Source organism: Mytilus californianus, unplaced genomic scaffold (assembly GCF_021869535.1).
Source record: "Mytilus californianus isolate M0D057914Y unplaced genomic scaffold, xbMytCali1.0.p SCAF_1, whole genome shotgun sequence".
Classification (NCBI taxonomy): Eukaryota; Metazoa; Mollusca; class Bivalvia; order Mytilida; family Mytilidae; genus Mytilus; species Mytilus californianus.
The window spans coordinates 86,555,053-86,627,141 of record NW_026262581.1 but is presented as its reverse complement, the minus strand read 5'-3'; the positions used below and the strand labels follow the sequence as shown (position 1 = coordinate 86,627,141).

General features: G+C 32.8%; 1 protein-coding gene and 1 pseudogene across 1 annotated transcript; one reads left to right on the top strand and one right to left on the bottom strand.

The window, feature by feature from the left end:
- Positions 1-34,856: 34,856 nt before the first annotated feature.
- LOC127738265 (kynurenine/alpha-aminoadipate aminotransferase, mitochondrial-like) lies at positions 34,857-62,029 on the bottom strand. Its single transcript, XM_052249454.1, has 9 exons — positions 62,025-62,029; positions 61,535-61,667; positions 60,715-60,789; positions 59,935-60,207; positions 59,000-59,082; positions 57,835-57,931; positions 43,471-43,597; positions 40,685-40,887; positions 34,857-37,158 (listed from the first exon to the last, which is right to left on the bottom strand). Exons 1-9 carry the CDS (start codon positions 62,027-62,029, stop codon positions 37,105-37,107), a joined length of 1,050 nt encoding a protein of 349 aa, XP_052105414.1. The 3' UTR covers positions 34,857-37,104.
- A 502-nt stretch (positions 62,030-62,531) lies between these two features.
- On the top strand, positions 62,532-63,216 carry LOC127738259 (putative nuclease HARBI1; annotated as a pseudogene).
- The last annotated feature ends 8,873 nt before the right edge of the window (positions 63,217-72,089 follow it).

Below are 72,089 nucleotides of genomic sequence, written 5' to 3'. Positions count from 1 at the left end.
TAACGAAAATCTCTGTGTAATGAAGTCTGTGGATTTTCTGTAAAAATCTTGGTTTGATTTGGCACAAAATCTCCTTTTCAATTAAAAGAAACGAAACAATAAATTGTATTGCCATGAACGACGGTTACCGTTGGTATATCTACAAAATGGCACGTCTCTTTTATTCAGTATCTTTGCTGCTTCAATATTATTGCACTTTAACAGTTTGTAATACACAGGTCTACATAAGGGATCATTTTAATAGGTTTGAAATGTTGCTATTGGAATAACTCCTGGCGTACCTAAAAAAAAATGAAAACAACACGTTATAAATTTCATGCGTCTGAAGCGCTTTTCTCAATTTATCTCTGGCTGTATACGCCACTGAAACATTTAAACTCTCAGTATATATATAAGCAACTGATCCAGTAAAATTCAGACAAAAGTACCAAAAGAATCTTGATATCCAGAAAAGATACGACCTTACTCCGATATAAACATTTAATGCGAATACATCGAGAAAACCGCAAATGTGTGTACAAAAATTGAAACTTAATTACAGCACAATGACTTGAGTGCGTAGATAAAGATAAAATCTTTGGTAAGCTTACTTGCTAGCTGAACCATGAAATCATTATTAGTTAAGGTACCACCTTCCTTTTGGTGGAGTCAGTTATTATAGTAAAGTAGACTGAACCAATCAAAAGTAAGGACAGTGCATAAATATTGTGAAACCAGTTTAGTAGTGTAAATTATAAGCTTATTCACAAGGATGTTGTAGGTGTGTTTGGTTTGTCAATTTCATTTTAATTCAATTCTTTTAATACTTTAAGCAAATAATGCTCATCAGCACAATAACATGTAATAAATATATGCAAATACAATAACTGATATATAAATACATGATGCATACATAACTGATAAACGAATACATCAGAGAACAATAATGACCTATAGTAAGTATTGGATACTAAGAAGTCTGTTCTACGTTTAGATGCATGGAAATAGAAATTTACAAAGGTTACATATGTCTTTTACGTTTTTTGAGCTCAACAACTGTACAAGCTTAAATGACGATGGACGCCTACAATAATATGGCTTAATGTACTGTCTCCTTATTGCATTATAACAATCACCCTGTAAAATGAAATGAAATTCGTTTTCTATTGTATTTAAAGTACAGATAGTGCGTTTTCTTGCTAATCTATAAACACTGTGGTATCGGCCTGTTTCAACAAAAAAATTATGTGAAGACAATCCTATCCTCATTAGATAGACTCTAAAATGCACATGTTAAGTAAGGTAAAATGGTAAAAAACATTATTCACACAGTATTTATACAAAAAACACTTTGGCGAGCTGTCCAATAATTGATTCAAGTATTGTTTAGTTTGATCAAATATTCCAGTTTTGGTAAAATACACAAGAGTGTTATTTACAACTAAATTATCAAAACAATACAATACCATTTTTACAAAAGCATGGTGAGAGGGACATCTTAAGATGACCCGACTAAATTTATTTTACACCTTCTATAGCACCCCCACCCAAAATAAAATGCACATCATAATCACAGATAATTATATCCTTACATATATAATAAAGATATGATTTAATCGATTAAATCAGATTGGTATATATAATTACACATGTAAACAATCAAGTTATCAATGAACATAGGTTATTGATTGAAATGAAATTGACAAATCAAACACACCTACAACCGAAAAACATATTTTTGAACTTACTCGAAAAACTGGTTTCACAATATTTATATATTGTTCCTACTTTTGATTGGTTCCCTGCTTAACTATTGACTCCATCCAAAAGAAGGTAGTACCTTAGCTAATAATGATTTCATGGTTCAGCTAGCAAGCAAGCTAACCAAAGATACTACATTTACCCACACTCAAATCGATGTGCTGTAATTATTCTTTAACGTATACAACTTTTTAAAAAAAAGGTTGAATAATCTTTTAAGTGATTATATTTCGCGTAAAATATTTTTTTTATATTATTACCTGAACACAAATAACTTTTATATTGTAACGTTCACACAAACACAATATTTCGTGCTCGTGTGTGGAAAAAAGGTAGATTGCGTGAAATTGTACAATGCTAGGGACTTTTTGAAACACTCTGAAAATTAGTGTAAAGAAAGAATTTTAGCATTTATATAACCATTCTGATGAAAATGCAGATCTATCACAACTCGTGTGCTCGTATATATAAGAATTACGAAATCAGAGATCTATATTTTAATTAGATTGTTGTATAACATGATTTTTTTTTTAATTTTAATTTTATTTTTATGAATAAGCAGTAAGGATTAACTTTTTTTAAGTATCAGTATAACAAGCTTCTGATGCAATTATCTTAATAGATAATGAAAACATAACAACGTCTATTTCAAATAACATAGTTTAACAGATAATATTTAAAACTGTCGATTGTGGTTTCGAAATAACTTTAAATAAATTGAGGTTACCGACGTAAACAAACTATTGATTCTTAATTACCCTCATCATAAGCCACTTTTCTCTTGTTCTCGCTTCATCAGTTCAAATGGGCTGTTGAATGTCTCTCGTCTAACCATTGCACATCATCAAAATCATGAAATACCGGTACGTGTAAATCTAACTCTAAAACTTTCCCGAAATACAAATTTGAAATTAAAAACACGATCATTGCTTGATTAATTGTAGCTCGCTTAACGTCCAGTGTGGTTTTCAGGACAAAATAAAGACAAGACTGTTATCAGTTGAAACAACATAGACACTGAAAATGAATAAGAACAGAATACAACAATCTAAACATAAGTGAAAAAACACATACACGTTTGAAACAATACAAGTGGTGAACGCAAGCGTAAGGATAAGTATTCCTGCATATTTCTCATAATTGTACGCTAAATCTTATTTTTAAAATTCTCACTTTATTTAATTTGAATACCTTCTCCCACTGGACCAGCAGAGACGCCACTTAATTTAACAACTGGCATTTCCTGATAAGCGGTTTACTCTTACGGAAAATCCCTTGAAAAACTCTTGGTATTTTTTAAAAGATACAAGAAACATTCATAATTGTTTCGACTTACAAGAGAGTTAGCATACAACATATATCATATAATATGTAGATCCTATTATACACGGATACTTACTGACCAGCTAATTTTTCACTTCATAAAATGTTGATTAACTATTAAAGGATGGAGAACTTTTTTTTTGCTCACTTGGACCGAAAGGCGAACATAAAGTTTGTTATCACTTGGCGTCCGTCATCTGTCGTCCCTTACTATAATCCATTGTCCGTCGTCCATTAACTTTTACAAAAATTCTTTTGAAACAACTTTGCAAATTGAAACCAAAACGTTGCCACACTCATCCTCGGGGTATTTTGTTTTAAAACTGTGTCCAATGATTCCTTGAATATGTTGAAAACAGTGGTAGATAATTTAAATTTTGCAGGGTTAAATTGTTCAGAATGTCAAGATCAACATGATTGTGTATTGACCAATATTGTCAGATAACTCCTTACGTGATAATTTGTTACGAATTTTGTTTTTGGCTGTTACATTTTTGTAGTTTGAAAACTATAATAGATTGGGAGAAAATGTAAACAAGAAAAAATATCAGCATGGCAAGATCTACCAATAAATGAAACGTGGCCAAAGTCTTCATTCGACTCCCTAAAGGAGTAATTTGCTATAAACTTGAAAACTATAATGAATAGAGAGAATTTTCAAACAGCGAAAATGATCATCAATATCAGATATAAAAATAAGTTAAATGACTAAAATTGTCGGTCAAATATTTCAGGGAGTTAATTCCCTATATTGACGAATTTTATCATTTTGGTGTTTTGGCGAAAACTACAATAGATAGGGAGAAATTGTAAGCAGCTAAAGTGATCAGCAATATAAGATCTGAAAAAATTGAATAACCTTTGAATAACCGAAATCATCAGTCGACTAATAAGAATTATTGCGCTTAAATGACGGTTTGATCTCACTTTTGTGTGTTTGGCTATAATCGCGAATATCATAATATATAGATAGAAACTTTACAAGATATAAATAATCTTCAAAAATATTTACAAAATAAAATAATATTCTCATTAAGAAAAATAACAAAAATACCGAACTCCAAGGAAAATTCGAATCGGAAAGTCCCTTATTAAATGGCAAAATCAAAAGCTCAAACACATCAAACGAATGGAAAACAAATGTCATATTCCTGACTTGGTACAGACATTTCCTTATGTAGAAAATGGTGGATTTATAGCTAGCTAACCCTCTCACTTGTATGACAGTTGCATAAAATTCCATTATATTGACAACAATGTGTGAACAAAACAAACAGACATAATGGATAAAAATGTCAAAAATAGGGGTACAGCAGTCAACATTGTGTTATAATCTTAATCACTAAAAAAACAAACAAATATGTCAACAACAAAAAAAAAAAACCAAAATGCCATATAGGCATAGCACATAAGCAAAAATGAAAGACAAGAATACAAAAACTGACCATAGCACAACAACACATTGGCAGGATGCATAAGTATCGAGGCACACCAAAAGGGTATTACCAGAAATGGACTAAACAGTAAAGATAAATAATTTACAAAGACAAATAAAAGAACACTTTAACACGTAATTAAGATGATAAACAACGTCAGTACCTAGAATCTATACTTCAAGACCATCATGTGTTATTTGTGAAGTTGATACGGAATATTTATCAACAAGGTTTTGGTATCTTCCGATGAACTTTTTTAGAAAAAGGACGAGACGTTCTTTGACATAACCCTGGTTCATTAACTTTCTGCTCAGACACTGGCAACCGTCCGACTTGGAACATTAAGTTGTTGTGTAGGACGTTCAACAGCCCTTAAACTGGCCAAATTATAAGCCATACAAGATCTACCAATAAATGAACCTTTCTGTGTGTCCTTTTTGGCGATTTTCACCCATTTTTTGTGTTCGATGAAAACGATAATAGGTACAGATAAATTTTCATCCAAAATTATCAGTAAGACAAAATCTACAAATAAGTTAAATGAACGGAACCTTATTCTGACTATCTATATAAGAAATTAACATAAAATGATGATTCTGGACTAAATGTTATGTTTTACCTAATATTGAAAACTATCAAAAAGAGATTGAATCTTTGAACAGCAAAAATAATCAGCAAGCCAACAGTTTCCATTCAACTTAAAAATTCTTATTGAATTTAATCAATTGTATGCAAAAATGCCAGTCTTTGGAGTCTCTAGGTTCTTCTAAATTAAGTCCTTTTTTACTATGGAAAAGGCCTCAGAAATAAAGCATTTGTATTAGTGTTTTATTGTTATAATAGTATTTTACCTGAATACATGGCAATCACGTGTTTCTTCATTCTACTTTTTGTCATTCCGTCATACTATCTTTCAAAGTGATAATTTTTACAAATTACGAAACGAATTATTCCGCTTTGTAAATGAAATAAAACAAGACCAAGTCTGTAATGCATTTGTTTTTCTTTTTTTTAGGAGGGACAATTATAACTTATGTTTAAAAATTCTATAATAAACTTTATTGTATTCAAGCAAATTGCTATTGTTAACTGTTGTATTCTGTAATTAGACTGATAATTTTTTTTAATATAGAAATGCTTCTTTTCATGATAAAATTTAACATAGTTTGATGCTTTCCATATTTAATTTGCCTTATATACTTGATTTGCACAACTTAATTTGTATCTTAATGCTATAAGGTTTGGTTTACAACTCTTGTCAGGAAAAAATACAGAAATAAGTAGAAGTAGAAATATGTGTTTTAATGTAGAATTTAACGGTGCTTTATGCTTTCAACACAAACAAATTTGAAACAATACAAGTGGTCAACGCAAGCGTAAGGATAAGTATTCCTGCATATTTCTCATAATTGTATGCTAAATCTTATTTTTAAAATATGCACTTTATTTAATTTGAATACCTCCCATTGGACCAACAATGACGCCACTCAATTTCACAACTGCCATTTACTGATAAATTCTTAAGTCTTAGTCCCAAGAATTTTTTTTTAAAAGATACAAGGAACATTCATAATTGTTTGGCCTTACAGCAGAATTAGCATGCATCATATATCATATGATATGTAGATCCTATTATACACGGATACTTACTGACCAGCTAATTTTTCACCTCTTGAAATTTTGATTTACTATTCAAGGATGGAGAACTGTTTTTTGCTCACTTTGACCAAAAGGCGAGCATACATTTTGTTATCACTTGTCGTCCGTCATCTGTTCTGTCGTCCCTTATCATCGTCAATTGTCCGTCGTCGATAAGCTTTTACAAACAATCATCTGAAACTAATGGGCAAATTGAAACCAAAACGTTGCCACACTCATCCTCGGGGTATTTTGAACTGTGTCCGATAATTCCTTGAATAACTTGAAAACAGTGATAGATAATGACAATCTTGCAAGGTTAAAAAATTAAAACAACACGTTATAAATTTCATGTGTCCGAATCGCTTCTCTGAATTTCCCTTCATCAGGAACGATCAAAGCCGATTATTTGAAAGCCAAGGGTGTATTAGAACCGAAACAGTAACTGTTCAGAATGTCAAGATCTACATGATTGTGCATTGACCGCTATTGTTAGATGACTCCTTATATGAAAATGTTTACCATTTTTTGTTTTTGGCTATTCTTTGAAAACTATAATAGATTGAGTGAAAATGTAAACAGGAAAAAATATCAGCATGACAAGATCTACCAATAAGTGAAACATGAACAAATTCTTTATTCGACTTCTTAAAGGGATATTGGCTATAATCTTGTAACCATTAATATATTGAGAGAAATTTCAAACAGCAAAAAATATCAACAATATCAGATCTAAAAATAAGTTGAATGACTAAAATCGTCAGTCGAATATTTAAAGGAGTTAATGCTCCATAATGACGAATTTTTATCATTTTTGGCGTAAACTACAGTAGATAGGGAAAAATTGTAAGCAGCAAAAATTATCAGCAATATAAGATATTAAAAAAAATTGAATAACCGAAATTCTCTGTCATCTAATAGGGATTATTGCCCTTCTATAACGATTTGATCTCATTTTTGTGTGTTTTGCTATAATCGTGAATATTATAATATATAGATAGAAAAAAAAAGATATTTACAAAATAAAATAATTTTTCATCAAGTCCCTCGCAACCGTCTGACTTGGAACATTACGTTCTTGTAAAGGACGTTCAACAGCCCTTAAAATAGCAAAATTATAAGATATACTAGATCTACCAATAAGTCAACCTTTTTTGTGTGTCCTTTTTGGCGAATTTTACCCATTTTTAGTATGTTTGATTAAAACGGTAGTAGGTACAGATAAACTTTCATCAACAAGAAATTATCAGCAAAACAAAATCTAAAAATAAGTTAAATAAACGAAACCTTATTCTGACTATTTATATGAGTAATTAACATAAAATGATGATTTCGGACTAAATGTTTTGTTTTACCTAATATTGAAAAGAGATTGAATCTTTGAACAGCAAAAAAAGAATCAGCAAGCCAACACAGTTTCCATTCAACTAAAAAATTCTTATTACATTTTATCAATTGTATGCAAACATGTCATTCTTTAGAGTTTCTAGGTTCTTTTAAATTAAGTCCTTTTTTACTATGGAAAAGGCCTCAGAAATAAAGCATTTTTATTGGTGTTTAGTATTATAATAGCATTTTACCTGAATACATGGCAATCACGTGTTTCTTCATTCTGCTTTTGTCATTCCGTCATACTGACTTTTAAATTTATAATTTTTACAAATAAAGCAACAAATTATTCCGCTTTGTATATGGAATAAAACAAGACCAAGTCTGTAATGCATTTGTTTTTCTTATTTTTAGGAGGGACAATTATAACTTATGTTTAAAAATTCTATAATAAACTTGACTGTGTTCAAGAAAATTGCTATTGTTAACTGTTGTATTTTGTAAATAGACTGATAACTTTTTTTTAATATAGAAATGCTTCTTTTAATGATAAGATTTAACATGGTTTGATGCTTTCCATATTTAATTTGCCTTACGCACTTGATTTGCACAAACTAATTTGTATCTTAATGCTATAAGAAGTTTTGGTTAAAAACTCTTGTCAGGACAAAATGCAGAAGTAAGTAGAAGTAGAAATGTGTGTTTTAATGTAGAATTTAACAGTACTTTATGCTTTCAATATATAATTTGATTTACATACTTGATATCATATAAACAGAACCATTTATTTCCATAACAATACATATAACTCCTATCTAAATGACTTAAAGCCCTCGCCCGAGAGATACCAATATTTACATAAATAAATATGAATATACATATATCATAATTATTTTTAGAATAACTATTCGGACTTGTATTTGAATTCGTTGAAGGATATATCAACAGTTCGTGTTAAAAAAATAAATAACATGCCTTTTCTGTAAATATAAATCAAGGACAACGGGACTTTTAATATACGTACCGAAGGTCATGTTAAAATCCCGTTTGTACTGTTCAAGGAAGTTTCATGGACTATCAAATAATTAACTTTTATCTAACAAATGAAAAATTTTTGAAAGTGGTCCTGCTAGAAAATGTCAAAATAATTTATTACAGTTTTATACTGTTGAAAAGTAGTAAATCCGGATTTTTCTGGATTTCGCCTAAACTGAGACGCAATTAGCTGTGAAACACTGATAAAATAACACCGACTGACATTTCATGACAGGTTTATTAATATTGCGGATATAAACATGGCGAAAAAAACTTTTTATAAATATATATAAGAGCCGATACGATCAAGAAACTTGAAAAAATGTGTGGCCTTACAGCACAAAATTCTGATACAAGGATAATTATAACTCAAAAACCAACTTTTCAGTTAAGATTGATTTCAGGTATGGAGAAGTGTTTTTTTCTTTTAACTTTATTACTCTTTCTCATGATTGAGTCTTCAGAAATGAAATGTAATGAACCTACAAGTTCTGATATTCTAGGGCCATTCTATTATCCTGATCCGCCCCACCAGAGACTATTTTGTCGATACAAAAAAGAAAATGCACCTCTATATGTGTTTGGAGTCGTATTTGCGCAGGACTGCAAAACTCCTTTACGGAGCGTGAAAGTCGAAATGTGGCAAGCCAACCATGAAGGGGACTATAAAAATGAAACAAAATGTAGAGGATATGTAATAACAAACAAATATGGGATCTATAAACTTAAAACAATTTATCCTGGAAAATATACGACAGGTGAAACTGAAAAGGATTTTAGACCCGCTCATCTTCATTTTAAAATAAATGGTAAGGAAGGACATAAAAGTCTCGTAACTCAGATGTATTTTGCAGGCGATAAGCATCTTGGACAGAATGATGCATGTGATGGTTGTTCTTCAGATAGAAAAGAATTGATTGTAAAACCAAAGCGTGTGTGTATTCGTAAAAACAAATGTGTTGACGTAGCAGAATTTAATATCACTTTATCAAAAGGAACAGGTTTGCATGTTTCAGAGGCAATAACTGGAAAGGATAATGTAGTATGTTAAATGAAATATGAAATATCTAACTAGGTCATTTGTCATGTCTAACTATTACAAACTTGCAACCGACAGATAAAATAAAAACATCGGCTATTTCTTTAGTGCTTTAACAGCAATACAAGCGCTGTTCCTTTTGTTTGTGTGGTTTTGCTGTGCATTCATGGATGGGTACCCCATATCTTTTCTTTTTTATTTTACGCTCTCAGACGTTTTATATTTTTGACTTTCCAAACATTTCAGTCATACGAATTCTTCGTGAGTTGTTAAAGAAATATGTGTGGTGAGGAAGGAATCATATCATTTGTCCTATATGACTACCAAAATGTAAAATGCAATAACCGTCTTGTTGGTCTCGTGAAAGCATACAAGACTCAACTCGTGGGTTAAATCCCCGACTGTATTGAACAATAGACTTTATATTGGTACCTAAACTTAAGCTTAACATAACCATTTCTTTATATTATAATCATCTTAATTTTATGCTATTGCTACATGCATTGTAATCATGGTATTTTCAATTTCAATCTCTGTCTGTCTGGCATTATGGACACTCAACAGATTTGTATGGTGATACTATTGTTTGTCAACAATTACTAGACTAGCACACACATCTGCGGGAATTTAATTTAAAGTGGTATGTCACATCTATCTTTTTACCGTTATGTCATTTTTAAAGATAACACTTGTAGAAATTGTCCTTTTGTCTTTCTTTTGTGTATTAGATGTAAGCTTCTCATATCTGTGGGAGTCAGCCTCGAAGATGTGAGACGATTGAAACTGATTTACATAGAAGTAATAAATAAATATTTTATCTTTTCTCTTGTTTTAAAAAGAGCAATTAGTTTTGACAAAACAGGAAAACTGTCTTTATCTCAAATTTTCCAGATGCAAATAACACCTTTAGAAGATGTTTTGTAGTTATGGATTTGGAATGAAATTTTAATTGCGTCTATGTTTCTGTGATCAAATTCATACCTTATCACTGCTTATGTATGGCAATATGAAGCGGTGTGCATAAATACCGAGTCAGCACCTAGAATCTGTAACTCAAGACCACCTTGTATTATTTGTGAAGTAGCCACTGAATATTTTTCTATTAGGTCTTGGTACTTCCCAATGAACTTTTTGAGAAAAAGGACGAGACGTTCTTTGGCAAAACCCTGGCTCATTAATTTTTTGCTCAGAGACCGGTGACGTTTTACAAAGTATGAGTAGCAACTGTAAGTAGCTCTCAAACACATACACACATAAACAGCTATACTGCTTACATTTTATGTAAAAACAAGGAGCAATTTATGACATTTCATACAGTTGCCCAAAATATCCCCATCTGCGAAGAAAGGATATTTTTTTTCTTTCCTGTGGTAAAATGCATGCATTTGTATGTATTTACTATCCAATACGAAAAATTTTCATCTTTAAGTGTCAAAAGCTTAAAAGAGACTAGAGACTAAACTATAGGAGATTTATGCTTTAGGTTATAGATTAAGGATGTTTTTACATTTTATTTTTCTACATTTTTTCATGTTACATTGAAAATGAAAAGATAAACGGTTATTATAATTTTAAACGTCATTTTATTCTTGTAATTTCCTTCATGGAAACCTGTCCTCGTTAGCTACACGGATCACTGCAGCAATCAGAAGAAATGTCCCTTAAAATGTTCAGGATTGTATGGGAATTGATTTACAAGATACCTTGAAATGTAATGTATTCATTTCCCTTTATAGTAATCAATGTCTCGCTCACAGACAGGTATTATTAATGTAAATAGTAATTAAAGCATCAGCTAAATTGTACACTTAATAATGTTTCTAGTTATTATAGATTACTAGATTGACTACCTTTTGCATTACTCCTGGTCCTTGAAAAACAAATAAACAAATGATACATTTAAAAATATGAAGACAATGAATGTTTTCATATATTTTAGATAGAATCGAAATAAAGCTCGATTTACACTTTTGATTTCCTTTTCTTTCATACACATTTCTTTCATACATACGTATTGATAAGAACTTATTTTACAACTTTTAATCTTCATCTTTTCACTTCTTTGCAGTAGTATAAACAAATTTTAGGAGATGATTTTTTTTTAAAAGAGGTGGAAGATACCAAGGGGAAATTCTGAACTCATAAGTCGAAGAGAAACTGAAAACGTCATTGCTAGAAACAGAAATACGAAAAAGAGACAAACATGGGCACAAAACACTACAAATATATCTTAAGACTGAGAACACGAACCCTACAAAAAACCAGGTGCTGATGACGATCTCATGTACTCCGGAAGGGCTAGCAGATCCTGTTTCCACATGTGACACCCGTCTTATAAAAAGTGTTGATAACTTATATCACTTCTTTTAACTCTCTCTCTTTCTCTTTCACACACACACACACAGAACTGTCTTCGAGCACTAAAGTTATTGTTAGCTATATCCATCCTGATGAAACATTGGTGCTTTTCGTTCATTTTCATTTGCATATAACATATTTCAAAATGGATCACAGGCCATGAAAACACTCTGAACTTATATAAACATCTACCAAGAATCGTAGGGAGAGATTCACTGGCAGATATAGATGGATAGAATGATCAAGTGGAAAAGACTTAGAGAAACCCATGACGATTTCTACACATCTTCCAACTATATGACAGGAACATAATTTTCTTTCAGGCAGTAGCTTAATCTAAATATAATTATGTGCAGTCGATAGTCAATGTAGATCTTATGCGGGTTAAGTGTACATAAAACTAGATATTCGGAAAGTGAAATTTGTACTGAATGTCTATTGAAAATGATTATAGTAACATTATGAATTTACATAAGTTATATGCCGATTTATTTGTCAAAGTCATAATATCTGCTCTGTTATTTAGAAAAAAATAATGTTTAAATAGCTTTACTTACCACAATTAAGACTCACTAATATTATTCACTTAAAATTGACTTCCCGTATTGAGTGGACGCTCCCGAAACTTATTGAATTAATAAACGAATGACAATTAGACCATGTGTAGGAATTATTTTAAAGTATGTGCAGGAAAAGCAAATATGGATATCTCTGATAGTTTCAATTAGTCTTTGGCCAAAGACATACATTAAAACACATTTGATGAGAAAACAGTATTCATTGCATGAAACAAATTATAAATCATACACTTGTTCAATCCGCACGTGTATGTAGCAACGTATTTGAATTTAATAAAAGAAACCTCTGTATTACTGAAAAATTATCCAACCAGGGTTTTCGATGTCACAAACTTGTCAATAGTTTTACAAAATTTTATCATCAGTAAAAGGACATCATTCGTAAATGTGAATCAACGTGCAGTCATCTTATACGTTCAGGTATTTCACATCCTATCCTGTATGGTAATTAATATTCTATGCAAAGCCCATTAACGTCGTCATTCACCTCAAAAGCTAACAAAACTTTTAAACAGACTTATTCACAAGGGATGTATTTACTATACTGTTGTCAAGTCATTAAAGTTAGTATTACTCATGTTGCTTTGTGTCATAAGGCTTTGCTCTTTCTGAGAGATTTATTTAGATTTAATATAACAAAAGAAAGCTGCATGAGATACTCGCATTTTGAACACATATGAAGATAACGACAAGCTGAACAGTCACATCTTCCTTTATTGTTGTACAATAAACATTTACCTTCATACATTTGAGATACACAGAAGCCATAATTCCATGTCTACACTAATACAATTTAATGATGGGTTTCTGGTTCGTTTTAGTCTAAATTTTATCCAACCCATATCAGCACATATACTTGCCCCCAACTTAACATTATAAATATACTTAAGTAAACCCTGGGTACTACTAGGATGTGCTGCTACGTAAATGCTGGTATGAATTAAGATAGCGTCAAACCGTGCGCTACACAGAGAGTCATATAGTAAACAATCATATCATAACCACATCACAGCTTAAGGTCTCTTCTGAACATTTGAAGGTCTCTACTATTTATTGGTTACCTAAACTACAAAAAAAAAACCCAGTAAAATATCGTTTCATTTCGGCCTCTAGTAAGTGTTCTACAACTAATTTTTCAATGCTTTTAACTAGTTCCTTAACTACTAACAAAGAACTTATCAACCATTGTGATAAAACATATGAAAATAGTGGAATAAACTATTTTTGAAGTGTAAAATATTCTTTGGATGTTTCAGATAAATTACGTGCTTTTGGTGGTCCTTTTGATTCTATTGACAGTTTTGACTTTTCAAATCTTTACACTACACTTCCACACAATCTGATCAAACAAAAGTTTTCCTATTTAATTAAATAGTCGTTTGCTTAATCTGAATGCAAATATATTTGCTGCAACTCATTTGAAGCCTTCTTCTCTAATGAGAAAGGTAAATATGCTAAAAAGATATACTTACTGGAAGTGTGATGAGATGATTGAAGCTGTTAATTTTCTCCTTGATAATAATTATGTAGGTTTCGGCAATAAAGTTGATCGACAGGTTGTAGGTATTCCTATGGGCACCAATTGTGCCCTTTTAATAGTAGAGTTGTTATTGTACTTTTATGATCACAGTTTATGACCAAACTCAGTAAAGACCCGTCTAAATTGCATTTGATTGATAAATTCAACACCACTTACCGTTGTCATAAATTTCGCGAAAACATAACCCAAATTTACAAGAATCATCCCTGCAGGAAAAATATAAATCATCAAAAGAAAATTTTAGTATGGATGGCATGGATAGAAAAAAAAGCGATTGTATCATAGTTGATGAAATTACTCAAAACAAGGTAAGACAAACATAATAGTGTTTAGTACAGAAAATATTGAACATGCAGTGCAACAATGAAAAACAAAATACCGAATCCTGTCGCCTGTGTATTAAATAGTAAGAAAAAAATTAATGAAAACAAAATTACCATATAATGTTATTGTTTCCGTTTAACTGTAGCACATGATGAAAACAGCTGTCTATTGTAAATTTTGTGTTAAGGATATGTACCCTTTTGTTGTTTAGATGCTAAACATATGGGATTTTTAGGAAAAGCCATAGCCTATACCCTTGTACTCACATATTTGGCAATTCGGTACTGAATCGATAGAGGATAACTGCATGAAGTGCTACCAATGATTCCACTACAACAAGTTTAAAAGTATCGATATTTGTTAAAATCAAGTAGAAATATGAACCTATTCAAGTCTCTCTTCTAAGGTGCAACTTTAATGACTCAGCACGAGGTTATTTGGATTGTAAAGATTGCTTAGGACTTTTATAAACAATAAACGGTAACATCACATAAGCATGAACAAAAAAGTTAGTAGTCTCTGTTTAAAACGTTATAACAAAAATCTCTGTAAAGAAGTCTGTTGATTTTCTGTAAAAATCTTGTTTTGATTTGCCACAAAATCTCCTTTTCAATTAAATGCAACGAAACAATAAATTGTATTGCCATAAACTACGGTTCTTATTGGTATATGTACAACATGGCACGTCTCTTTTATTCAGTATCTTTGCTGCTTCGATATTATTGCACTTTAACATTTTGTAATACACAGGCCTACATAAGGGATCACTTTAATGGGTTTGAAATGTTGCTATTGGAATAACTCCTGACATACATAAAAAAAAAAGAAAACAACACGTTATAAATTTCATGCGTCCGAAGCGCTTTTCTCAATTTATTTCTGGCTGTATACGCCACTGAAACGTTTAAATTCTCAGTATATATATAAGCAACTGATCCAGTAAAATTCAGACAACAATATCAACAAAATCTTGATATCCAGAAAAGATTAACATTTGCTAGGCAAATTCGAACGGACCTTACTCCGATATAAACATTTCATGCAAATACATCGAGCAGACCACAAAAATTGAAACTTAATTACAACACAATGACTTGAGGGTGTAGGTAAAGATAAAATCTTTGGTAAGTTTGCTTGCTAGCTGAACCGTGAAATCATTATTAGTTTAGGTACCACCTTCCTTTGGGCGGAGTCAGTTTTTATAGTTAATTAGACTGAACCAATCAAAAGTAAGGACAGTGCATAAACCTTGTGAAACCAGTTTAGTAGTGTCAATTATAAGCTAATTCCCAAGCATGTTGAAGGTGTGTTTTATTTGTCAATTTCATTTTAATTCAATTCTTTTAATACTTAAGGCAAATAATGCTTATCAGATCAGCACAAAAACATGTAATAAATATATGCAAATACAATAACTGATATATAAATACATGATGCATACATAACGGATAAACGAATACATCCGAGAAGAATATTGACCTATAGTAAGTATTGGATACTAACAATAGATATAAGAAGATGTGGTATGAGTGCCAATGAGACAACTCTCCATCCAAGTCACAATTTATAAAAGTAAAAACCATTATAGGTCAAAGCACGGTCTTCAACACGGAGCCTTGACTCACACCGCAGCACAAGCTATAAAGTGCCCCAAAAATTACAAGTGTAAAACCATTTAAACGGGAAAACCTACGGTCTAATCTATATAAAAAAGAGAAACGAGAAACACTTATGAACCACATCAACAAACCACAACTACTAAACATCAGATTCCTGACTTAGGACAGGTGCAAACAATTGCAGCGGGTTTAAACGTTTTAATGGTACCAAACCTTTACCCTTATCTGAAACAATAGTGTAACATCACAACATTGAAAGACACACTATAAAATATCAATTGAAATGGCCTAACTCAATCAAAAGACATATTAACACAAGTGAACAAACATTGAACGAACAAGTCTGTTCTACGTTTAGATGCATGGAAAAAGAAATTTATAAAGGTTACAATTGTCTTTTAAATTTTCTGAGCTCAACAACTGTACAAGCTTAAATGACGATGGACGCCTACAATAATATGGCTTAATGTACTGTCTCCTTATAGCATTATAACAATCACCCTGTAAAATGAAATGAAATTCGTCTTCTTTTGAATATAAAGTACAGAGAATGCGTTTTCTGAGCTCAACAACTGTACAAGCTTAAATGACGATGGACGCCTACAATAATATGGCTTAATGTACTGTCTCCTTATTGCATTATAACTATCACCCTGTACAATGAAATGAAATTCGTCTTCTATTGAATATAAAGTACAGAGAATGCGTTTTCTTGCTTATCTATTAACACCGTGTTATCGGCCAGTTTCAACAAATAAATTATGTGGAGACAATCTTATTCTCGTTAGATACACTCTAAAATGCACATGATTAGTAAGGTAAAATTGCAAAAAAACATTTTTTACACAGTATTTATACAAAAACACTTTGGCGAGCTGTCCAATAATTGATTCAAGTATTGTTTAGCTTGATTAAATATTCCAGTTTTGGTAAAATAAACAAGAGTGTTATTTACAACTAAATTATCAAAACAATACAATACCATTTTTACAAAAGCAAGGTGAGAAGAACATCTCAAAGATGACCCGACTAAGTTTATTTTACACCTTCTATAGTACCCCCACCCCAAAAAAAAATGCATATCATAATCACAGATACTGATATCCTTACATATATAAAAAAGATATGAAAGTTTTTTTTTTAATCGATTAAATCAGATTGGTAAATATAATTACACATGTAAACAATCAAGTTATCAATGAATAGACGTTATTGATTGAAATGAAATTGACAAATCAAACACACCTACAACATAAAAACATATTTTTGAACTAACTCGAAAAACTGGTTTCACAATATATATGTATTGGTCTCCTTTTGATTGGTTCCCTGCTTAACTATTGACTCCATCCAAAAGAAGGTAGTACCTTAGCTTATAATGATTTCATGGTTCAACTAGCAAGCAAGCTAACCAACGATACTACATTTAACTACACACTCAAATCGATGTGCTGTAATTATTCCTCAAAAACAAAAACAAAAGTTGAATAATCTTTTAGGTGATTATATTTCGTGTAAATTTTTTTTTATATATTATTAACTGAACTCATATAACTTTTATATTGTAACGTTCACACAAACACAATATTTCGTGCTCGTGTGTGAAAAAAAGGTAGATTGCGTGAAATTGTACCATGCTAGGGACTTTTTGAAACACTCTGAAAAGTAGTGTAAAGAAAGAATTTTAGCTTTTATATAACCATTCTGATAAAAATTCAGATCTATCACAACTCGTGTGCTCGTATATATAAGGATTACGAAATTAGAGATCGATATTTTAATTAGATTGTTGTATAACATGATTTTTTTTTAATTTTAATTTTATTTTTATGAATAAGCAGTAAGGATTAACTTTTAAGTATCAGTATAACAATCTTCTGATGCAATTATCTCAATAGATAATGAAAACATAAAAACTTCTATTTCAAATAACATAGTTTAACAGATTATATTTAAAAATGACGATTGTGGTTTCAAAATAACTTTTGATAAATTGAGATTACCGACGTAAACAAGCTATTGATTCTTAGTTACCCTCATCATAAACCACTTTTCTCTTGTTCTCGTTTCATCAGTTCAAATGGATTGTTGAATGTCTCTCGTCTAACCATTACAAATCATCAAAATCATGAAATACCGGTACGTGTAAATCTTACTTTAAAACGCCCGAAATACAAATTTGAAATTAAAAACACGATCATTGATTTATTGATTGTTGCTTGCTTAACGTCCAGTGTGATTTTCAGGACAAAATAAAGACAAGACTGTTATCAGTAGAAACAACAAAGACACTGAAAATGAATAAGAACAGATTACAACAATCTAAACTATAGCCAAAAAACACATACACGTTTGAAACAATACTAGTGGTGAACGCAAGCGTAATGATAAGTATTCCTGCATATTTCTCATAATTGTATGCTAAATCTTATTTTTAAAATATGCACTTTATTTGATTTGAATACCTCCCATTGGACCAGCAGAGACGCCACTTTATTTAACAACTGGCATTTCCTGATAAACGGTTTACTCTTACGGAAAATCCCTTGAAAAACTCTTGGTATTTTTTAAAAGATACAAGAAACATTCATAATTGTTTCGACTTACAAGAGAGTTAGCATACAACATATATCATATAATATGTAGATCCTATTATACACGGATAATTTTTCACTTCATAAAATGTTGATTAACTATTCAAGGATGGAGAACTTTTTTTTTTGCTCACTTGGACCGAAAGGCGAACATAAAGATTGTTATCACTTGGCGTCCGTCATCTGTCGTCCCTTACTATCATCCATTGTCCGTCGTCCATTATCTTTTACAAAAAATCTTTTGAAACTACTATTGGGACCAAGACGTTGCCACACTCATCCTCGGGGTATTTTGTTTTAAAACTGTGTCCGATGATTCCTTGAATATATTGAAAACAGTTGTAAATAAATTAAATTTTGCAGGGTTAAATTGTTCAGAATGTCAAGATCTACAGGGTTGTGAATTGACCAATAATGTCAGATTACTCCTTACGTGATAATTTGTAACGAATTTTGTTTTTGGCTGTTACATGTTTGTAGTTTGAAAACTATAATAGATTGAGAGAATGTAAACAAGAAAAATTATCAGCATTGCAAGATCTACCAATAAATGAAACGTTGCTAAAGTCTTCATTCGACTCCTTGAAGGAGTAATTTGCTATAAACTTGAAAACTATAATAAATTGAGAGAATTTTCAAACAGCAAAAATAATCAACAATATCAGATCTAAAAATAAGTTAAATGACTAAAATTTTCAGTCAAATATTTCAGGGAGTTAATTCCCTATAATGACGAATTTTATCATTTTGGCGTTTTGGCGTAAACTACAATAGATAGGGAGAAATTGTAAGCAGCTAAAATGATCAGCAATTTAAGATGTAAAAAAAATTGATGAACCTTTGAATAACCGAAATCCTTAGTCGACTAATAGGAATTATTGATCTCACTTTTGTTTTGCTATAATCGTGAATATCATAATATATAGATAGAAACTTTACAAAATTTAAATAATCTTCAAAAATATTTACAAAATAAAATAAATATTCTCATTAAGTCCCTCGCAAAAAGTATAATAACAAAAATACCGAACTCCAACGAAAATTCAAATCGGAAAGTCCCTTATAAAATGGCAAAATCAAAACCTCAAACACATCAAACGAATGGAAAACAACTGTCATATTCCTGACCTGGTATAGGCATTTCCTTATGTAGAAAATGGTGGATTTATAGCTAGCTAACCCTCTCACTTGTATGACAGTCGCATAAAATTCCATTATATTGACAACAATGTGTGAACAAAACAAACAGACATAATAGATAAAAATGTCAAAAATAGGGTACAGCAGTCAACATTGTGTTATAATCTTAATCACTATAAAAACAAACAACTTTTCTACTCTTTACACTACACTTCCACACAATCTTATCAAACAAAAATTTGACTATTTAATTAAATGGTCGTTTGGTAAATCTGAATGCAAATGTATTTGCTGCAACTCATTTAAAGCCTTCTTCTCTAATGAGAAAGGTAAATATGCTAGATATACTTACTGGAGGTGTGATGAGATGATTGAAGCTGTTAATTTTCTCCTTGATAATATTTATGTACGTTTCGGCAGCAAAGTTTATCGACAGGTTGTAGGTATTCCTATGGGCACTAATTGCGCCCCTTTAATAGCAGACTTGTTTTTGTATTGTTATGAATCACAGTTTATGACCAAACTCAGTAAAGACCCGTCTAAATTGCATTTAATTGATAAATTCAACAACACTTACCGTTATCTTGATATTTTTTCGTTAAATAATCAAGAATTTTCTCAATATACTGCCGAAATTTACCCAAAAGAATCTTACTTTAAATAAATCAAATTTAAACGGTAACAACTGTCCTTTTCTAGATTTAGATATTTCGGTTTTACACGGTAACTCGACAGTAAAATTTAAGACAAAAGGGACGATTTTTCGTGCCCTATTGTTAATTTTCCCATTTTAGATGGTGATGTTCCTTTGACTACATCTTACGGTGTTTATATTTCACAACTCGTTCGCTATGCCCGTGTCTGTTGTGAAGTTTTTGATTTTAACGAACGTAATCTATGTATTACTGGTAAATTATTAAGCCAGGGATTTCGTTAACGCAAATTACTTAAAATCTTTACTAAATTCTTCTACAGATATAAAGATTTGGTTTTGAAGTTTGGTTGTACCTGTAGAAAACTTATTTCAAACGGGATTGCACATCCTCATTTTTACGGCAATATTGTTTACCGTGCCCGGAAATTTAGAACCGATCCTGGTAAACTTATCGATCCTTTAAATAAACTTATTCTAAAAGGTTACCAATTCAACACTGTAATTAGATCATTAAATATTGTTTTTATTGGTACTATTATTGATTTTGTTATCAGTAAATTAAAAGGTAACTAAATACTATTGTTATATACATATATACATTTATGGATCTACAATCTGTCGATACCTGTGTCTTGGCATTGCACAAGGTCATGTTTTTCTCTGGATGTTGGATGTGTACGGATTGATAATTTTGTCTTAGATGCATGATTTTTTTTATTAGTTGTTAGTGACTTAGAACTAGCTGTCAGTAACTGCGAGTACTCTCAGATCTGTACTTAGTGTCTTTTTGTTGTTTGGATGAACAAGTACCCGGCCACGTCCACTTGTTGTATTTGTATTTTTATCCACCTGATGAGTTAAGCCTTTCAACTGATTTTTATAGTTCGTTCTTATGTTGTACTGTTACACCAATGTCCCAGGTTAGAGGAGGGTTGGGATCCCGCTAACATGTTTAACCCCGCCACATTGTGTATGTATATGCCTGTCCCAAGTCAGGAGCCTGTAATTCAGTGGTTGTCGTTTGTTTATGTGTTACATATTTGTTATTCGTTCATTTTTTGTACATAAATTAGTCCGTTAGTTTTCTCGTTTGAATTGTTTTACATTGTCATTTCGGGGCCTTTTATAGCTGACTGTGCGGTATGGACTTTGCTCATTGTTGAAGGCCGTACGGTGACCTATAGTTGTTAATTTCTGTGTCATTTGGTCTCTTGTGGAGAGTTGTCTCATTGGCTATCATACCACATCTTCTTTTTTATAAATATGTCAACAAAAAAAACCAAATGGCATATAGACATAGCACATAAGCAAAAATGAAAGACAAGAATACAAAAAATGACCACAACACAACAACACATTGGCAGGATGCATAAGTACCGAGCCACGCCAAAAGAATATTACCAAAAATGGACTAAACAGTAAGGGAAAATAATTTACAAAGACAAATAAAAGAACACTTTAACATTAATTGAGATGATAAACAACGTCAGTACCTAGATTCTATACTTTAAGACCATCATGTATTATTTGTGAAGTTGATACGGAATATTTATCAACAACGTCTTGGTATCTTCCGATGAACTTTTTTTTAGAAAAAGGACGAGACGTTCTTTGACATAACCCTGGTTCATTAACTTTCTGCTCAGACACTGGCAACCGTCCGACTTGGAACATTAAGTTGATGTGTAGGCCGTTCAACAGCCCTTATACTGGCCAAAATTATAAGCTATACAAGATCTACCAATAAATTAATCTTTTTTGTGTGTCCTTTTTATCGATGTTTACCCATTTTTTGCGTGTTCGATGAAAACGATAATAGGTACAGATAAATTTTCATCAAGAAAAAATTATCAGCAAGACAAAATCTACAAATAAGTTAAATGAACGAAACCTTATTCCGACTATCTATATAAGAAATTAACATAAAATGATTATTTTGGACTAAATGTTATGTTTTACCTAATATTGAAAACTATCAAAAAGAGATTGAATCTTTGAACAGCAAAAATAATCAGCAAGACAAAATCTACAAATAAGTTTAATGAACGAAACCTTATTCCGACTATCTATATAAGAAATTAACATAAAATGATGATTTTGGACTAAATGTTATGTTTTACCTAATATTGAAAACTATCAAAAAGAGATTGAATCTTTGAACAGCAAAAATAATCAGCAAGCCAACAGTTTCCATTCAACTTAAAAGTTCTTATTGCATTTAACCAATTGTATGCAAAAATGCCAGTCTTTGGAGTCTCTTGGTTCTTCTAAATTAAGTCCTTTTTTACTATGGAAGGGCCTCAGAAATGAAGCATTTTATTGGTGTTTTATTGTTAAAATAGTATTTTACCTGAATACATGGCAATCACGTGTTTCTTCATTCTGCTTTTGTCATTCCGTCATACTATCTTTTAAATCGATAATTTAAAAAAATTACGAAACAAATTATTCCGCTTTGTAAATGAAATAAAACAAGACCTAGTCAGCGATGCATTTGTTTTCTTATTTTTTGGAGGGACAATTATAACTTGTGTTAAAAAATTTTATAATAAACTTTACTGTATTCAAGGAAATAGCTAGTGTTAACTGTTGTATTCTGTAATTAGACTGATAACTTTTTTTTTAATATAGAAATGCTTCTTTTAATGATAAGATTTAACATGGTTTGATGCTTTCCATATATATTTGCCTTATATACTTGATTTGCAGAACTTAATTTGTATCTTAATGCTATAAGAAGTTTTGGTTCACAACTCTTGTCAGGAAAAAATACAGAAATAAGTAGAAGTAGAAATGTGTGTTTTAATGTAGAATTTAACAGTGCTTTATGCTTTCAACACAAACAAATTTGAAACAATACAAGTGGTGAACGCAAGCGTAAGGGTAAGTATTCCTGTATTTTTTCCCATAATTATATGCTTAATCTTATTTTTAAAATATGCACATACTGAACAGCTAATTGTTCACTTCATAAAATGTTGACTTACTATTCAAGGATGGAGAACTGTTGTTGCTCACTTTGACCAAAAGGCGAGTATACATTTTGTTATCACTTGTTGTCCGTCAACTGTCGTCGCTTACCATCGTCAATTGTCAGTCGTCCATAAGCTTTTACAAAAAATCATCTGAAACTTATGGGCAAATTGAAACCAACACGTTGCCACACACATCCTCGGAGTATTTTGAACTGTGTCCGATGATTCCTTGAATAACATGAAAACAGTGATAGATAATGAAAATCTTGCAGGGTTAAAAAAAAAATCAAAACAACACGTTATAAATGTCATGTGTCCGAATTGCTTTTCTGGATTTCCCTTCATCAGGAACGTTCAAAGCCGAATATTTGAAAGCCAAGGATGTAAAAGAACCGAAACAGTAACTGTTCAGAATGTCAAGATCTACATGATTGTGCATTGACCGCTATTGTCAGATGACTCCTTATATGATAATTTTTACCATTTTTGTTTTTGACAATTATTTTGAAAACTATAATAGATTGGGTGAAAACGTAAACAGGAAAAATTATCAGCATGACAAGATCTACCAATAAGTGAAACATGACGAAAGTCTTCATTCGACTCCTTAAAGGGATATTGGCTATAATCTTGAAAACTATAATAAATTGAGAGAAATTTCAAACAGCAAAAATGATCAACAATATCAGATCTAAAAATAAGATAATGACTAAAATCGTCAGTCGAATATTTAAAGGAGTTAATGCTCTATAATGACAATTTTATCATTTTTGGTGTAAACTATAGTAGAAAGTAAGCAGCAAAAATTATCAGCAATATAAGATATTAAAAAAAAAATTGAATAACCGAAATTCTCTGTCATCTATTAGGGATAATTGCCCTTCAAAAACGATTTGATCTCATTTTTGTGTGTTTTGCTATAATCGTGAATAATATAATATATAGATAGGAAAAATAAAAAAAAACAAAATGAAATAATGTTCTCATTAAGTCCCTCGCAACCGTCCGACTTGGAACATTACATTGTTGTGAAGGACGTTCAACAGCCCTTAAAATATCAAAATTATAAGCTATAACAAGATCTACCAATAAGTCAACCTTTTTCGTGTGTCCTTTTTGGCGATTTTTACCCATTTTTTGTGTGTTTGATGAAAACGGTAGTAGGTACAGATAAACTTTCATCAACAAGGAATTATCAGCAAAACAAAATCTACAAATAAGTTAAATGAACGAAACCTTATTTCGACTATTTACATGAGTAATTAACATAAAATGATGATTTCGAACCAAGTGTTATGTTTTACCTAATATGGAAAAGAGATTGAATCTTTGAACAGCAAAAATAATCAGCAAGCCAACACAGTTTCCATTCAACTAAAAAATTCTTATTACATTTTATCATGTCATGCTTTGGAGTCTCTAGGTTCGTCTAACTTAAGTCCTTTTTTTACTATGGAAAGGGCCTCAGAAATAAAGCATTTTTATTGGTGTTTTATTATTATAATAGCATTTTACCTGAATGCATGGCAATCACGTGCTTTTTCTTTCTACTTTGTTATTCCTTCATACTGACTTTTAAATTGCTAATTTTTACAAATTACGAAACAAATTATTCCGCTTTGTATATGAAATAAAACAAGACCTAGTCAGCGATGCATTTGTTTTCTTATTTTTAGGAGGTACAATTATAACTTGTGTTATAAAATTTCTTTTATAAACTTTACTGTGTTCAAGAAAATTGCTATTGTTAACTGTTGTATTTTGTAAATAGACTGATAATTTTTTTTTAATATAGAAATGCTTCTTTTAATGATAAGATTTAACATGGTTTGATGCTTTCCATATTTAATTTGCCTTACATACTTGATTTGCACAACTTAATTTGTATCTTAATGCTATAAGAAATTTTGGTTTAGAACACTTGTCAGGACAAAATGCAGAAATAAGTAGAAGTAGAAATGTGTGTTTTAATGTAGAATTAAACATTACTTTATGCTTTCAATATATAATTTGATGTACATACTTGATGTCATATAAACAGAATCATTTATTTGCATATCAATACATATTAATCTTATCTAAATGACAGATACCAATATTTACATAAACAAATATTCATATACATATATCATAATTATTTTTAGAATAACTATTCGGACTTGTAATTGAATTAGTTGAAGGATATATCAACAGTTCGTGTTAAAATAATAAAATAACATGCATTTTCCGTAAATATAAAGCAAGGACAACGGGACTTTTAATATACGTATCGAAGGTCATGTTAAAATCCAGTTTGTACTTTTCAAGGAAGTTTCATGTACAATCAAATAATTACCTTTTATCTAAGAAATGAAAAATTTTGAAAGTGATCCAGCTAGAAATGTCAAAATAATTTATTACAGTTTTATACTGTTGAAAAGTAGTAAATCTGGATTTTTCTGGATTTCGCCTAAACTGAGACGCAATTAAATGTGAAACATTGATAAAATAACACCGACTGACATTTTATGACAGATGTTTGATGTTGCGGATATAAACATGGTGATAAATATATATAAGAGCCGATACGATCAAGTAACTTGTATAAATGTGTGGCACAAAATTCTGATACAAGGATAATTATAACTGAACAACCAACTTTTCAGTTAAGATAGATTTCAGGTATGGAGAAGTAATTTTTTTTCTTTTAACCTTATTACTCTTTCTCATGATTGAGTCTTCAGAAATGAAATGTAATGAACCTACAAGTTCTGATATTCTAGGGCCATTCTATTATCCTGATCCGCCCCACCAGAGACTATTTTGTCGATACAAAAAAGAAAATGCACCTCTATATGTGTTTGGAGTAGTATTTGAGCAGGACTGCAAAACTCCTTTATGGAGCGTGAAAGTCGAAATGTGGCAAGCTAACCATGAAGGGGACTTTAAAAATAAAACAAAATGTAGAGGCTATGTAATATGGAATCTATAAACTTAAAACAATTTATCCTGGAAAATATACGACAGGTGAAACGATACGAAAGGATTTTAGACCCGCTCATCTTCACTTCAAAATAAATGGTAAGGAAGGACATAAAAGTCTCGTAACTCAGATGTATTTTCCAGGCGATAAGCATCTGGGACAGAATGATGCATGTAATGGTTGTTCTTCAGATAAAAATGATTTGATTGTAAAACCAAAGCGTGTGTGTGTTCGTAAAAAAAGTGTGTGGACGTAGCAGAATTTAATATCACTTTATCAAAGGGAACAGGTTTACATGTTTCAGAGGCAATATCTTAAAAGGATAATGTAGTATGTTAAATGAAATATGAAATATCTAACTATGTCATTTGTCATGTCTAAATACTGCAAACTTGCAACCGACAGATAAAATAAAAAAAACACTTCTTTGCAGTAGTATAAACAAATTTTAGGAGATGATTTTTTTATAAAGAGGTGGAAGATACCAAGGGGAAATTCTAAACTCATAAGTTGAAGAGAAACTGAAAACGCCATTGCAAGAAACAGAAATACGAAAAATATATTTACAGGGGCACAAAACACTACAAATATAACTTAAGACTGAGAACACAAACCCTACCAATACGATCTGATGTACTCCGGAATGGCTAGCAGATCCTTTTTCCACATGTGACACCCGTTTTATAAGATATGTTGATAAGTTGTATCATTTCTTTTAACTTTTTTTCTCTCTCTCACACACACTACACACACACACACACACACACACACACACACACACTAACAGACAGAGAACTGTCTTCGAGCACTTAAGTTATTGTTAGCTATATCATTCCTGATGGAAAATTGGTGCTTTTCGTTCATGTTCGTTTGCATATAACATATTTCAAAATTGACCACAGGCCAGTAAAACACTCTGAACTAATATAAATATCTACCAAGAAACGTAGGGAGAGATTCACTGGCAGATATAGATGGATAGAATGGTCAAGTGGAAAAAGACTTAGAGAAACCCATGACGATTTCTACATATCTTCAAACTATATGACACGATCATGATTTGCTTTCAGGCAGTAGCTGAATCTAAATATTATTATGTGCATTCGATAGTCAATGTAGATCTTATGCAGGTTAAGTGTACATAAAACTAGATATTCAGAAAGTGAATTTTGTACTGAATGTCTATTGAAAATGATTATAGTAACATTATGAATTAACATAAGTTATATGCCGATTTATTTGTCAAAGTCATAATATCTGCTCTGTTATTTAGAAAAAAAATAACGATTAAATAGATTTAAAAACCACAATTAAGACTCTAAGAACATCATTAATATTATTCACTTAAAATTGACTTCCCGTATTGAGTTGACGCATACGAAATTTATGGAAATAATAAACAAATGAGTATTAGACCATGTGCAGAAATTGTTTTATAGTATGTGCAGGAAAAGCAAATATGGATATCTCTGATAGTTTCGATTAGTCTTTGGCCGTAGACATACAGTAGAACAAATTTGATGAAAAAACAGTATGCATTGCATGAATCAAATTATAAATTATACACTTGTTCTATCCGCTCGTGTATGTAACAACGTATTTGTTTTTAATAAAAGAAACCTATGTATTACTGAAAAAATATTCAACCAGGGTTTTTGATGTCACAAATTTTTAGTAAATGTTATCATCGGTAAAAGGACATCATTCGTAAATATAAATCAACGTGCAGTCATCTTATACGTTCAGGTATTTCACATCCTATCCTTTATGGTAAGTAATATTGTATACAAAGCACAAAAGTCGTCATTCACCTCAAAAGCTAACCAAACTTTTAAACAGACTTATTCACAAGGGATGTATTTACTATACTTTTGTAAAGTCGTTAAAGTTGGCATTTTGTTGGGAATTTATATTGATTCACTCATAGAGTCTTTGCATCAGAAATAAATACATTTATTCTAAAACCAGTTGTTGATAGGAAACGGGTTATGTTCTTCTTGTATAATTTGTGATGGCATTTTGCTTGGTTTCTTCTGTTACACATTCTAACATAGGACTTGGACTTTTTCAACTGAGTTTTACTGTGCGTATTACTGTGTGTTTGTTTATTCAACATTGGCCAGAGGTATAGGGGAGGGTTGCAATCTCACTAAACATGTTTAATACCTTTGTATTTTTGCGCCTGTCCCTCTAGCCTTTGTTAGTCTAGTTCGGTTTTTTGGTTTTATTTTAGTTCATTTGTATGTTTCGAAGTTAAGTGTGGCGTCCATTTCGCTGAACTAGTATATATTATTGTTTATGGTCCGGCTGGCTGAAGCCCGACTCCGGATGCGGGATTTTTTTCGCTTCGTTGAAGACTCATTGGTAGCCTTGGGCTATTTTCTGCCCTTACGTTGGGTTGTTGTCTCTTTGACACATTCCCCGTTTCCATTCTCTATTCTATAAACAGGTTTACAGTGCGCAAACATTTTTTAAACCAAAAACTTCTGTAGCGTTATTTCTGACTCGTAGAAATCATGCATATAGACTAAAAAGTGCATCCAAACACAAGTAACTTATTTCAATTTTGCAGCCGTTTTCCTCAATTGGGAGCAAGGTCATAATGGAATGTCTACATGAATTTAAAAGATAAATAAGTTTGACTTCAAACAAAACTTTATTTTACTCTTTTCTGACTTTTATTTCCCTTTCATCTATTATAGGAAATTATTTTGTACCTTGTATTGCCAACAGTCGATATTATTTGTAAACATAAAAGGGCAAAATGATCCCTATTAGCAGATGGAAGTACTTTGGACAACCGTAAAAGATCCAACTGAAGACTGATTCCTAAACAATGTCCATTAATTATAGTTTGAAATGACGACCAAATTTTCCTTGGCCTATAAACGAACATATCATTTTATTTTTGGCATATAAATATTGATTCCACTAAATTTGCCCTTTTGGTGTATTATTTTAAGAATTGTAATTTTCTGTAAATATTGTGCAATTAACCTTGCTCTTAATTTGAGTTTGATAAATGATTAATTCGTATTTTATATATGTGCAGTAAAGACGAATCTTTATGAAAAAACGCCACTTGGAAGTGGGACATCGAAGAAACTTGAAACGGGTAACACCGGAGTCAAATGCAGATGAAGCTCGTTGTTATATACCAAGAAGTTATCACTTACAGTTGCTGAAAAAACGTTTCTTGCTTTCCTCTGAATTTCCTATTGTGACGTCATGAAAAAGGCGACCATGCCTGATGAAGTCCATTAAAAGAACACATCTTCTCCACTCTCGACAGTTAAATTTTAAATATATAAAAAGCTTGGCAAGCCTTGCGTTTTAGATATGAAAATTTAACTGTCTCGATTGGAGAAATGGCGTATCATAATCGATGCAGTGTTAGTTGATGAATACATCTTTAATAAGAAAAAAAACTATGACAAAACTATAAGAATTAAAGCAAAAAGGGTAAATCATCGATGCCTCTGCTAGTGGGGTTTTACTCCCCGAGGGTATCACCAGTCCAGTAGTCAGCACGTCAGTTTTGACATGAATTATCAATGATATGGTCATAATTATTGCAAGATTTGAAATATTCAAATATTAAATATAAGTTAATTATTTATTAATTGTTTAACTAACGTATTCATTTATTCTTGTAAGAATACGAAACACAGTTTTTACTATTTATTTATGAAAGCGCTAATGTAACGTTGCGCTCTTTTGAATAACACATTTTCCCGTTTCTGTTTTATGACGTTTCGTCGTCTAGACTTTATTTGATTACATACGGATGCACATTGTTTTTTATTAGACAGATTATAGTTGGTAAGAAACCTTTTATGTATACCATCTTTTTATTACATCAAAACTTATTTAAAGAGAGAAAACATTGTATACTATTTATTAGAAATATGCGTAACTTTTAATTATTATTTTAAACGTAATTTAACTTATGAGAGAACTTATGATACATGAATGAAATGGTTTTTATTGTTTGTTTAGTTTAATTTGAACACTTAAACATGTATCTTATTATAATTTATGTATTTTTACTTATGTGAAATTATTCTTTATTTGTAGAGAATCGATTGTTAGCGACCATATGATATTATATATGAATAAAAGATAGATACATGGTGCAAACTCGCATACTCATCTCTTCGCCCTTAAGTTAACCGATGTGATTCGTACAATTCTCAACTTTAGAGACAATTATCAAGTTCTGGAGGAAATTCTAAAATTGTGCCGAATTTTGACTATTTGGTGAAAAATGGCTACCGATAGACGGAATGAAGACTTTCTGGACTTCGGTGATGTTAAACGGACTCGTAGTACGAATTTAGCGCAGCTTACTAAATTGTACAAAGAATTGGAGAAGAATTTAATTTCATATGAGAACGTGGAACATGTAAAACAGTTATATTCAAAGTTATGTGAAAGGTTTGAACAATTTAAGTTAGCACACTTACAGTGTTTAGATTTGTGTACACAATCAGAAGTTATAGCAAATATGGAAGTGAACTATGAACGTTGTCATGAGAACTTTGTAGAATTCCGGGATAGATTTTCCCAGTATATCGCGAGTGAAAAATCGCATGAAGAGGAAATACCCGAAGAAAGTGATACAGTTTCAATTGATAGCCGTTTGAGTTCACGATCTTCAGTTTCATCACAATCTAGATTACGCAGTGCCAAAGCTAAGCGGCTCATTGCAGAACTTAAACTTAGAAAATTATCAGAACACCATGAACTAGAACGTGAACAGCATGAACTAGAGCGTGCACAAATAGAAATTAAATTCAGACAACAGGTATTTAATCAACGATCCGAGCTGGAAGAGGCCAATCTCGAAGAATCAGTGTGGCAAGAAGCAGTGGAAGAAGACACAGATAATAACAGTGGAATCATGAACATTCGGAACATTTCGCAAACAGTCTCGCAAACATTACAGAGCTCTATTCGTGAGAGTGAGAAGGAATGTATTAATATGAACTCTATTTCCGGACAAACTGCAGCAACTGATAAACCAACGATGAACATTAATAACAGTACACAGGGAATCAGTGCTCAGTCTGGATTTTCGGATGTAAGTGTTTCTAGCATAGATTCGGCTTTTCAACGCCTAGCATCTACACTTCACGAAGGGTTTAATTTGCCAAAACCAGAATTATTAACTTTTAATGGAACTCCGTTAGACTATAGTAAGTTTATAAGGAACTTTGAGACAAACATTGAAGGTAGAATAAGTGATAATAGTTTGAGACTGTGTTATTTGATACAGTACTGTAGAGGTGAAGCAAAGTGTTGTATAGAAGATTGTGTATTATTAGATTCTGATGAGGGTTACAAACGTGCTAGGGCAATATTGTACTCCCGATACGGTAGGCCACATGTAATTGCTAGACCATTTATTGAAAAATTAGTGTACGGCGCTCAGATTAAAGCGTCAGATATTGAAGGTTTATCTAAATTGGCATTAGAAATGCAAAAATGTGAAATTACATTGTCTCAGTTAGGCTTTAATTCAGATATTGATAATTCTGAAAATTTAAGGTGTATTGTTAAACGCCTTCCAATGCATATGAGAACAAGATGGGTCGATATTGCTCATTCAATTAGCGAGTCTGGTAGAGAACCCCGGTTTTCTGATTTAGCTAAATTTGTAGACGAAAAATCACGCATTGCTAGTTCTATGTATGGTTACGATCTTTGTAGAGAAAACAATCAGAACAAGACTGATAATAGGGTTTTTACAAGTAAACATCATAATAATGATACAGTTAAGAGTAAGGTTACTTTGTTAAGTACTCAAAGTTTAAATAACACAGCTAAGTATGAGCACAAATGTAACTGTTGTACAGGTACATGTGTAGATTTGACATCTTGTAGCAAATTCAAGTCAATGAGTTTAGATGATAGGTATAAATTAGTACGCATGTTAAAATTGTGTTATAATTGTTTAAAAGGGAAGCATTTTGCTAACAATTGTTGAAAACTAAAAGCATGCACTGTATCTGACTGTAATGTTAAGCATAATATGTTATTGCATAGTTGGTCTAAGCCCGGTTTTAATCATGCAGCTACCCAGCCTTCAGTTAATTGCGCAGCTACTAAAGGTTCTATGATTAAGAACTGTTTAGGGATTATTCCTGTCCTCGTTAAGGGTCGGAACGGTAAAAAAGCTTCCAATTTCAGCTCCATCTGCCGCAGAAAATGTAGATATAAGAAAATTGCCGTATTTAGCCGATATACAGATACCCTCCACTGATTTAACCGAGGTCATGTTGTTAATTGGTACAGATTCACCTAACGCTAACCTTCCGCTAGAAGTAAGGTCCGGTAACGAAAACCAACCATATTTTGCTATGAAAATGATGGAATCATCTATAACGCAGGAAGACGGCCATTACAAGCTCGGACTACCTTGGCGCGATAGAGAGACCACGCTACCAAATAACATGGTTCTTGCACATGCCCGCTTACAACAATTAAAACGCAAATTGTCAAGTAATGAGACGTTACATAAAATGTCGACAACTGTCAATGATTACATAGAAAAGGGATATGCCAAGGAGGTGACTAATATTGAGTCTAAATCAAAACGTGTTTGGTATTTACCTCATCACCCAATAACAAATGAAAATAAACCTGGAAAAGTTCGTGTAGTATTTGACTGCGCATCGAAGCATCAAGGAATTTCACTTAAAAGCCAACTCCTACAGGGGCCCGATTTAATGAATAGTTTAGTAGGTGTAATTATCAGGTTCAGACAAGACAAAGTAGCTCTAGCTGCCGATATTGAAGCCATGTTTCATCAGGTACGTGTTCGAGAAGACGACTGTGATGCGTTGCGGTTTTTATGGTGGCCTAACGGGAATTTAGATCAGAAACCTAAAATTTATTGTATGAACGTTCACTTGTTTGGGGCTACATCGTCGCCAAGTTGTACTGCATATGCACTTAAACGTACGGCAAGAGACTATGCACATTTATTTGACCAAGAAGTTGCGCTAACTGTAGAAAGAAATTTCTACGTCGACGACTGCCTGAAATCTGTATCATCACAGCAACAAGCTATTAAACTCGCTACAGACCAGCAATCAATGATGAAAATGGGTGGTTTCCGACTTACAAAATGGCTCAGTAACAGAAGAAATGTTTTGAATGCAACACCAGAATCAGAACGCGCTTCATCTGTAGTCAGTCTTGGACCTAGTGATATGTTGCCAAGTGACAAGGCCTTAGGCGTTATTTGGGATGTTAATGAACATGATGAAGATAAAATCAAATTTAAAGAAAAACTATCAGACAAACCTCTGACAAGGCGTGGTATACTATCAATCGTTAGCTCCATATTTGACCCTCTTGGACTGGTTTCTCCAGTTACGCTTAGAGCAAAAGCTATTGTACAGCACTTATGCAAAGAGAAGTTTGGATGGGATGAACAGATTCCACAAGAGTACCATGATAAATGAAAAAGTTGGGTGAAGAACTTACCATGTTTAGAAAATTTGTCCGTAAACCGTTGTTTCCTACCACGAGATGTTCAACATGTTAAAAATGTACAATTGCACTTATTTAGTGACGGTTCAGAACTTGGATATGGCGCGTGTGCATACCTCAGGGTCGTTGATGAAAATGACAGAACTACTTGCTCTCTTATGATGGGAAAAGCTCGCTTAGCACCAATTAAACACGTTTCAATACCAAGACTTGAATTATCAGGAGCTGTTACTGCTTGTCGTTTGTATGAAAATTTGTCAGATGAACTTGAATTAAAGATAAATACAGTTACCTTCTGGACAGATTCAACGATTGTGTTAGGGTACATTAGAAATACGTCACGACGATTTAAAACTTTCGTAGCAAATAGATTGAGCGTTATACAAAATACAACATCTCTAGATCAGTGGCGTCACGTTGACTCCAAACAAAACCCTGCTGATATAGCGTCAAGAGGCATTGACGCCTGCGATAGAAAAAATCTCGATATTTGGTTGAACGGTCCAAAGTTTCTTCATAAAAACTCTGAGCACTGGCCAAGGAACGTACTGGACGAAGAACTAGGGATATCTGAGACTGATACTGAAATCAAGAAGGAGATAACTATACATGCTACAACCAATAATGTCATCGACAATTTGTTAGGATACTTCTCCGACTGGATAAAACTCAGTCGAGCTATTGCATGGTTTAGGAGATTTAAGATTTATTGCAGAAATCGTTACCTTGGACATCATTTGCATTGTAACAGTGGTAATTTTAATGTAACAGAACTTCGGGAGGCTACCGATGAAATATTAGCACATGTCCAAATGAGTTATTTTTCAGATGAAATAACAAACTTGAAGAAAGCAAAGCCCGTGAAAAAGGGAAGCCGTATTGCTTCTCTCAATCCTGTTTTGGTTAATGAACTTATCCGATCAAAAGGGCGCCTAAATTATGACTTAAGCACTTGTCCCGTGATACTGCCAAACAAACATCACGTGACTACGCTTATTATCCGTTATTATCACGAAACGACGGGACACGTGGGAAAACAACAGGTGCTTGCAGCTTCTCGTAAAAAATATTGGATATTAAAAGGATCCAGTGTTGTGAAGACAGTTATCGATCGTTGCGTACCATGCAAACGACAACATGGTCCGTTTTGTAAACAGCAGATGGCACCCCTACTTCATATAGAAATAGCACACAGTTTAAATACGGATTCTTTTATTTCAGCCTTTCAACGCTTCACAAGTAGACGAGGCATTCCCGAAAAGGTCTATAGTGATTTACCAGTTTTAACGCCAAATATGCTATTATTGATGAAGAGCAACACGTCAACACCGCAAGGTGTGTTTGACAAAAAGGATATATATTCAAAACGATGGTGGGAACAAATACAACACCTAGCGAATGAATTCTGGAAACGTTGGTTGAGGGAATACTTACCAACCCTACAGCAAAGAAGCAAATGGCAGAGGGAACAACGAGATGTTGAAATAGACGATATTGTTTTAGTTGCTGATGAACGTATACAGAGAGGACAATGGCCTTTAGGTAGAATAGTCGAGGTCACAAGGAGCCGTGATGGTCATATCCGTAGCTGTGTGGTCAAAACTAGTCAGTCACAGATTTTGAGACCTATAAATAAACTATGCTTACTTGAGTGTTCTAAATAGAACTATTTTTTATTGTTGACAAATTTGTATTACATTTTTCAAACTGTATTAAGAAATTATATGGTAATTTCATTGTGGGGAGTGTAAGATTTGAAATATTCAAATTTTAAATATAAGTTAATTATTTATTAATTGTTTAACTAATGTATTCATTTATTCTTGTAAGAATACGAAACACAGTTTTTACTATTTATTTATGAAAGCGCTAATGTAACGTTGCGCTCTTTTGAATAACACATTTTCCCGTTTCTGTTTTATGACGTTTCGTCGTCTAGACTTTATTTGATTACATACGGATGCACATTGTTTTTTATTAGACAGATTATAGTTGGTAAGAAACCTTTTATGTATACTATCTTTTTATTACATCAAAACTTATTTAAAGAGAGAAAACATTGTATACTATTTATTAGAAATATGCGTAACTTTTAATTATTATTTTAAACGTAATTTAACTTATGAGAGAACTTATGATACATGAATGAAATGGTTTTTATTGTTTGTTTAGTTTAATGTGAACACTTAAACATGTATCTTATTATAATTTATGTATTTTTACTTATGTGAAATTATTCTTTATTTGTAGAGAATCGATTGTTAGCGACCATATGATATTATATATGAATAAAAGATAGATACATGGTGCAAACTCGCATACTCATCTCTTCGCCCTTAGGTTAACCGATGTGATTCGTACAATTATAAATCAACTGTTAACAAAACTCTGAATTTTTGCGAAACACTTAGGATTTTCTACCCCTGGAATACATTACCTCAGCTTTATTTGGCATAAACTTTCGGGATTTTGGGTCCTCAATGCTCCTCAATTTCGTACTTAATATAGCCTTTTTAACTTTTTTGAATCGAGTGTCACTGATGAGTCTTTTGAAGACGAAACGCGCGTCTAGCGTACAAAATTTTAATCCTAATATCTATGATGAGTTTATTTACTTCTTTAATGCAAAATAAGCAGGGGAAAATATTTCCGAAATTCTAACAGAATTTATAAAGGGCATACGATACAATTGCAGGGAAGGTAATTCCGTTGCTAACTTAAAATGTTATTTTTCGCGACGTCAAACTGTGACATATCGGGAAAAGACGCATTTTTCGAGTGATTTTAATCATTAACTTGAAAACGATTACATGGACCCTCATTTTATGAAATGACATTTGACTTGATACTGTATGAAGATTACTTATTCAAAATTTTTATGAAAAAATTACCGACGATTTTTTTTTTAATTAGATAGATATACAGCAAAATATGTCATGTTTTTTTTCTAAAATCATGAAAATTTAATAAAAATGAATTATTTTCAAAGAATTGTTACACAAATTAAGACGATTCTTTTGTAAAGATGATATTCCGAATCGTTTTACAAAAATCCGCATGTTTTTAACTTTTCAAACAAAAAGTGAATTATTTCTGTCAAAAGGATAGAAATGTCCAAGAAACCGAAATTTTAAGTAAATGTTTTTTTTATTACATATTTGAATAGACCAGGTGAAAATAACTTGTATGCAAATTTTCGTAAAAAAATCACCGTGGGATCAAAACTGTATTGTATGCCCTTAAAACAGAATTTTACAAATTGTATATGATAGAACCATCACGTGATAATACACTGATTTCATCGTATTCGTTTTATCTGTCATTCATTTTCTGATTTATAGGTTTTTATCACCTGGGCTAAACTTTCAAATGCCTGGAAAAGAAAAATAATGTATATAGAATGTTATGGTCAGGATTATCACAGCTAAAACAATGTTAAGATATAAACAGGAAAATTAAAGAAACTTAATCTTAATTTCTGTGACTTGACTGTTAGTGTTGCTCTCCACCTATTGCAATTTATTCAAAATTTTGACCAAATTGCAATTTGGTTTATAAAACCAAACTGTTCAACTGGTTAGAAATTTGAACAAACTGCTGTAGAAAACCAGTCAAGTCGTGAAAGAGCAAAGTGATAAAATAAAGCATACTTACAATCCTATAAGACTTTAATTCCACTTCAACATTATTATGAAAAATCAGTCTAACAATTTGTATGGAAATTTTATTGCTATTGTCATGCTAAAGGTGACAGGTAGTAATTTTGAATTGCTATAAGAATGTTCAAACTAAGCTTTCATACAATTTTTCTTTCGAAAAGTCTTCTATATTCACAAGAATCAGACATCATTTGAATTAAAACATCTTATATTCAGTAAAATATATGTGAAATTACAATACGTTGTTAATAAGTTTTCATGGGAGATAAACTAAAAGATTATTCTTTTGAATATAGAGATTGAAATAAACAATTAATTTCCCCATAGGCGACAATGATAGCCTTTTCGAGATACAGACTTCAGAAAGTTGATTTTTTTAACGAAACCTTGCTAGAATTAAAGAAAAGTTATTAGGACAGTATATTTTGGTCCAAAAAATATAGATTCGCGTTGCTTTTCTTAGCGTAATTTGTACTTATCTCCCATGCCTATCCATTTTGCACTTAAAAATACTTGTCTCATCCTAGCGTTTAAAAGACATCTCAGTTCCGTTAGGGCTAAGGAAAATAATTTATTTGGCCTTTGGTGTAATGCAGAATGCACGAAGTCTAATAACAAAAAATAAAGGGCGCACATATCAACCAATCAGGATTAGCTATACTCTTAATTCTGAATACCATGTTATGCTCATAAAATTGCTGCGCCCATAAAATCTAATGGTGTATTGTAACCTAGAAGACTTTTCAAAAGAAAATTGATTATCTCCCATGGAAACTTCCTAACAACGTATTGTAATTTCACACATATTTTACTGAATATAAAATGTTTTAATTCAAATGATTATTTTGTAGTTCCATAATTTATAGCTCTGTTTTCTAACAGGAAGTTAGTGCGTAATTGTACTTTGGATTTTTTTTCTAAAGCAATTAATAATCTGCTAATATTAAAGGGAAATAATTTACATTACTGTAAAATCAGCAAACTTTTGTTCTGTCAAATATCAATTTTCTTCATTTTATAAGTAATTTGTTTGTAACATTATGTCCATGATTATAAAACTATTATCCTCTGCTCTAAAACGAACACTGAAATTTATTTTTAAGATGATTAAAATTTGAAAAAAAACTGTTAAAACATATTATGGAACACATTCAAAGTTCTATAAATTAGTAAGAAGGTATCACCAGCCCAATAGTCAGCAATTCTGTGTTGACATGAATTTTCATTGATATGGTCAAAATTATAGATTAACTTTTTTGTAAAATTTTGAATTGATCAAAGTACTAATGATTTTCTACCACCGAGGATTAGATTACTTAAAAGCAGTATTTGACAAAACCTTTCGGAATTTAGTGTCCTCAATACTCCTCAATTTCGTACTAGTTTGGCATTTCAATTTATTTTTTTTAGTTGTATTGATGAATCTGTTGTAGGCCAAATCATATGCTTGGTATCTTTGATAAATTTTTTAATATACAATGACTCAAAATTAATTATTTCCCTTTAATACCAGCAGATCAGTATTTCTTGTAGTAAATATTATCCAAATCACAATTACACAATAGCTTCCTCTTAGAATACAAATCTATAAATTATTGACCTAAAAACAATGTTTAAAACTATTTATTTATAATCTTTATTTAGGATAGAAGTTTTCATGTCAAAGTTAGACCTTTTTTAAACCAGTGACTTATATCACAGTAATTCATTATTTTGTTTGAAAGTCATTACATAGACATCAACTATCTGGAGCTAGATGGTAAGTATAACTTTTTATTTCACAGCACTCACTTCATACTAACAACCTTTCACTGAAGAATATTGTTAAAATATTTTACCAGTTGACCAGTTTGTGGGAGAAGAATTCAAACTGCAATTTGGAAAACTGTTTTAGCCATTGCTATTGTGATACCCCAAAGCCCACTGAATAAGCACAGTAACATTGAAGTGGAATTAAAGTCTTTTAGGATTTTAAGTATGCTTTATTTTATCACCTGGCACTTTCACGACTTGACTGTGGTTTTTCTACAGCAGTTTGTTCAAATTTCTGACCAGTTGAACAGTTTGGTTTTATAAAACAAATTGCAATTTAGTCAGAATTTTTAATAAGTTGCAACAGGTGGTGAGCAACACTTATAGTCAAGTCACAGTAAAATAAAAATAATCAAAGTTATCTACAAAGTTAGCATCTTATATTAGGATAATTTCAAGAAAAAAAATGACTTAATACCTGAACAATATCCACACTGCTTAAACGGTGCAGATTGAACAATAATGGTAAAATAGAGGCGAAAGATACCAAAGGGACATTCTAACTCATAAGTCGAAAACAAACTGACTTGCATTTTTCAAATGTGGCAAAACGCTTAAAAAGAAATCAGTACAAAACTGTTTCAGTTAAGTAAGTAATGGCTAGCTTATTTGTTCGACATGCTTAAAGTCACCTTTTAACATATCGTATATCGTATTGTTTGCCAGGAAGGTCAAGTTGTCGTTAAAGATACATTTAAAGTTTCGGGTTTGAGCTTTACAGATCAAGGTAAATCGTGATAAGCGCTTCGGTTGCACGAAGTTTGTAACGTGTTATTTTTGTTTCCTAGCACTGTGTTGATACCAGTACTGGTAGACTGTAAGTCCCCCGAGGTTTTCATCAGCTCAGTAGTCCGTGCTCCAGTACTAACATGATTTATAACACACATATATTAAATTCTCCGTTGCTAAATTAAGAAATTAATAAACTGACCTAAGAGGAATTTAATTATTTGTAGGTCCCGATTGGTTATAAAGCTCTTTACGTGTTAAGGTACTCATTCATCCTAAGAATTAAAATTTTTCAGTTTTGAGCGTTCCTGATGAAAGTAAATCCAGAAAACACTTCGAACGAACGAAAGTTATGAAGTGTAATTTTCATTTTCGAAACACAAAAAAAAATGCAATACCAAAATCAACATCAGGGGACGGGAAATAACAGAAATAGCATGGTATGCTGTTTTGTCCGTTTAAAATGTTTTGTTTCCATTCTTCTTGGTCTCACCTTGTCCTTTTCAATTTCTGATTATGTCTAAATGAGGGTTTTTAGTAAACCTTTTTTGGTGATTAAAAACATACAATAATTTTGTTTTGTATTTTTGTTTTAATCTCTTTTGGTTATTGACTTTTTCCTCCTATAACTACTAAAGAAGTGTATTCCTCAAAACACTTGACGCGTACACTGAAACTTATATATTCATTAGAACATACCTTGTTCAGTTTCTCGTATGTTGTATTTGAAAAAGCAACTCTTATATATGGAGATGGCTTTGAATCCAGAGTGAAATGCAACCCTGGTGCAACAAAAACACTTTTCTCCTGAATTAATTTTTCTACCACTGGAAGTGCATCCTTTACTTTCAGTTTTATCCACAGAAACATTCCACCAGCTGGTTCGTCCCATTCTGCAACATCTAAGAAACGTATGTTTAATAAATGCATTGACATCTTCCGCAGGAATATATATATATAAGGAAACGTCAACTTTAGACAATCTGAATTTGATTAATTCCAGTGAAACTTATTCCTGGGCTTACCATTTCAATTCATAAAAAAACAAAGCTATCCTAGATTATTCTTCTTATGATGTGAACTTAGCTATACTAGATTGTTCTTCTTATGAAAACAAGTTGTTGTGTAGGAACTAAAACACAACCAAATGACCGATAGACTAAAGACTGTTTCTACACTTAAATTATTTTAAAATGGTTACTTTATTTTAGCACCCATTATATTCCCTGTCAATAAAACATCTAGAACATCAATAATCCGTCAACTCAAGAGTACATTTTTTACTTTTTACACATTGTGACTTGGATGGATAGTTGTCTCATTGGTACTCATACTACATCTTCTTATTTAAATATTAAAAAAAGTCCACGAATCCAAACAAAAATAAGGACAATTTCTTGATAAACGCTTAGAGACTAGACAAGAGGTAACTGCTCATGCTTGCTACAGCAATTGTGTCACTGAGGTAGATGTCGTTGAACGACATAGGAAACTTTTTTTTGCAATATGCCATAGCATGTTTAACTGTAATAATTTTACATGCAGGCATTTTTCACTTACAAGTTATACCAGAAAAGGGGTAATAACGTGTGCTCGCTTATTGGATATGTGGATTGGTATAATACATTCATGTCTAAATCAAACAGTAGTTTACCGATGTTCAAATCTCGTTAATCGATTAGGAAGAGACAAATCAAAGTAACAAACTAACACTGAGGGAATCGCATGAACCCTAAAAGGAGCGAAAGCGGATGCGTCGACAGGGCAACCGTATCCTGCCATGCATGCCTTTAAATTTGAAAAATGTCATATATTTCAAACATCTTAAATCCCTGGCGTGATTAACGGATATGTTTGTTCAACTGAATATGATTCTCAGTTCTGTTAAGGTAGAAAACTGACATTATAAATTACCTTATAAAAGTTTTATGCAATCCTTATGTGTTGTAGGATCCATGTTACTTATGTCAATACTAACGGACTTTTAAAACGGTCCGCCAGATTACTTTGTCATTTTAATTTTCAATTATTCTATAATTGTTAAATACATATATTACCAAAATTTTCAATCATTTCACCGTCTAAATAAAATTTTCAGATCGAAAGTTTTATCGATTCAAATCATGTGGTATGCACTGAAAACTGGTTTTTGTCTCGCCTGTGATAGTCGCATTATGCGAGACATAGGTATTAACTATCCGGGGGCGGCGGCGGCGACGGCGATGTCAATTATTTGTATAAAGCGAAGAAGACTTTGATGCGTCATATCTTGTATGCAGATACATTATGTTATGAAGTTACTTTCTGTCATATGTCCATTGTCCTTTACCTCGTTTTCATGGTTCAGCGACTGCTTGAAAACAAATTATATATTTTTTCCGTGTGAATTTCTTACTATTTTATGAGTAATAGGATAACCATACATGTTTTTGGTATATGGGTTCCTTGCAATGTCTACGTGTCCGTAAGACAAGGTTCACCTGACCTGGATCTCATTTCATGGACCAGTGATCAAGGTTAAAGATACGTGATTAGGTCCGTTTCTCAAATACTATAAGCAGTAGGTCAACTATATGTGGTGTATGGAATGATTGTAATGGGTACATGTCAGTCTGGCAGGTTACCTTGACCTCATTTTCATGGTTCATTGATCAATGTTAAGTTTTTGTGTTTTGGTCTGGGTTTTTTTCAAATACTAATAGCAATTGGTCAGCTATATTTGGTGTATGGAATAAATGTAAAGTGTACATGTCTGTCTAGCGGGTATAATCTAACCTTGACCTCATTTTCATGGTTCTCATTGGTCAATATTAAGTTTTTGTATTTTGGTCTGTTTTTTAATTACCATAAGCAATAGGTCAACTAAATTTTGTTTATAAAAAAATGTAAGGTGTATTTGTCTGTCTGATAGGATTTATCTGACCTTGGCCACATTGTCATAGATCTTTAAAAATGTTAAGTTTATGTGATACTTTTAGTAAAACATTTATCTTTAAGACTTTCCATAAAATCAATGGTCAGTAAAGCAGGTGAGACATTCCAGCGTGTGCACTCTTGTTACACTATTAGTGGATGTGTCACTGTTGAATACAATAACTGCTTGTGACCAAGGTCTAAATGATTGACAGAGAAGTCTGTTGTGAATGTTTTGAGTTCAGTGTAGTCCCTTCTGATTAGGCCTCTGTCTCACCCATTACAGTCTATTTTTGGCAAAAATGTGGTTTAAACTGTAAGCCTTATAATGGTTTTTCTGCATTGGATTCTGTAGCATTTCAGTATACCGGAAATATTGGCGTGAATCTGCTTGCCGTGACATCCGACGACAGACGATTAATCATGATTTGGTATAAAAAAAAAATCACCAAAGTATGTGTTGCGTTTTTAAGTCAGTCAGTATATCAGCTGTGATCACCTGCAAGCTTTATGTCAAAATAATCTATTCCATGTGCATTTCTTATAATTGTTAAAAAAAATGAATCCCGTACCTTTTAAGTGGTTTCTTGCAGCTTCTAAACACTCATATTTCCTACTTTCATAAAAGGCTGCCATTTTGTCTGCATTTTCATAGAAACCCTCATATCCCCATTTCTTCAACAACGCTAATAAAAATTGCTAAACGTGAAATAAGAAAACATAAACGATTAATTTCACTGATAAAACATATGTGAAAGTAATTTTGAATTAACTGGAATTTATGTATAATATTAATTAATGAAAATTTGCCAGTCAAAACAAAGATTGTCTCTCACTGCAATCTTTATCATCTTTTACGAACTAAATGAATATCATTTGTAGAGAACCTGTCATATATCATTTCTGTCAAGTTGTGAAAACATTGACATGGTAGCTTCAGACAAGATGACCAAAACATAATTTTCCTTATAGCTCCAATGGGATCTCCGTGCCACCAATGATAACATATTTGCCATCTGATCAACATAAAAAGGGAAAATGAAAAAAAAATATTTGTCTAAATTCGGAACGCATACGGGAAGTTTTATCAAGGCCCTTCAATATATTACTCTTGTCAATTTTGGTATAGATTTTAAAGGTTGTTTTAGAGAAGACAATAAAAATGGCAATTCTTACAAAGGAAATTAACAAACATTTCTCTATAAAATAAACTAACTACGGGGTGTTTAACGGCATTGACTACCCAATAGGGTCTTGTACGGTCGATAAAATACTTTTATCCTTCACTACTTGTAAATGAGACAATAATCAGTATCATCTAAAAGGGTCGCTGCAATTTCCAAAAGGAAGATGACAAAAATGCTTTACTGCAGTTACCCAACTTACAGCCTTATTGTATATCATTCAAGAACCTATTGCTTATATTTTTGATCATCAATGCTCTTCAACTTCGTACTTTATTTGGCCTGAATTTTGGATCCTCAATGCTCTTCTACTTCGTACTTCATTTGGCCTTTTGAACTTTTTTTATTCGAGCGTCACTGATGAGTCTTTTGTTGACGAAACGCGCGTCTGGCGTACAATTATTTTTATCCTGGAGTTTATGATACGCTCTATTTCCAAGTCGTCAAAAATCGTATGAAATATTTCGCGTTATATCAAGCTTAAAGATAATTATGAAATCAGATTTCGTTGTTCCTACGTTGGACAGAAATACAAAAAAAAACACACAAACCTTATAGAACAATTGTTCTCACTTTTTCATACAAAAAAAGTCAATCACGTAATTTTAATTTTTACCACAAGACTGTCCAGTTCAAAATTGTCAAGCAAAGATGGAAACAAATCACATGTGAAAAAAATCACATATCAAGAAGCATATTTTTATGTGTATCAAGTGTTATATAGTCATGATAACATTATTGCCAAGGAAACTTGCGGTCTCATTTGAACTGAAATAAATCACCTGTGAAGAAAATGGTAATATATTAAATCTATTTACAATCATCTAGCAAGATTGATGTTTTGTAGGGAGACTTTTATATTAGTTTGTCTCCGTAAAACATTTAATAAAGCTTGTTACCGGGGTCCGGTACTTTAAATAAAATTCAGATGTTATTCATGTATCGAATGTGTTGCGTTATTGATACAAATTCTGCTAGTTATAGATTGGTTGTAATAATTACGGACATTGTTAAACCACAAGAAGGTATAAGAGACTGTTACATTCAAGGATGAACCATTCAGACCAAATCGCTCTTGTTCATCATTTCCATGAAAATATAGTCTCGTGATCATGTTATAACTGGAATTGGCAACGTGAACAATGAACAACTTAGAGACGTGTTAGTCAAAGGACGAAAATGTCGAATTTCCCATCCCATCAACAGGGTAGAGTTGAGGACTCCGCCAGAAAATGTGTAAATAAACTCAGCATAGATACCAGGATTAAAATTTTGTACGCCAGGCGCGCTTTTCGTCTACAAAATACTCAAAGCAGGCGCCAGATGGACAAAACTTTACACAATTTATGTGATCAAGGTGTTTTTAGTTTTTTGTGACAAACAGTTATTAACAACACTTCATTTATAGAATCTGCATATCCTTTCATTAACAAGCACTTTGCAGAAAAGACGTGTTATTGCATGAAAAAAAACATTTAGAGAATAAATTTTTAATTTTATATGTTCGTTTTTTTCGTGTGACTCTCAAACTTTTTTGTTTTGAGTGGTTTTTTCGAGAGACGTACATGTTTTATTGAGTGAATAAACTTAACTCATTTTGGTTAAAATTTGATCTTTTAATGCATTTGCGTTTGAAAAATAATGAAATGGTTCAAATAAAGTACACAAAGACATATCACACACAAAGAGAAGCACAGCCCTGTTAATGAAGTATGTGTAGAGTGAACATGCACGATCGTAACGTATTAATTAAGATATGTAAGTTTACACAATATAATGAGGCAGATGGTATGTTAATGCTATGTTATGAGAAATGAGAAGTTGACAAGTGGAAAGTTGACCGCCGAATAGATGGAGGCAACATACTGGAATTTTATATCCCTGATGTTTTCTTCGAAACACGAGGATAATTTTTTTCTAGTTTTTATAATTAAAAGGCGTTACAGTTGTCATTGATTTAATTTTCTTATATGTACTTTCCTCCTCATCCTTAAAACAGATGAATGTATTTTTTTCACCGGTTAATCTGGTGTTTCATTAAAAAAGAAGTACAGTGCATAGACATAAGTACTCGTCATATCCAATATTTTGCTATATATTTCATTAAATACACATTTTTCCGAAAAAAAGGTTTTGAATGCATTTCCGGTTAGATTCTAACAAACCAGGTGTTGAAAGACACAAAAATGTCTAAAAATGTTTGTTTCTTTGGTCATCATTTTTTCATTAGTTTGTTTTTGTTTTCTCCTGATCTGAACATGTAACATGTATAATAGTTTTTTTTTACAATTTGATATTGTTGAAATATATAGCAAACTTCCAAGCAAAAAATAATACTTTATATCGTCAGAAAATATGAACGCTTCGCAACCACAATATTACAATATAAACAAATAAACATGTAACATTACTACTGCTATTAGTACCAAGTTGATTAAAATAAAACCATTAATGACTCCCACAAACTGTTTTATATGAAATATATAGCAAAAAAATGTACGTGACGAATATTAACGGATTCGGTGGAGTTCATTAATTCCACTAAACACGCGTACGCATATTTTATTCTCATGATTTGCTATTTTTGTGATTTTAAGGGATTGCATTTAAACTTATATTTTGTTTATTTTATTATGTATTATGTATCCAATTCAAATAATATTGCCATTAAACTTCAGTTTGCGACAAATAATATCGACCAAACATAAAATATCACAGACTAAAAACAAAGCAAGCATGAAATAACATCAACAAATTACCAGTTCCTTCTCTTTCATAATGATCATTTTATAAAGAATTCATATTTATTTACACTGCGAGGTTATGTTAAAATGTTTTCAGAACACAAAAAAAATAACCTTAAATGAAAACGGTTAATCTTTTTTAATTATATTTGTTTTTATATGTGTTATTGCCTTTCACTATATTACAGTTATAAAATAAATAAACTCAGTTTTAAAGGACTTGAGTGCCTTCTTTCTTGCTAAATTTTTTTTTTTTCAAAACTTGGATAAGTTTTGAAAAATAACGGTTGTTTTAACTGGATTCCTTATTATTCGAGATACGTTAATTTTTGTGGATTTCGTGGTTAAAGATTAACAACGAATTCAAATTTCCATCGAAGTACAAACTTTCTACACGCTAACATGCAGACTTTTGTGCAACCATGAAATCCATTATCCAATAAATTACAATTTTACCTCAATCCCAGAAAATCAGTAATACACGAAAATAAATGCATCAATAGTACAAAAAAACCTTGACAATGTAAAAGCGGAATTTTAATTGAAATAGAAGAGTTATATATATGCATGTCCTTTGTGCTAAAAACCAGTATTTAATTAGAAATAAGTTGAACGATCACGAATAAAATTATATACTTGCGAAAAAAGAGAGCATGGATTTGATCGCATTTAAAAATGTACCACTTGGTCTGCACTCGAAAAACGAGGACCGATTCACGCGAAAAAAACACGATTTAAACCAAACACTTTACATACTGCGTGGAAAGTAATTGATAAACACATATTTTAATTATATGTAAAAAAAAAATGATAATCCCTTTCTTCACGTTTAAGTACGAGCGTGAGCAAGTAATTATCGCGATGAAAGGGATTATCATTCTCTTACAAACTTAGAATATTGTAAAGTGCTGAAGGCTTAAATAACCTTTTGGTTGGTTTAAATCAAGAATGGAATGCATTGCCAGTGCATGCAATGTTATAATTAATATGGTTTATCTCATTTATAAGATAAACCAATTTAATGAAAGAGATTTGATTAATTTCTTTATTTTTCCGTAAATGAACTATTGCATCATTCGGATCCGTATCTTGTTTCCCGCTTATCAACATCACATGACTCTTCAGCTATACATTGAACTAGCCAATCTTCCAGATAAGCGAAAGTTTCAAAAAGAAAATCGTCAAAAATTCTACGACATATATCCGCATTTCATATTCTAATATTTAGATATGAAATCACCGAAGAGGCCTCGTAAACCTCAAAGAAAGGATTTGCATCAGCCTGGGCCAGGCAAGAAAATAAAAAAAAGGCAAACAGAGACCAGTTGATCCGTTGCCATCAACACGAGGAACACTTCCATCTTCATCAGACATGGATGTGCAAAGATCACAGAACAATGCAATTCAAGTATCTTCGCTAAGAACTGTACATAATGCACTAGTTTCAAGGACAGTGACAGCTTCAAATTTGTCAGTGGCTCATGGACCGGTGATCAATATCATGGCAGACTCAAATCATCAGGAGCCCCATTCGTTCCATTTAGGATCCAGCAAGAGACACCACAAGAAAGTCCACGACGCAACGAGGAAAACATCCCTGACAGTTCAAGGGGAATTTCTGATCCAATGACTCCAAGCGGTTTACAGATTTCATCAAACAATAATCTTGGTATGTTGAATGTATCTAATCAATTTGATTCACAAGGGTCGGGTGCATTTTTCTAATTCTTTTGATACTCGTTTACAATTGGATCAGTCCCCTTTATATATTTCAAATGTTTTCGATCCTATCTCATCTCACATTCCGGTCAACATGGTCAAAATTAAAGAAAAAATATGGAACGGTGAGTTCATTGACCTGAATATACTTTTGAAATCTATTCGGGACCTTGTAAATGAGCAAATATTTAAAGGGGGAACTGGCAGTAAAAGGGGGTGTTTGGTCCATAGTTAATCAAAAGACAATTCCCACCAAAAGTATTTATGTATGGACCTCAGCCTTCCTGATTTATGGAAGTGTAATGTAAGAAAAATGGCCTAACAAAGGTCTTGAGTTTTTCAATACATGCAAACAGTCAGAATGGGGTTAATATGGACGCTGGGTTCAATATGCTGAGCAATTTCGATTACGGATATCTCTTTCTCCCTCTTCATCATGGGGAGTTGTCGATATGGAACTGTGGTTGTTATGTGTATCTACTCATAACGTTAGTCCTTCTTTTAATACAGGACTTTCAAATGGAAGTAACCAACAATTACACGGTGGCAACTTTTCCATAAGTGGGGCGTCGGGTCATAATATAGGACAACGTCGCACATTTACATGCAGGGTATATAATAAGGGTAATTGTACATTTTGCAAGAATTGCAAGTATGTTCACAAATGCAAGCTTGTCGATCTGGTTATGTTTACTTAGTTTTGTAAATATTAGTTTTCCCTAGAAATTATATAGTGCAATTGAACTTGTTTCAGTCATGTTTGAGTTATCTTTCTTTGCGCTAGTATTTACCATATTTTATCTTTGTGTATTGTAGGGTCTTTTTGTATGACATTATTAACGGTTGTTTGTCAACTTCTACCTTTAATAGAGAAACCCGTATGATTACAACTGAGTGTTTATTCTGATGATGCCTAATTTCACCCGGTTTCATTGCAATGGTCTTTTATCATTTTGTTGTTTTTGTTTTTAATTTGCAGGTTACACGCATTTATATTCACTATAGGTAATTCGCCAATCAATGTCGATGAAGTAAAGAAAGCTCTCGTCAATTACCCGCATCAAGATGTTGCACGGGACTTAATTAAAGGACTCGAATTCGGTTTTTAACTAAAATATTTCGGTCCGAGACTCCCTCTGGAAATAAATTCTAAAGAAATTGATGGAAAGAGAGCCACCTCGCTAAGGAAAAAATAAGTTTTGAAAAAAAAATTAACTTGGGTAGTGTAGCTGCACGTGGGTAGCTGTTCCCTTTTCAAAACCCCCGTTCTCCATATTTTGGGTTTCTCTTATTTCGGTTATCCCTAAAAAATCAAGTTCAGAATTCAGATTGATTCAGAATTTGTCCTTTCCCACACATCACTTCGTTAAGGTTCATGTGGACCCTTTGGCTAAAATGGCTGCATTTTCACCTCAAAATTTACTCTGAGGACAGACAAACCTGCGCATCTGGAAAAGTTTTAAGGCATAGCATGCCATAGATAAATAAACTTCTAATGCATTGTATGTTTTAGAAAATTTAAAACTTAACTGGATTTAGCAGTGCACTTTTTTTCGTCCCTGCAGAAGATGATAAAATTAACAAACAGTTGAGTTTCACTTGATATGGTCCACTCAGGTACACAGTTTAAATCACCAATTATTGTCAGGTATCTATTGTCCATCTATTGTCCATGTCAATCAAAACAGTTCACTTCAATTATTACCTGTGGGGAAGTTCTCAAACCTCTTTCCCAACTTTGTTTATTTTGGCACCTTCTGGTGGAATGAAAAAAAGTGCACTGCAAAATCCGGTTAAGTTTTTAATTTTCTAAAGCATAAAATATATTTGAATTTATTTATCTAGGGCATGCTATGCCTTAAAACTTTTCCAGATGCACAGTTTTGTCTGTACTCAGAGTAAATTTTGAGGTGAAAATGCAGCCATTTTAGACGAAGGGTCCACATGAACCTTAATAACTTTATTGACAAACAGTATTAGTTGTTCTGTGAAATACTCCAGCATAGACGACACAGTCAGTATGGTTCATAGATTGAAAAAGAACATGCTCCTTTCTAAGTGCGACGTTAAATCTGCATTTATTAAGACTTTCGCCGGGTGATTTTGATCTGATGGGGTTCAAATTTGAAAATCAATGTAACTTTGACAAATGCCTCCTAAAGGGCTCTGACATTATTTGTGTGCTCTTTGAATCATTTTCTACCGCTTTGATTTTGTCAAACAGTCCAAAAACGACAATATTTTACATTATTTTGACGACTTTTTGTTTGGTAGCGAAGCACAAACTTCACAGTGCCATGATACATTGAAGGTTTTTCCGGATTCTTGTAAACTATGGGGGTTCATCTAGCAGAGGAAAAGACTGTCGAGCCAACGGAAGTGTTGGTATTCCTTGGTATAGAATTTGACACCATCAATATGATAATGCGAGTACCTGAAGATAGACTGGTGGAGCTAAAAACCAGAATTTTATTTTGTTTAAATAGATCCAAAATCACCCTTCGGGAATTGCAATCATTGATTGGAGTACTCAATTTTGCATGTCAAGTAATTGTCCAGGGTCCATTGATTGGTGCCACTCGCAATTTGCGTATGCCCCATCACAGAACCAGAGTAACAAAGGTTATGAAAGAAGACCTTAATATTTGGTTACTCTTTTTATCAAATTATAATGGTACCACCGTATTTCTTGATAAGTTCTGGCCATCTTATTCTCATCTTGAATTGTTCACCGACAGTGCAGGTGGTTGCGTAAAGGGTTTTGAAGGGGGGGGATTTTAAAAAAACAAGGTGATTTTATTTCACATTGATAATCAGAGCGTGGTTTCTATAATCAATAAAAAGTATTCAAAGTCCCCTAGCGTTATGTCCTTGGTCAGAAATCTTGTATTGGCTTGCTTGGAATTCAAAATATTAATTAAAGCCGAACATATCTCAGATCATTTTAATTCTCTTGCTAAATCCCTGTCTCTTTGTTGTTTTTGGAAGTTCCGGAAACTGTGCCCCACAGCAGATGCAAGCCCATGTGTGATTCCGACCCACCTCTGGAAAGTTTAAAAAACGAAGCAGACCTTTTACTTAAATGGTCAATGGCTTCTAACTCCTGGAAAACATATAAAACAGCAGTAGAAATTATATAAAAATTTCGCATTACTTATAATTATTTTGATATTTGGCCAGTACCTGTCGACGAAATCGCTCAATGTATAGCATACCTGTCATTCAAAGGGTTGTCTGCGTCTACTGTTTCTACTTACATTTCCGGACTAGCCCACATACATAAGATTCATTACGTAACATTCATTATTTGCAAAATGATAGAAGGTTTGCGCAGGAAAAATCCGCAAAAACTTGGTGTTCGAACACCGACATCATAAACTTGTGTAAACGTTTAATTCACAGTTTACTCAGTGTTCGTAATTCTCATTATGAAACTATCTTGTTTTCTTCAATCTGCTTTTTCCCTTGCGTATTTTGCTATGTTACGGGTAAGCGAGAAAACTATACACAGTCGTACTGACGAATGCGGGCATGCTTTGAATTATGAAGATATTACTTTTTCTAAGAGTAATGGTCAAACCGAATTACATGTCAAAATATGCAGTTCAAAAACCGATCAAAGGCATAATTCTGTTACTCTGATCATTCAGAGAAATTCGTACTCTAACATCTGTCCAATTCAGCTATTACAATCTTACTTGCAGGTTCGCATCTCCGGCGTAAATGGATTAAATAAATAATTAACACATTTTAATGACTTGGCCTTAACAAAATATCAATTTTGATCCCTCCTTCAAAACAGTTTGGGTTTTTGTCGAACCTGCGACTTCTGTCACAGAAAGCTCGACATAGGGATAGTGATCCGGCGGCGGCGTTAACTAACCACTTAAAAGCTTTATATTTTAGAAGGTGGAAGACCTGGATGCTTTCATACTTTGTATATAGATGCCTTATGTTATGAAGTTTCCGTCTGTCCATGGTCCTTGACCTCATATTCATGGTTCAGTGACTACTTGAATAAAAAAGTTAAGATTTTTTTTTATGTTAATTTCTCTCTTATTATGAGTAATAGGATAACTATATTTAGTATATGCGTATCTTGCAAGGTCCTCATGCCTGTCAGATAGTTTTCATGTGACTTCGACCTCATTTCATGGATCAGTGAACAAGGTTAAGTTTTCGTGGTCAAGTCCATATATCAGATACTATACGCAATAGGTCTACTATATTTGGTGTATGGAATGATTTTAATGTGTACATGTCCAGCTGGCAGGTGTCATCTGTCCTTGACCTCATTTTCATGATTCAGTGGTTAAAGTTGAGTTTTTGTGTTTTTGTCTTTTTTTCTAATACTATACGCAATAGGTCAACTATATTTGGTGTATGGAAATATTTTACGATGTACATGTCAGTCTAGCAGATTTTATGTGACCTTGACCTCATTTTCACGGTTCATTGCTCAGTGTTAAGTTTTTGTGTTTTGTGTTTTTTTTCTTAAACAATAAGCAAAAGGTCAACTATATTTGGTGTATGGAATGATTGTAAGGTGTATATGTCTATCTGGCAGGTACCATCTGACCTTGACCTCATTTTCATGGTTCATTGGTCAATGTTAAGTTCATGGTTAAGTTTGTTTCTTAGATACTATAAACAATAGGTCAACTATATGTAATGCATAGATTGATTGTAAGGTGAACATGTCTGTCTGGTATGGTTCATCTGACCTTGACCTCATTTTCATGGTTCATTGGGCAATGGGAAGTTTTCCTGATTAAGTTTGTTTCTTAGAAACTATAAGCAAAAGGGCAACTATATTTAGTGTATGGAATGATTGTAAGGTGAACATGTATTTCGTGTTTAGTTTATCTGACTTTGACCTCATTTTCATGGATCATGTTAAGTTTATGTGATACTTGTAGAAAAGCTTTATATTTAGGACTATCAACATAAAATTAATGGTCAATAAAGCAGGCGAGACATTTCAGCGTGTGCACTCTTGTTGTGAATTACCGTTTCACATTCGTTCTCACTCTTTTCAAATAGGACGAGCTGATATGGCAAAAAGTGGTGTTAAAGACGATAGTTTCAAGCAGTGCGGTTAAAGGTCTTCCGTTGCATAGTAACGTTAAATTCGTATTTAAGACCTTAACTTTCATTATAGCTAACGAATACACTGCTTTCTTTTTATATTATAATACATATTAACTACTTTTAGGTTTAAAAGCTATTTGGTTTGTCGGATCTTCAATTGTACATTGGGCACAGAAAAATGCAAAAACAAGATACGAGGGACCAACCATTGGTCTTCAAAGCAGAGGGGCGTACATTCGCTGGTTTTGAAAAAGGGTTATGTTGTGGAATGAAATTTAAACAATTATGTCTTGAAGGACGGACACTGTATTATTCATCATCCTAATATCCGAGCCCGAGAAATGAATGAACTTGTATAGGTTTGACGGAACTCACTTATCAGATATAGGGTACGATATATACTTAAACAACATTCAATTGGGAATTGAAATTTTCCTATCATCGTACAAAAACTTCTAAGGTTTTTTTTTACGGGGGAGGGGGGGGGGGGGTCTTTCTGATGAGTGTGTAAAGACCCACTTACGTGGCAAGATTAAGGGGTTATGATCCTTTCCTGGTTTGTACGTCGGATCATATTAGGTTTTTACTTTTACCGCAGGAAGTTCTGTTGAGACCATCTCATGTCTACCATGAGTGGCCGGTTCTGAATTTGTACCAGTCCGAGCTAAACTGTTTTATGATCTAAAAATTGTTAATCTTCACTCCCATGACAACCAGGAGGTGATGCGAATATGAGCCGACGTATTTGGGGATCATGGCCCTCGTTCTCTTTAGTATTTAACCTTGAGGAATTTGAGCATCCATTGTCACCAATGGTGCACAGACTTGTTAATTGAATCAATTATGTCGGCATTCTGCTATCATGTCAGATCTCGTCATTCGAAGTGAACTGTGGCCGCTATTTTCCACATAAATTATTTTTTTGTTATGCTTTGCCTTAAACTTGATTCTTTAATTAATTAACGACTTACTTCCTAGGAATTTCATTTATGGATTGGTCATAACGGTGTATTTCTTATAATTGGGGCATATTTGATTAATTGTGGTTTAGACATAGAAGGACATAACAGTTTGGTGCAATGGTAGAAAGTGAAGTAGTTTCCTAATTTGAGTATGCATGTAAATCATGTAAACTTTTTGTAAGGCATTACCTTTTTTATATTACAATTCAAATCAATAAATTTAAGAAATTGAAATACAACTTTATTTTATTTCACAGCCGATGCTCCTCTTTACATCAAATACGAGGTAATTACCTAAAATTTAAATTTTTGAACAAAAATAATAAAAACAAATATGTCTTTTGTATGTTATCTAAAAGTATATTTAAACTGTTTTAATTGTTTCGGAATATTTAACATGGTTGACCTTATTAACTGCGAATCCAGTAATCTAAGATTGTGTAAGAGTATAAACTAAAGTTGAAGATTTGGGTTATATTTTACTCTTGAGATTTGATCTTTTTTGTATTGCTTTGATATTTTTCATTTCTAGTCATTTTCAAGTTATGAATATTCACATAATTACATAAGCGGTACCCATTTTACTGCACCAGAAAAATGAACTTATGTTTGTTTTAAAATTCAAATTGTCATCAAGAATAAATGCTGTCACGCTGATTAAATTGCTTCGAGCTGCTTATCGAAATTCTTTGCTTTGAACTGTAAGTAAACAATAAGATAATCCCTTACCAAGAACATGTTGTACATTCATTCTTTACAATTAGGAAACATCAAATCCTACAATTTCATTGGTCGAGAGCCTTTGGCTATATTATAAGTAAATAAAATTCGTCATTCGTGAATGTATCTCGGAAGTTAGCTCTTTTTAACCTATTTTGATTATACAACATTCCTACGACCAAATTAATACATGTCATGTACTTGCTTTTTTCATAATAAAATTGAGAATGGAAATGGGGAATGTGTCAAAGAGACAACAACCCGACCAAAGAGCAGAAAACATCCGAAGGCTACCAATGGGTCTTCAACACAGCGAGAAAATCCCGCACCCGGAATCGGGCTACAGCTGGCCCCTAAACAAACATGTGTACTAGTTTAATGAAAATGGACGTCACACTAAACTCCAAAACATACTAAATGAACTAAAACTAAAAAACATACAAGACTAAAAAAGGCCAGAGGCTCCTGACTTGGGACAGGCGCAAAAATGCGGCGGGGTTAAACATGTTTGTGAGATCTCAACCCTCCCCCTATACCTCTAGCCAATAATATTCATCACATCTTATCCTCACACATTTTAACTAAAATTGTATTTTTTTATCAGATATATATTTCAGCAGGAGCGTTATTTATATAATAAGAAAAACGAAAGAACATTACCAGGAATTAGAAAACATTATTAAGAGGATGATTTTGCTATTGTTTCAAATATAGTTATCTTGATTACTCGATAAATCTGATTTCAGAGAAAGAGGAAAATTGTCCCGTTTGTATATATGAAAAGATTCACATTCGTTTTGTCAATTTTTGCTGGACACCAGAAAAAACAGCTTCAATTATAGCAGTCCGAGCAGAACTAGGAAGAATCCCCTTTGAACATTTGACTTTTTCACAGTCTCTATCTTTCCTAGCAAGACTGGATCCTGAAAATGTTAATCCTTTACTTGAAGAAGCATTTATATTGTCAAAACTGCTGGAATCGCATGCTACTTATTTTTGGTATACATATGCCAAGAATAATTCACCCAACCCACACCTTAAAGATAAAATTAATAATAGTAAGGACTTGAATGAAGTAAGCTCTCTGAATCTCTTGATTAAAAATGAATTTAAAGAAAAGATAAAAAATACTTTTGAAAATATAATATATATAAAATATATATATATATAGCTATGATGAAAATAGTAAACTGTTACTTTATAAAAAATTAAAACTTAGCTTCGAATGACTTTTCTATAAAAATTGCTTCACTTAGTTAGTGACCATGATTTAGAAATTAAATAGAAAATGATTGCTTTTATAAATCCCTAGATAGAAAAGAATATAATAATATGTAAACTGTGCTACTTGCTGGAGGATGAAAAACGCTTCCTCTTTGAATGTAAAATTAACAAAAGGTTAAGGGATAATCTATTTGAAAATTGTTTACCTTCTCATAATTTTACGTATCTTACCAAAGAACAAAAAGTAAAAGAAATGCCAAACCCCTCTATCATAGATAGAACATGTAAAAAATATTGGCTCATATAGTCATTAGAACTGAGCGCAGAAGTCTTATATTTTTTTACCATGTGTTCATTTATTATAGAACTGTTGTTTCTTTGCAATATTATGTTTGTTTTTGTTATGTCAGAAATTAAATATGTTTATCTGATGATAACGATATTATTGTATATAATAATGTTTTAAAATCTATTTTTTACAAATGTATACTGAAAAGGTCAAACTTTAATCTGACTGAATAAGGTGAAGGTCAACAGTCAGCTTTATTGCAACTTGTCAATAATGTGTGAATAGACAACTACTGATTAAGATGATGTTCATTACTTAGACAAGTAAACAACAAACGGGATATATTAGTTTTATTTTTTGTTGATTGTCAAAAAACTATATTAACGTGCAGAAATATGTCCGACAGAAGCTTTAAGCTGCGTATAGCTTTATTTTCAAGACTAAAACGATGTATGAAATATAATTATCGTTATTATTTACATTTGAAAAGATACACCATAAATAACTAATTACATTACATGTATGTTTCATTAGAATCGGTAATTTTCCTTGCTGACAACAATCGCGAGGCACTCCCATAATTTTATTTTCGTATAAAAATACAACAGATATGACTGCACGTACTATCCGTGACAATGTTAATTCAAAGCATAAAAGAACAAACGAAAAGCTTGATATAACTCTTAATTTCATGGTTGTAGAATGAACTATGCATTATAGGAATTGAACGCTTCTTTTTTATAATTTTATAGGGTTGTTAAGTCGTTGATCGTGCGCACATTTTTAATATGAAACGCTTACTTGCTTCATACATTATGTGCTTCAATCAACCCTTTTACACCCTAAATTTAAACGGATCAACCCTTTTACACCCTAAATTTAAACGGATCCCTGCACCCACCCCTAAATCCGCTTCTGGCATGTCATATGTAATAAGGTATTTATGACCTTAAAAGCATTGCATATGGAACAATATATGTTTAAAATACGCAGACAGTTTTACCTGTGATAATCCACTTGTTTGCTGAACAGATGTTTCTATATTACATCTAAATATGTCAATTAATGGAGCAGGTCCTGTTAATACACCAATGCGAATCCTAAAATAAAAATAATATTCTTTTCCATATATTTTCCTCTAATATTACCAGATATGGCATTAGGAATTATATAAAAATAGTATCACATGGAACATGGTATACAATAAGAATATTCTGCAACTGCATAATTAAAATATATAAAGCACAAGAACCGTGAAACATAAACATGAGTATAACGAAACGGATTTAATATACCTCTTTGCTATCACTATTGGTAACCGTTTCAGTCGGTGTCCCTTACGATAATGTACTGTCTTACCTTATATGAGGCATGCCAATGGTAAACTAAACTGCACATTATTTTCAATATTTTATGTGCATCTCCATGTTAACCTTGAAGATGTTACCTTGCCCTCTGAGCTTTTCATATACCATGTGCTTCAGGTTGTATTGTTTTTTCAGTGACAGTAAGATCATGTATCATTAATTCTTTTTACCGCCTCGTTGGTCTCTTGGTAGCGTGGTAGCGTGCTCACTGGATTAGAGGAGGTCGTGAATTTAATCCCCGGCTTGGTCAAACTAAAGACTTAAAAATTGATATTGTTGCTTCTCTGCTAATTACGCATCATTAAGGAATAAGAGCAAAGACTGACCGGCTCTGAGTCAGAATAATGTGTCCATGTAATGTGACACGTCTTCCTGTGGACTGATACCTTGAGAACTAGCACATTCCAAATCCGGCTCGGCGAGTCTTGTTTAGCACAAAGCAGGGTTCATACTCATATCGTATGGGCATGTTATCGTCAAGACAGATTATAGGCATTTAATGTGACGAAGTTTAACATCCATCAATTTTTATAATAGACGGCTTTATAGTGTTTTGGTTCGTTGACGTTCATGATTGTTAAGTGGTATTTAAACTTATTTCTTTTTCGATCTTTTTCAAACTAGTTAATGTTTTACAGTTTATATTTAGAATATCTTTTTTTATATGATTTCATTTTACTGGTTCCAGAATGTAGGAACACCAACTATCGCCATCTTCATTGTATACTTGGTCAAGTTAACATGTAATTTCATAGAAAAACTAAAAATATACGAAGTAAACTATACTTTTTTGTTTCCTACCCTGCTGATACTACTTTTGATACAGTATCCATCCTCAATACAAGCCCATCAGTATCCATTGACAGAAAACTTGGCACATATGGCTGATATTTAAAAGAAAGAGATGTATTACTTTATTTCATATGTAGCATTGATACAATTTTTGCCAAAATTCAAACAATTGCGTGACTATTCAAGCAGTCACAGATAGTTCTTACTTTTCGTGTACGTAAATGTAAAGCAATATATGCTAAAATAATATTTTAATTTTCATTAAAAAAATCAATGTAAGTACTGATAAAGACAATATATCTAAAGAACTTAGTACAGCGTTAAATTGATAATCATTAAAAATACTAACAAGTGTATTCAAAGACAAATAAGTTTACATGGATCGTATCTAAATTTATGGACTCAAAAACAACATTATTGTAAATATAAGGGTGATATCCCGCTTGCAATAAGGTTTAATGTAGTATGTGGAAACGACATCCCTGACTTAGTAATTTACCAGTTATACATAAATTACAACCCTTAATTCTATAATTAAAACAAAAGGAGAGAAACCCTATACAAAAGAAAGCTATATTTTTCGTTTCAATGTCTGTATCAAAACAGTTGTTTTCTGAGCCGTTTCATTTGTTGATATAATCGAGCGTTTGGTTTTGTCATTTTTTATGGAATTCCCCTTATTGAACTTACCTTGGAGTTCAATATTTTTGTTATTACATTTTTTATAGTCCCGCAATACGAATGGACTAGGACGTTTCACACAGTGTCTGTTTTGTTCTTTTTTTGTGTACCTAAGAGTGGACTATTTTAAAGTGTAAACATGCAGTTCTAACATTGATGAGCTGTCAATAATGATTTAGGTATAGCATTGTGGCTTTCTGATTATTTATCTCATTTTATTCATCAGTAAAACCCTGCTACACTTTATCAATAGCAAAACTTACTCTGGATTTCAGATAAAAGTAGGGGTCATCTTCTATAATCAAAAACTTGTATTCCTTAGCAAGTTCATAAATCTCTGTCTTTCTTTCCAGAGTTATACTTGCACCTGTTGGGTTTCCACATGTAGGTACACAGTATAATAGTTTCGGTCCATCTTTACCAGGATGCTGTATAGTGGAAGGGTTCCATCTAGATAATACTTTTCTCAGCTCTGAGGGTATAATACCATGTTTGTCGGTATCTATAGGTATTACCTTAGGCTTAAGGGGACCTAACTAAAATTTATTACAATTCAATATTTAAAAAATACCTTCAATAATATGGGCTATATTCATGCACAATTTTAAAAGATAAACACAAGCCGTTTTTTGTGAAATCATTCAGAATATCTTCACTACATAAGTGTACTCTAGATTTGTGTAACAATTCTTTGGAAATAATTCATATTTATTAAAATCTCAAGATTAAAAAAAAGCGTTAAAATCAGTGAACAAATACATCTTTTCCCGATATGTCATATTTTGACGTCGCGAACAGAAACATTTACGTTAGCGACATTATTTTTCTACCCATGTAACTGTATCGTTTGTCCTTAAACAAAAGAACATTGGTAAGTTAGATGTCGGTTGGAGGAATTTCTACAGGCCAATCCGATGCAAAATGGGTTGCATATTCCTACTTCGGTTCTATTGAGATGAAAAAATTGTCAACTTTATTTGAAGAAGTGTTTTTATGATTTGAAAACTCAACTGATTCATTTGAATATCTCAGAAATAACTCACCAGTGCTTTTGCTCCTGCATAAGAAGGTGATTCCATCAGACAGATGTCATCTTTGCTTACAAGATTTTCCATAACCTGAAAAATAACTTTATATTAATTATTACGTTTTTCCGGTTTTTTTGTTTTTGTTTTTGTTTTTTTATGCTGAAGATAAAAGGATAGTAGCTACGATTTTCATTACATTTTTTTTTAAATTTAAATGCCAAGATTTGTACAAAAAGTAAATTGAGTATAGATTATACCATATAGTTTTTTAATTTCCATTTAGCATTTAGAAAATTTTTACCGAATTACACCTGAAATCAATTTTTATCTACCAGACAAAAATTTGATGTTAAGCCAACCCTATTCATATGACCTATGTTGACCATAACTCGGCAGTCCTCACTGCGCAATCGCACTTTGTCCCTCGGAGGGAAAATATCGAACAGAAGAATGTCTTCGCGGGTAATGATACGTGTATTTACAGTTTTTGGGAGAAAAAGATACAGAAAAGAGGTGCAGACAAGTTGTTTGAAAATAAATAACGGCGAATAGATCGGTCTTTAGAATCCGAGAAAAGACCTGTCACGTAGGCAAAATATCATAGAATTAGCCAACGTTTTGTTGAACTTTTGATTTCTTACCAAATGAGTGAAGCAAATTAAGGGGATATTGGCCAGACGTCACACCAAATCAAAGTTTTGTATAGACAGATGGGCATTTTGAAATAGACAATATTTGTAAAACATCTGTGTGTTTTGATATCCATGGCTGTTGTAAAATGAATATTATCATAAAGACCGAGAGCTCCAAATATTTGTTTAGAACTTATCCGCACCAATGACAGGCCATGCTGTGCTCCATTTGTCACGATGCATTTCATTTTGCCAGGATGTTGGTCGTTATTGTAGGTTGGAGGATTATGTACTTGTCGTTGCAGCTCGTATATCCAATCAAGTAAATCTTTGTACCTGAAAAAGAAAATTTTTTCATGAAGAAGGCAGATTAATATCTATATAAAATTGTATATTGTGTATCTATCGTTATAATATTGTATGTACTTTATATATATGTTATTATTATTTTTGATGACTCTCAGGAAGATTAGTTTTAACTAATGGGATTATCCTCTTGAAATAAAGATTTTTGTAAAAAAAAATTATTTTAACGAAATATTTTTTTTATCTGAGAATGGAGTGTTTTACTTTACGGTAAACAGATAGGTAAAAATACTTATTGCGATTGTTGTTTTGTGTCGGACGCCAATGAGAAGTATAAAATAACAAGCCTGGGGCCAGTTTCACGAAGCTGTCTTAGGATGGTCTTACGACATATCTTAGTCCAAAGTGGTCATAACTTAGGACATCTCTTAAAGTTGGTCATAAAGTTAGGACTACACGAGAGGTGTCTTATAGTGGTATTAGGATAGTCCTAAGTTAAGACATCGTTAACATGAGTTGTAAACAAATATTGCGGCTGTAGTTTTCATGCACCTCAGACGACAACATCAAAACATACGCAGAAATAGAATTTTCCGAGACCCTGACAATCCTTTGGATTACTAAGATGACGCAGAAATAGTAAGAAAATACAGACTATCACGTCCTATGATAATAGATATTTGCAGAATGTTTGAATTTGATCTTTAAAGACCAACGAGGAGATTTCGCGCTTTCCCTGTGTCTTTACAAGTCATGGTTGCTTTGAGATTTTTCGCAACTGGGAATTTTCAGCTCGCCAATGCCGACGTACACAACATTTCAATCTCGAGTGTTTCAAGAATTACCCGTGATGTGACAATGTGTTTGAAAAGAGTATGCAACCATTATATTAAGATGCCAACTGATCGAGCACAGCTGCATAACATGATGGAAGGCTTTTATAGCATTGATGACTTCCCAAATATCGTCAGAGCAATAGACGGGACGCACATTAGGATAAAATCTCCATTAGAAGATGAACATTTATATGTGAACAGAAAAAACTACCACTCTATTAATGTTCAAGATGTTTGTGACTCTAACATGAAATTTCTGAACATTGTAGCTAAATGGCCAGGTGCAACTCACGACGCCTTCATTTGGGCTAATTCCAGCTTAAGTGAAATGCTTGAGGACGGAACAATTGATCATGGATGGCTGATAGGAGATAGTGGGTATCCACTTCGACCATGGCTTCTCACTCCTGTGCTAAACCCAACAACGAGAAATCAACAAAGATACAATGCTTCCCATATAAAGACGAGGAGCGTTGTCGAGTTTTGGAGTTTTAAAATCACGTTTCCGTTGCATAGATGCAAGTGCTGGCACATTGCTTTACAGGCCATTAAAATGCTGTGACATTTTTATTGCTGTGGCTGTTTTACATAATATGTGTATAGCAAATAGAATCCCATTGCCGGCAGACATTGACGGGAATCGCCCAGACCAAGGACACATAGACAGACAACAGTATGTGGGCCATTTGAATGATGGTGCAAATGTAAGGAACAGGTTGATAAATGGAAGATTTGGACATTGAATAAATTGTATCATCTAATTACTTTTTGATATTGTATTTTTTATCATTTCAACTACCAGAGATTTATTAAATCCTCTACTCTTTGTGAAGAAAGTTTATTAATCGTTCAATGCTTAGGTTGACAACTTTGAAAAAAAACAACACTATAGACTCATTAATAATTTAAAGAAATAAAGACTAACAAAAAGGTGTAATATAACATTATGCGAGTTTTATAAAGTTTAAATCTAGGCATCATCAGGTGTGCTCAGTGTTTGTTGGTCTAACACTTGGACTCCCATTTGTGCTAAATTAATGTTCACTTGTGCCAAATATAGTTGGTTTTTCTGTTGTTCAATGTTAAATTGCTGTCTTTCTATATCAAGTCTTTCCGACTCCATAGTCAATCTCTGTTTTTTGACACGAAGCCTTTCTTCTTCTGTTTTTAGTCGTCTCTCTTCGATGGCAATCACTCTCTGTGTTGTTTTGTCCTCAAGTATCTTGATAGATTTCATTGCCGATTTGGCGATTGGTGCCTCTCCTGTCATCCATGAATCCTTGGTGCTCTCTGTCCAGAATGAGCAGCTTGGTTCTGAAATAGAATGAACTATTAATATTCATGGTTTTTACATTGTAAGAAATTGAAAGTAACAGACAAAGAGCAATAGCAATGCAAGTCTGAATGATACAATTAATTTACCGCTGGACGTTAAGCAGCCATTCATCACCATTCATCTTTGTTATACATTTATATTTTAACGAGATGTTGTTAAAACAAATAAGTTATCGTACCACATGTGAAAAAGTGCACATGATGCACTAAGTTTGACATTTTAAACACACGACTAGTTTTTTTTTCCATTGGAACTTTTCCATAATGCGTACTTCAGGTAGTAACTTCGACTGTGTTAACCATAAACATTTGGGCACTGGAATTTGTATTACATATTAATTTAGTAAAAATTGGGTGGTACTAGTGTATACGTTAAACGGTTTAACCGCGCTAAATTTTTTTATATATTTGTCATAAGTCACACGTCATTCTGTGGCCCTTTATAAATTGTTGTTAAATGTGAACCTAAGATAGCTACCATTTGATATTTAGGGGGTGGGGGCTAGGATGAAATTTGAAAAAAGGCAGGCAGGGGCGGATCCAGCCATTTTAAAAAGGGGGTTCCCAACCCAGGATAAAGAGGAGGTTCCAACAATATGTCCCCATTCAAATGCATTGATCGGCAAAAAAGGGAGGGTTCAACCCCCGGGACCCCACCCCCCTGGATCCGCCACTGGCAGGACAGGAGTTTTGAGTAAAAAAAAAGCAGGATGAGCAACTGTGCAAAAAAAATGTAGGATCACAATTTATTTTAAAAAAAAGTCAGGAGAAACTAATAAAAAAGGCAGGACCGAATAGAGTGAAAAATTAAAAAGGCAGGACAGAGATTACATCTAAAAAAAAAAAGGCAGGACAAAATTTTTCATCATCGCCCCCCCCCCCCCCCTAAAAATCAAATGGTAGCTCCCTAAGCGCCGCGTTAACGGTCGTCCCGTAACATATAATTGCGTACATTAATGACATTTTGTATTGCATGGTGAGTTGTCTCATTTGCCCTCCTGGGGTGTATCCAGCCATTTTAAAAAGGGGTTGCAACACGTACATGCAAGTTGTAAATAAAGGGGTGTTTCAACCATATGTATCCATACAAAAGCATTAGGTGTCCAACAAAAGGGGGGGGTCCAACCCTCAGAACTCTCGCCCCTTGGATCCGCCACTGTTATCATACCTCATCTTATCATTTTTATGAAGAAACTTACCGTTTTCCATAGACGAATTTGAACTCCTTCAAGAAATCGGATAGGTAGGGAAAGTGAAGTCCAAGACATTGGGTTCACTTCCATCACCAGATGGTACAGATCCTGTGTCAGTTCCCCCTTCTATGCCTTCTATTGGTGTTTCTCCAATGATACCGACGACTCTATCTTGTAGTGGAGTTAATTCCTCTGGTGGAGGTCCGCAGCCCGTCTTCCGTGCCTCGCGACGGTTATTTGAAGCAGCCTTCTTTACACTGCTCATGTATGTCGTCCACTTCTTCCGTATCTTCTCTACCGTACGTGTATGGTCAGTGTGATTTGTTGCATTAATTGTACTGCATATTTTCTCCCAAATCTTCTTTTTAGCACTATTTGTAATTACTTTTGACAGTTTACTGAATAGAACTGACTTGTTCTTTTCCACGACAACCAGAAGAATTTGAAGCTCTGATTCGGTGAAATTGGGACTCCTTTTCCTGCTCATAACGAAATCTTTTTAGGTTGACGGATTATCAGAATGATTTATCAACAATGAACATTCGATGTATTTATAGCAGGAATGCACGATTTTATCCTTTAACCTTATTATAACCGATACAGTGACAAATTGAATTCAACTCACTTGTGCAAAAAAAAATTGTCATCATTTTCTTCTTTTTTTCTTCTTCATTTTGTATTTGAATTTGTTTATGTATATTGGTGTATTATTCTATACATTACACTTATATTTTTATATTAATTTTGCAAATTATCTAATTATTGGATATTAATCAATACGTTTAGTAATTTATGGGAAATACATACTATATTTACAAGAATTTTCGCATAAATCAATGTTTATATTGTAAATTTTAAAAAACTTGCGACAGGTTTAGGATATCTTTGCTAAGATCATCCTAAGACAGCTTCGAGACGAGGTCTGAGATATGTCATAGGATATTCATGAGAGGATCATAAGACATGTCCTAAGCTATGTCTTACGACAGGTCTTAGAATAGCTTCGTGAAACCGGCCCCTGGTATCTTTGTGGAGTTTTTGCATCACCTATTAAATCGACAATGAATCGGCTCTGGCCTTTATTATAGATTTTGACAATCTAGCATTTTACACCGTTTGATTTTCTTTTTTATGACCTTTGATTGTCTTCCACAGAAAGTATTGACAACAATTCCAAACGTTTGACAGAAAGTGTTCTTTGTCTAGTTTGTGAGTATGCATGTAATATGGTTGTAACAGACCCTTAGAGTTATCAAGTTATCAATTAATTCCGACCTTTTACTAATAAAGATGGGTTCATTCAAATTAAAATGATTGAAAAATAGAAATAATTTTCATCATATCTTGATACATTTGTTGTTTCATGATGTTTGCCGCATGACATTTTCGACGATTCGAATCCGTTGTTTTTTTCAATTTATTATTACTGACACAGGCTGCAGGCTGATATCCGGTTGAAATTAAACAAAAGAAATGGAACTCTTTATAAGAGAAGGTAAAAAAAGGCCAAGATGGTGTATTTGAATTGTTTACATCTGTTTCTATGGGCTATAAAAGTTTAGGATTTTTTTCTTCTTATATACGTGTTTTTACTTGAATTATAGTATGGTACTTCGAGATATTTGTAAACTTTTAAATTAAAGACAAATTTTCACAAAACAGTCGATTGTGGTAGGTACAAATACATGTAGATCTTGTTTAAGTATAAGCATAAATTCCTCCGAAAAAAATTCCAAAGAAAGATGAAAGAAATATTTTTAAAGCATTAATTTAATTTGATAATATTTTATTGCATTAATCAAGCAATAGGATTGGACACAAGTTATTACAACTTATATAAGTCCTCTCCTTACATATACAATACACATATATGATGACAGCAAACACATATATAATATAGCGACAGTTATAGAAAATAAAGGAAGGAGTCACACATTGGCATGGCAACAAAAAAAGCAAATAGGACAGAAAGAAAAAAGAAAGCTGCTGACGTACAACGTTAAAATCTTTTTGACTGTTTAATGAAATAACGAACTTTATCAAAAAATTTAGAGTTAGTTTCGTAATTATATGCATCTTTTCCAAACAATAGCCTTTCAATATCAATGTGTATGTTCATATTTATAAGATCATTAACCAGAGATATTTTTTGGTTATAATATAATTGGCATTCTAGAAAGTAATGGATGGCATCTTAAACAGGAGAACCGCATTAGCATTTAGAATCATTCACTACATTTATCTTATTTAAGTCTGCATTTAATGAACTGCACTGGTGCCTTAGTCTTGTATGCAGTATCTTAAATTTTCTTGGCCCTTCACCATAATATGTTGGAAGTCTAAATAGTTCACCCTTTATTTTTCGCTTAACTTGTGGGATAGTTGGTGCGTTTCTTATTGTTGGATTTAAATTATTCCATATTCTGATAGTAGATGGTACGAATGACTTTTCAGTTACTCGTAGTCTACATCTATGGGGAACATAAGTATTATTATTTCTTAGGTTGTATCCACTGACATCAGATGTAACTGGAGGTAGACAGTCGATTAAATATTGTGGACAATATTTATTATGCATTTGAAAGAAAATTGTTAACTTTCGTTGTCTACGCCTTTCTGCTAAAGTTTCCCAGCCCGTTTCAAAATATAAGGATTCTAAACTTGAAAATTTTGTAAGCCCTGTTACTATCCTTGCAGCTTCCAATTGTATTTTTTCCAGTTTATTAGATTCATATTCAAAACACCCATCCCATACTTCGCATCCATATTCCAATAGTGGTCTTATAAAAGTGACATAGATATTGGATAAGCTTTTTTTTGGAAAGTGTAAATTTTAGTTTCCTTAGTATATTTACTTGTTTTAAAAAGTTAAATCACAAAAATACTGAACTCCGAGGAAAATTCAAAACGGAAAGTCACTAATCAAATGGCAAAATCAAAAGCAACAACACATCAAACGAATGGACAACAGCAGACTTTGTAATATTATCTATATAGCTGGTCCAGTTTCCATCTGATGAAAGTGTGACTTCTAAATGCTTGTGACATTTAACAGTTTCAACGTTTTCACCATTAAATAAAATATTCACTACTGGTGGTTTAACATTTGCAATTACCAATGCTTTGGTTTTCTTTGGATTAAAATCTACCAACCATTTTTTGGCCCATTCATTTAAACTAAAAAGGTCTTTATTGATATCACTTTCAATTGTTTGAAAGTTGCTACCAGAATATGAGAGAAAGGTGTCGTCTGCAAATAAACGGGCTAGGTTATGAAGATTATCTGTAATGTCATTAAGCTGAACTCCTGCCTTGATTTCGCTTTGATTTGAAGTTTCATTGTTTATAAAAACAACTTGCTGTCTGTTGCTGATATAGTCCTAAACCCAGTCTAATAGCTTACTTAGTACCAGATATTCCATACGAAAGTAGTTTTTGAATAAGGCATACATGCCAGACTCTATCAAAGGCTTTTGATATATCACAAAATACTATAATGGTAGATAACTTGTTGTCTAGGTTTTGACAAACCCTATGATAGATTTCCAAGAGTTGGTAAATAGTCGAATGGCCTTTTAGAAACCCTGACTGGTATGCATATAATAATGAGTGTTCTAATATATAATTATAAATATGTTTCTCTAATTCTGTAATGATTTTATAGGGATATGTGTATGCAGTATATTACCTAAAATATCACAATCCTAGGCTTGAGTCACTGGTTATCTTATAGGCCGCTCATCAAAAGGGGACGTCCGATCAGGATAACAACTAAACTATGACTGCCCAATAATCCATGGGGAATCCCGGAATTCCTTTGTATGACGTAGTAGTCCTCCGAGTGTAAATGGATAATGATAAAGCCAAGTATATTTAGTTCCGAATAAACTGCTGGTATAATACCATATTCCTAACATTCCTCCCTCTTTCATAGAAGTAAACCCGTTCTGTAGAATAAAGTTATGGGTATTCCTTTTACATCTTCACACTAAAAGGTACAAACGGTTTGAAGTTTAAATGCGAAAATGAATAATTAATTTGAAATACAGTTGTCCGTAAATTGAAGTAGATACATGTAGACATAATGTTGGAATGTCACAAAATGGTCACAATAAACTATGTACAATAACTATGTACAAAATGATTACTATATACAAAATATCCGCCATGACTTAAATGATGTTGTAGACATCTGTAGCGTTCTTGGTCGTAATATTGGCTACTTCCTCCGCACTACACAAGAAAATGTTTGCCAACTTTTCACAGATATCCTTTATCATCAACGGCGAGCCAAATTCCTCCAACTCAGAATGTAGATACGGGGCATCTGTCTCCAATACAATATCCCTCAGTTTCATATTACACACCAGAGACCTAAATTTTGGATATTTTTGGTCATTTAGGATGAAAGGTGAAATGCCGAATTTGCAGTTTGGAAATGACGTTTTCCATTTCCGATACATCAGTCCATCTCCATTAAAACAGTGCCTGTGTAATTTAAAATGTTTTGGCAGCAACCGAACAAGTGTATTCAAACACATCTTATCAGTACGTTCATCTCCTCTGCAATGAATAACCAACGGTAAGTCTCTTTTAACTGCAATTACAATCTGTTTTTCAAAAAACTTGATCTGTTTTTCTACATCCCATTTCCTCCCACTATTATCTAAACCACACTCACCGACAGCAACCACTCTATTCGCTTTTAACATCCATTCTAAATCAGAAATCCATTCATTCAATTTAGAAGAATTTTCCAGTTCCACAATTCGTGGGTGAATGCCGAAAGTTAGTCTAATCCTGTTATCCTTCCTAATTTTGGATCTTAAATCACTAGATGGCCAGTTTCTGGGATAACAGTAATTGCTAATAAGATGGGATATTTTATAATCTTTGCTGCTCCAAGTCCAAAAATAGGAAGGTAATGAAATGGTGCCTATTTTTTTTGATAGCATATCTAAATGAAAATGAGAGTCCGTAAGATGTAATGTCTCGTTTACCTCAAAAACTGGTCTTAAAGATTTCATTTTTTCTACGGAGATGATGTTCTCGCCCATTTCTGTTTGCTGGATCAACGAAGCTAATATTCTCCAATGTAACAAGAACGGTATACTGTATGGAGATTGAACTATAATATTTTTACTTCCAAATTCAAATACATATTCATTCGTGGCATTAAATATAGATAACAGTTTTAAATCTTTTTCCTGAAAAATGGGCTCCGAATGCTTGGGATAAACACAGTTTTTGTCAGCTAAATTACAGAGATCTTTAGAAACAACATCCAACAAACCATTCATAAGGTTAACCCAACGTTCATATTTGTCTTCCGAAAATTTTATATTTGTATTTCCAATGTCAGATTGATGGCATTCTGCAATATGAGCTTCTAAAACACTATTCTGGGCAAATTGTATTTTGCACTGCCAGCAAGCAGTTTGCGCGGCAACATACCAAGGTAGGTGCGTTCTCAACACATGTCTGCTGACATTAGTGAAAATTCCAGCACACGTCGGACACTTTCTTCCCTTATTGTATCTCTTTGTACTCGCACGAATATACATTGCATCATTTTTTGGCAGTTCATCCTCGAAAGGCCCATAGTCTGGCTCAAATTCATCATCTTCATGCATACTGCAGGAATAAGTAAAAACATTGAGATGAGACATACACGATAAATATCAAAATATATTAAGTTTCTTTATAAGCAAAAATTATAAGCAAAAATCGCGCACACATTAATACATGTAGTAAAGCTAAAAAATATGTTACATTTTGGCTAAAAATGTCTTTCCTATGTTACAATAATGGACAAAAAACTATATTACAATATTATACATAAATAATGATTATCTGTAACAAAATCATTAATCTTCGACATAGTCTGATAAGTAAGCAGGTTTTTTCCTTTGCCTCCTCCTACTTAACATATCGGATTCAACACCAGATGCGTCCATTTCATGAACATGAAGATCCCCATTGATAATCTTCTCATACATGTCGGTCAGACCTTTATTCTCTAAAGACGACGCAGGATCAAAATAATTCAAATTACTGACTGTGTGAGACACCAGAGGATCTGGCGCACTCACAATAGCAGCATCACTAATGAAATGAGACATCAGAGGATCTGACGAACTCATGACATTAGTGTTTTCTTTAAATATATCTGGCAATCCAAGTGTGCATTCGTCCATCTCGTTGATTTCTTCATCCATAGTTTGATCCATTAATTGATTCCTCATCCTTTTAATCCAGATTGGAAGTTCTCTGTCTTCGCAAAGTTTAATTCTGTCATGATGAATCCAAGATTCTGTTTTCCTATCCTTAATCTTGTATAATACAGGTGATCGCCAAGCTGTTATCAAATATGGTCGTTTCCACGGAGATTTCAATTTTCCAGACTGTCCCACCTTTGTAGCTTGATTGAGTTTATAAACGACATCTCCGACATTATAAATATTCTGGTTATATTTCAAGTCATATTTGCCCTTTTGTCGTTCCTGGGAAGCCTTCGGATTATCTCTGGCAATGTCATGCACCTTTTTTAAATTCTCCACTAAATCTTTTATATATTGTGGAACTTCTTTTCTGTCAGCATTCCAGTTTGACGTGCCTAAAATTACATCAAGTGGTTGGAAAACCTCTCTTCCCAGCATCATCATGTTAGCAGAGAATCCTGTTTGCGAGTTGCGTGTTGCTCGGACAGCTCCAACTAGTTGTTGTAAAAATAAATCCCAGTTGTGTTGTTTACTTTTGATATAACATCTTATTGTCTGTAGTATTGTTCTGTTATACCGTTCCACTTGCCCATTAGATGACGGATGATATGGTGTGGTTCTAGTCTTAGCAATGTGTAGTAGTTCACAGAGTTGTCTTACTAAATTTCCATCCATGTTTTTTCCTTGGTCTGTGTGGAGCTCAATTGGAAAGCCAAATCTAGAAAAGAAATGATCCACCAGGGTTCTTGCCACAACTTCAGCTGTCTGTGTTGCAATTGGGAAGCATTCTAACCACTTTGTATACTGATCAATTACCATAAGCAAATACTTACTTTCTGTTTTCGTAACAGGAAGAGGCCCCAAGAT

What these genes read in the sequence shown, in the direction of transcription:
- LOC127738265 (XM_052249454.1), bottom strand. An exon ending in TCAAAAGTAGTATCAGCAGG is followed by an intron (nt 57,932 to 58,999) that starts GTAGGAAACAAA and finishes TTTTTATTTTAG; the next exon opens with GATTCGCATTGGTGTATTAA. An exon ending in AAACAAGTGGATTATCACAG is followed by an intron (nt 43,598 to 57,834) that starts GTAAAACTGTCT and finishes TTTCACGTTTAG; the next exon opens with CAATTTTTATTAGCGTTGTT.